Genomic DNA, 67,813 nt, shown 5'->3' on the forward strand with positions numbered 1-67,813 from the left:
GGAAAGTCCTGTCCGTTTTTGGAATAAAACAAAATATAAATTTTTCTTACCATCAATAAACTTTATTAAATAATATAATTGCCATCATTATTATTATCTTGGCAGCGTGAGGGCAATTAGTGTATTTCATTTTTGAAAAATGTTTTATTTCTTGATGCGAAAAATTGAATCAGTGCTTGTCGGAGGGTGCTAAGTCCGGGGAATATGGTGGATGCGACTGATTTTTCCAGCTTTTTTGTACAATTTTTAGAGGTGTCCCTAAAGCACAATTTGACCTGGCATTAACATGATGAAGTGAGATGTTCTTCCTATTGAACATCGCTGGCCTCTTTTCTTGGACTGCTGTCTTTAAATTATCCAGTTGCTGACAATACTTCTCTGAATTGAGCTTTTCGTTCGGTTTTAAAAGCTCATAATGTATTGGTCCTCAAATGTCCCACCCACCATATACACAACTTTCTTTTATTCAGAGTTTAGAGGTGGAAGGGCTAGGTTTTCTGGGTTCACAGTATGCCCTTTTCCGTACGATGTTTTCAAGAAGAGCTCGATTTTGACCTCTAAATACGGACTTAACCCCAATGGACTATTTTCAGTGGGGATATTTAAAAAACAAAGTGTTCAGTAACCTTAGCTTCAGTCGAAAATCTGGAACATCGAATAACTCTAACCTGCCTAGATCTTGTTTGTTCCATTTGAGAGAATAGTTGGATGCTCTATCTGGGGATATTAGGGTTTAAAAAATGGGTCAATCACTGAAAAAAACTACATTGGATTAAATACGAGTTTTCTATTTTTTTTTTTAAATTTTCCGCCGTTTAAAAAAGTGGGTGGAGCATATAACTCTGGTCACCCTGTTTATAAGTCTAGTGACTGGTAAACATGGTTAAATGTGAGTGTAAGGTGGTCCTATCTAAGTCTAGTGAGTCGCCAACTAGGTTAAATGTGAGTGTAAGGTGGTCCTATATAAGTCCTGAGAGTCACCAACATGGTATAAATGAGACTGGTAGAATGAAGGTGCCAAGTTTGAGAAAGGTGATTGTCATGAAATTTTACCTACCTCATTGAAAATTTTCTATTCGTAGCGAGTTCCAAAAAAGTAATCCCATACGTTCAAAAGCTTAGTCTATTACAATTTTAAAATGGTAAGCGTCTTTAATTGTATTATTTCATTATAATAGAACTTTTTTCGGGTCTGGGCGACGTTCAACAGCAACTAATCGCAACACTTCTTGCCCAGGTGGTTGTTCTACACAGATTTTTACGAAAACTTTTAATCAGGAGCCATAATTTTTTACTGTAGAATTTTGAAAAGGTTGGGATTTGTAGCCCAATTTTAATGTGATTTATTAACCGTTGTCCAGCTGCAGTGCAATGAGTCACTACGTTTGCAGATGGTTTGCTCTAGTTTTCTTTAAAGCTCTAATCTTTTGGGCAATGTCAGTAGTTGTCCTGATGATAGCAGGACCGTGCAACTGACAACTTATGGAACTTGTTTTTCTTACAAACTAAACATTTAACGAGAACCTAGATATTGCGAATGATTTTATGCACGTATGTACGGAAATATCTTACAATTCTAAGTCTCTTTCTCATATTTCTGTGATATTTTCAAATCAGAGATTGGCTCCCGGAGTTTTTTTTTTCAGAGCTCTATCGGTCACCATGTCCTCTCATTAAAGACAAAATTGTCCAACACTGGACAATTTTCTGTTTGTATGTGAATTCCCATCAAGATAATGCGAAAACTGCTTTATTCTATGGTACTGAAAATTATTGATTTAAAAGAAAATAATGGAAACTTACTCGTATTCCAGAAACCTTTCTAAATTCGCTCTTAAAATGATAACTGTGGACTTATTATCGAGATCTTAATAATTTGAAATGTGTAAATTGTTTCTGGAGGGTTTTACATCCAACTACAGATCAGGAGTCGTGGACGGAGGCGAATAGCTTTCTTTAGTTTTAATTACTTTTTATGTTTTTAGACATAACCGTAACCTATATTTGCGCATGATCGTAACAGAAAGTTAATAATAACGCTTACTCCTAATCTAAATGAAAGGGACGTAGCAATTTGAACTTAATACGCCCATAATTTTTGTCCTGATTCTAGTAATTTAAATTAATGAATTCATAAACTACTGAAGAGGAAGCTTTAGATCGAACTTTAGGATACGCCACAGTTTGCGGCCATAGATTGTGTGTAAGCAAGTCCCCGTAATTCACACTCAATCACTCTTCAAGTGGAAACATCTAAAATAAATGTAAAAGGACATAAACAAATATACAAATAAACAATAAAAACATCATGAATGCAGAATTTTTATTCATTTTAATTTTAAATAACAGCAAATATTTTTAAGACACTAGAACTAGGCCATTAATTAAACACTACAAATCTATATCAATAGTATTGATTTCCACTAAAATGAGCTCAATCGCCTTCGTCAAACTGATGGACCATCATCAGGTATGAGTATATTCCTTGGGCTACCTATTAAAAATTCAGATTATAATAATAATAATAATAAAATAATAAAATGTTTATTAATTAAAAAAATAATACAGTAATATAAAACATAAAAACAAAACACAAATAATGCATGGATTTTACTCCGTTTGCATGAGTTGCAATAAAATTGAGATTGCATATGGAGTAAAGCTGACAATTGTCATTATTAAAATGTTTATATTTTAAGTTTAGCGCTTCACATCTGGCCTTTAAAATGACCTTTGCATCACTAAATGAAAGTGTGCAGATATAATTACAGTCATAGCTCAACTTCGAATAAAATCTATGATGTACAGCTTGTCTGGCTTTACATTCAGCACTTAATTTATCATTTCGTTCAATTTGAGAAATTAAACTATTTAAACTAGACTGCCAAACCTCCAAATAGTTAGAATCAATATTTACCGCAGGAAATTGAAACTGTGCACACAATAGCTTCCAATCATTAAACCAATAAAAATTTTTAGAGATTACTTTCGCGGCTATTATTCTAGGCAATCTACATTCTGGCAACTTACTTAAATAACTTTAAAATATAATTGAAATGTAACTTCAGAGTGTAGATAAACATACTAGACATACCAATCGCTAAATTTAGCACATAGTTAGGCATATTGGGAGGTAAAGAGAATAACTTTTTGAGGAAAAACCTCTATTAAACATTGAGATTATATTTATTACAAATATAATAACGATGACAAATAAAAATATTACGTGGCACTTAGTGGTTGAAAAATTCAAAAACATATTGAATAAGTAAAAGAGATCTATCTACAAATTTAAATGTATTTATTCGTATTAATATAATATTGTGGAACGTTCGAAATATCAAGCACCGCAGGCATCACAAAATTTTTAAAATACCTTTTAAATGAAGAATCACCTATGAGAAAACATTGTTCAAATAGGCCGAGTTTTTGTAACATGTTGTTGACAAAAAAAAAAATGCAAACGCATTTCATTTCAATTGTTTTAATAGATTAAAGCTGAATTTGTGGGCAGAATGTTTGATTGAATCGCCGATTTACCAATTCACCTGGAAACGAAACATCATTCAAAGCAATGGGCAGCAGCAACTTGAAAAATACTAAGTAGATTTCAATCGCCGGAAAGAACACAGTTAGTGCTGTCCGATGCAAAAGGGATTTATTATTATTATGTTGAAAGGGTGATTGGAGAAGTCAACACAAATCTGCTGGACTAACTGAACGAAACATTTTTCTAGAAGATCGCACAGACCACAAAAGAATATAATTAAATCACCTTTCATCAGTACAATGCATCTGCTCACAAAGCTGCTTCGGCAACGGGGAATCCGAGACATTTGAAGTGAGAATTGTTGGAACAACCTTTAAACTTCTACCCACTACTCCCAAAACTAAAGATAGCTGGAAAACGTTTACAATATTGTGAAGAGGGACCAGCAGCCGTAGAGGCCTATTTTACACACATTCCGGAATCCTGTCCCTGAGAAATACGGGCTTAAGCGGAGACAAGAGTGTACAGGCGCCAAGAAGTCGTCATCCCACTCTGCCAGCTTCCCTCACTTCTTGTAGTAATTTACATACATTCCTTAACATAAATTTTATGCTATTTTAAATTTTCTGTTGGAGAGGCTGAGATTTTTGAAGTATTGAAGCGGGATATATCCTCTCTGAAGCATTAGAAGCTCAGATTTCTGGATTATCACCTCTTCTAGATCATTCCTAAAGAAGAATCGTTACCGGAATCAGGAAGAGAAAGCAAAATTTTTTCTAAAATTTTTACCGAAGCAAAGCAGACGTAGTTGAAGGCTACCATTCTTCTAAAACTGAGAGCAATGGGCTTCAAAGTCACTGTCATCACCTGCCCTAGATATCTTCGGCTCGCTGGCTTTTCCTCGTACCAAGTACACATGTAGCAACTTGTATGTAACTTCTCTAACTGAAATATTAAAGACCGTAAAAAAATGGTTAGATATGTAGACCAATGCTCTTAGATCCATCATTATTTTCTATGTACGATACCTGAGTACTGATTTCCTGTCCGCAAGCGCACAAGACGAAGGGTGATGCGGAGGTAACTAGAAATCTATAAATGTAATCTAATGATTGTATATTGAGTTTTTTTACAGCCTGCAAAACAGAAGAAAAATCAATAATTATTATACTTAATTTGAAATGAAAGTTAAAACATACACACAATTTTGAAAAAATTGTACAACTTAAGTATTCAGAGAGTTCGAAATTAGTAGAGTTTTTAATCGATTTAGACTTCAACCAATAAGTGTGCCACAATCTTGCAATTCTACCAGCTTCTTGAATTTAATGCCCAATCTCAATTGATTCACCTTAATGCAAGTGTATCCAAATCCACACGGTTGTAAGGATGATATAATGATTTCTACGTACAGCTGGCCGGAGAATATTTCATTGTAATCTCTTAGTAATCTAGAAAATCAATTAGAATTAGACACCACAAATCTATTTTGCACTCCATTTGGGTGTTGGTGTAGTGGTTAAAAGCATGAATTTTTAAGTAGATGATCCCGTGTTTATGCCGCGTACAGATACTTTCTATTTGTTGGAAAAAAAATTTATTTAGTAAACCATGAGCTACCGCCCCCATTTACGAAATTGGTAGTTGGACGTTAAGCCAACGTCCTGAAAAATAAGCGATTACTTTTATTGCATTTTAATAACTTATCTACCTATCAAGCCAGTCACCCCTTTTAACTCCCTTAGAAATATACAGCAAGCAAACTATAATAAAAGTGATCAAATTCGGAACCGTGCAAACAATCGCTATAAAAAGTCACCACAAATACTCGTAATTCCTATAATCCCTACTTAACTCTAGAGTGCATCCTCGCTAAAATAGCATGCCCGCTATCCCTCGAACTATCAGACTAGCTCCGCAAGCTCAAGGGCAGACTATTTATTATCCAAAGGGACAGCAAGAATGCTTCGGTGGTTTACTCTGATTCCTGGCAAAACATTCACTGGCAATAATTCTTCTCCAGGTGTTTTCCATTTACAGTTTCTGATACTTATTTATCAGACTACACTTCGGGATACATTTATGAGACAGTTTCAAGTTCATAAGACCTTAAAGAATAGGGTTCTCACCCCTCTTCTTCTACTGAACTACAGAAATTTGCATTTTTCTTTTTCCACATTTAAAATTTTACTTTAAATTATTTTAAATTTTAGAAAGAAGTACTCACTCAATAATTTCATTATGTTGGTGATAAACCTCCTTATCATCCATTTTAAGTGTCTCAAATCTAGACTGTAGGACTTGAAGAAATGCGGACAATTCTATGGTGAATATAAAATTGAAAACGGAAAAAGCCATGTAGATGGAGGCTGATGGGACTGTACATACTATGGAAAGTAGTGTGGCTGCCAGGTAAGTCTCAACGTCTCTGATCTGCCAAGGGACCCAAAACTTAAAAAAAAGAAGAAAACATCAGACCAAGGCAATCCTCCGAAGAAACTAACAATAAAAACGCAACGGATTACAATCTTTTGTTTATTTTAAAGTTTCTTTACCTGCAAAACTAAATGTGCTTTTTCACTCCCAGTGACCACGTCTATGATGATATTTGAGATCGTCGAGAAAATTGGACAACTTGCAAAAAACATTCCATAATAAAAGGCAGCTTTCAGTGAAAATTGATCAGCCCATAAAATTAAATGTTTTCTCCTATTATCTTGTAAGATTTTTTGGCGAACATTTTCAAATCTGTGAAAACAAAAAAATATTTTAGTCATATTTAAATATAGTAATTTCAACTTTCACTTTTGGCAACGTTTCACCTATTAATCAGCTGGCGAATTTCCGTTTGATTCCTGAGTATATTGATCATTTTACTATTGACTTGGACGGTTATTGTAAAGGTGGAAAGTGCTGTGACAAACTCTGGCAACTCTTCCTGACCCCATATTAGATCCGCGACTGCAAAAAAAAAATGGATCTAATTTTTTATCAAGAAAATACTTTCAACAAAAATATAATATAGTTTCTTCATTTTTATAGGTTTACGTCATCAACATTATTACTAGAATATTCCATGGAATTTCAGTTGGATTTTTGCAGATTTCTTTGATTTTGAGTTATCAGACTTGGAAGGCAGATGAGTTCTTCTCGCAATGGGATGCGATCAAATGGGGTCTAATGTGTCTTTTTTATGTAGAACTGTCTAAAGTTTCTTCCGAAGTCAAGTCCCTAAAGAATTCTGAAAGTGGCAAACGTTTAAAGATATATCCGGAGGTAGCACCAGAGTACATTCAAGAGAAGATTCTTGTATGTCTTTATCGTGAAGAAAAATCCAGAAGTCTGTTTGATCCACGTCTTTCTAGGTCTATTTTCAGTATGAAAATATATATGAAATACCTTCACGAATCAATTTACACAATCTAGAGCTAGACAGTGATTTAGTTTGAGTAACGATATATATTAAATCTTATTGATAAGTTGCTGAACATTAAGAGAGTAGTCTTGATTTGCTTAGTTTCAATTGGAATTGCGCCTTGCTTCTAAAAAAGAAGCGTTTCCAATTTAAACTAATTTATCTGAAAGTTGGTAGCACTCTATGTTTCATTAAACAGTCAGTGGAAACACTAGCTACAATTTCCTCAACTTGCTGATGGTGCTGACCCCAGAAGAAATAACGTTTCCACAGAAACTTTCTTTGCAATCCCAATAACCTTTTTCTGCTTAAGCTGAGGTCTATTTTCAGCAAGCCCAACCACTAAGATAAGAAATTATTTCAAAGCTATCGAAAGTAAATAAGAAATAACTGAGAGAGTAGATTCCGAGTTGACTAATTTGCTAAATCCCAGTCTTTTTCCTCAGATTTAAGTAATGACCTAAACTGACAACGACAACGACAACAATACAACATACTCTCTTTATTTAACAGTGTCTCTCACGCATTTAATTACATTGTTACAATTTTATCTCTCTCGTAATAGTGATTATCAATCCTATATTGCCAAACATAATAAACGAACCTTACATCTTTGAAGGTTTGACATTATCTCACAATATTGGAAATATCTTTTACATCTTCGTTAAGAAGAGTGAATATTATTAGTGTAATAATTACCATAAACATATTTTTATCGTTTAACAATTTTAAGAAGAACTTACCGCGAGTTATGCTTGGTTTTTAACCTGACACGTTAACACAAAAATATGATTCACAAAAATAAGTTAAATGACGAATCATTTACCTTAGTCATGTTTTGATTTAATAAGTTCATAGTTTTAAAAATGGTTCTTGAATTTGATTTACCTAAGTAATTAAAATTAGTAATTGAATCATTTTTTCAACTGTTCAAGCGAAACACTTTGCATATGACATATGTATGTAACTCTTGGAAATCTCACTTCTCCCGATTTGGAAAACCAATTTAAGACTTCTTTTTAAAGATAATAACTGAAGTAGGGGTAACCTATTTCTGGATACGTATATAAAATAGTGAAGAATGCTGATCTTGGTTAGGCCCACAACTTTTAAGGAAGTTGCACATAATCACTGGTACGATTTCCATAGAAGATTGATTTTCAAGCCAAACCAACAGTCAACTTACTTGATAAGAACGTCAGGCAGCTACAGCCTAGGACCATTACCGTAGTGTGCACCAGCGACCACGGCCGACCTTCTTGGTTCATAATGCCAGCATATTTAAGGCTTTTGTAGGCAAGTTTAAAGGGTGACTTGTCTTCTTTTAACTGGAATTAAGTTACAGTTTTGTAAATCTAAATTAATATTATCAATTATAAATACCATTTACAATCAAAAGTAATACAAAAAGCTGTGTGTTACTCTATATATCTCTTCTCAAGCATACAATTACTTTAGAATAAGTGGGTATTGATCAGATTAAATTGAGAGTAAAAAAGTAAAACAGATATCATCGTCAAGTATTAGATTTAAACAATAAATTTTGAATATAATCTACTTTTCTGACGTAGCTGTAGCATTCAATGTGATTAAAAATAACGATAGAAGCAACATGGGGGGTATAGTTAAATAATAAAACAGAAAAATATAATAAAAAAATAAAGAAATAGGTAATGTTTACCGACGTCATTACAGCTGAACGTCACCTCAGTTGATCTGTCTGACAAATGGCCAGAAATGACTATTGAGCGGTTTGTATTAACAATTCATTGCCCCATCTTTGAAGGGTTCAGCCGATTATATAAATCCCCCCCCCCCGATCAATGTGACTTATTATCGATGAATACTTGATCAGTATGCTTCTTAATTACTGTACTTTAATCCACTTCTTTCTTCATTACCTCTATAAGACAGTAATTATTACATAACTTCTCCATTTACAATTTATACTGGAGAAACAAACCAAAAAAGTAATTAACTGAAAATAACTGGGTACATAGTGTAACCACTGTAACTTCTATGCCCACGCTCAGATGGTGAAGGGGATTGGGTTGCTAGGGAAAATAACTAAAGAAAAGGAAAAAAACAATACCTAAATAAAATAACCTAAGTTGAATAACAAGAAAATAAGAACTAATAATATTTAATTAAATTAAGGTTGGGCGCCTCGTCACTTAATTGATCGGGCTGCGGGGAAGTGACGGAAGCCCCCCCAAAAAAGATATAATAGAAAAACGAAATAAATAAATAGATAAATAAATAAATAGTTTAATAAATAGTATGAATAAAATAAAGAAAAAAGGAAGAAAAAAATCACAAGCTCAGCGGGGATTGAACCTTCATGTCTAGTCATGTTTATATTATGAACACTGCAGCTCCTACTAGTAAGCTGCTGCAAATACCAAATTTTAAAGGAAGAATTTTCATATAAAAATAGTTCCTCCATCTTGTCTCGTCGAAAAGAGAAACGCGACTAAACTCGTCACTATGTGCCAGTAACTCTTTGCTCGCTGCTTGTCGCTCTATTTGATCTAAAGAGCTATCATCGCCGCTTTGCTCGCCGCTCCACTGTTTCCAGCCAAAGAGAGCGACGAATGTCAAAGAAGTAAAAGAGGCCCTCCAAATCTGCCCAAAGTTAGATAGCAGGCAACCCAGACTGAAGACTTATGCTGGCCATTTTCATCTACAAAATATTTACTCAAGTAGCACACCATTTAACTTAGATTGACTGTAATATCTACGAGGGTCGTTTGAAAAGTCCGTGCAAAAATAAAAACTACTTAATTTTTTGGGGTAAACCTTTTTTATTTTTCAACATAGTCTCCTTTTAGGCTTATACACTTCGTCCAACGCTGCTCTAGTTTGTTGGTCCCTTCCGAATAATAGGATTTGTCCAAGTCTGAAAAATAGCCATTCGTTTCTGCAATCACCTCCTCGTTTGAATAAAATCTTTTTCCCGCCAGCCATTTCTTCATATTGGGGAACAAATAGTAGTCCGAGGGAGCCAAGTCGGGAGAATAGAGGGGATGTGAAACGAGTTGGAACCCTATTTCCATTAATTTTGCGACCACAACTGCTGAGGTGTGAGCTGGTGCGTTGTCGTGATGGAAAAGGACTTTTTTGTGGGCCAATCGTGGGCGTTTTTCTTGCAGCTCGGTTTTCAAACGGTCCAATAACGATGAATAATATGCACCTGTAATAGTTTTACCCTTTTCCAGATAGTCGATGAGGATTATTCCTTGCGAATCCCAAAAGACAGTAGCCATAATCTTTCCGGCCGAAGGAACGGTCTTCGCCTTTTTTGGCGCAGATTCCCACTTGGTAACCCATTGTTTAGATTGTTCTTTGGTCTTAGGAGTATAGTGATGTATCCATGTTTCATCCACAGTGACGAAACGACGCTTAAAGTTCTGCGGATTCTTTTGGAACAGCTGAAAACCGTCCTTGCAACACTTCACACGATTTCGTTTTTGGTCAAGCGTGAGCAATCGCGGCACCCATCTTGCGGATAGCTTTGTCATGTCCAAATGTTGATGCAAAATATTATGTACCCGTTCATTCGAGATGCCCACAGCACTAGCAATCTCACGCACCTTCACTCTTCTGTCATCCATCACTATATCATGGATTTTATCAATGATTTCTGGAGTAGAAACCTCAACAGGGCGTCCAGAACGTTCAGCGTCACTTGTGCCCATATGGCCACTCCTAAAATTTTGAAACCACTTATAAACTGTTCTAATCGAAGGTGCAGAGTCACCATAATGTTTATCAAGCTTCTTTTTAGTCTCCTGAGGCGTTTTGCCTTTCATAAAGTAGTGTTTAATCAACACACGAAATTCTTTTTCGTCCATTTTTTGAAAATCACTCGACTTCCTCGATTCAAACGAATGCCAAACACAAAGAAATAGACCGATCTGTCTGAAACTTGGTGAGTGTTCTTCCAAGAGATGCTACTAACTAAATATAACCTCGATACGCGCCAGTAGTGCTATCTCTCTGACTTTGCACGGACTTTTCAAACGACCCTCGTATTTATCTATAATAATCAAACTATTAATCACAGGTTAGAAAGAAAACGTTATAAAAAATAAAAATAAAAATATGAGGCTAAAAAATTCATTAACGTTTTTTAAAAAATGCTTACACCAACATACATCAATGATTTTATTTATTTATTTTTATTTTTAAATAAAAAGTGTCGGTTTAAGTTCATTCTTCGATTAAAGTAATTGTTATTTTATGTAGTAGTCAAACGTTTGTAATAATACGTAATAAATAATCTGGCTTTATCGCAAATAATATAGTTTTCTTCAATTACATTCTCAATCTAGGTGTTCTTCCCACAATGTTATATATATGTAATATAAAATAAAGATATGCATATTTTTAGGACAGCTAATTATTCCAGTATTTTACCATAAGTAAAATTAGGGGGACTAAATTAAATTACAATTGAGAAATGAGTAAATATTGTTGAATAATAATCTACTTGTTATTAACTGTGTGTTATTTATGCTCACGAATATTTCGGTAAGACGAATTCAAGACTGAAATATTGTTTTAAATCCTCCGTGATTCAAATTTAAACAGTAGCCGACTCTAACTTAATCTTTTTCTACTTTAACATGCATGTATATGTGACTACTCAGAATAAAGGGCATATTAAAGATAAATCAGAAGAATAATTTGGAATAGAGTTAAAATAAAGTACCTATTTAATTACGAAGATATAATATACATTTTATCATAATTGTAACAAAATAATATTATGAATGAACTGGCCAGCATAAGGGTTTGTGACATCTAATAAATTCTAAAAAATGTGAAGGAAAAGTAATGCAGCAAAATTACTTAAATTATATCAATGAAGTATTAATGAAATGGGTACTGCTGATTTGTGTACCTTTTGGCGTTTAATCAACCCTTATACTTAACTTTTAAAACTGTAAGTTTTTGTTAAGGAGATTTTTGTACCTTTTGGATAGATTTTCCTTTTTGTCTATTTGCAAAGACGTCTGCTTTACAGATTTTTTTAAAATTTGGAATAAGCTATTCTATCATTTTAACCTGATAAGGTGTTAAATCGGAACCGTAACTACCACTGGAGAGATCTTTTTAAAGAATGATTATAGTTGCGGTCCCCAAACCATCCTCAATAACAATTTTTTTTAGAAAGCGTTTTGAATAAAATAGGAAGGTATTTGTACGTAAATAGCAAAATTAAACTGCGATTTCAGTACTTCCTTTTAAGAGGAGCAAGAAAAATAAACTGCGATTACAGTACTTCTCCCTAAAAGGCAAAGATTTTGAATCGAACGACAATTCATTGATGTAAATCGGTTCACTCATTGATAATTTTAACGATTGCAGTACTTCCCTTAGTAGGTGTAAGAGCATGATGGCACTTCACAGCCACGTAGAGGAGCTTTAATCACTTTTTCGTGCCAAATTTTATCAAAATCGGGCCAAGATTTACAGAATAATTAGTAATAATAATAATAATAATGGAGGGTGCCTTACATAAAGAAGGCTAACTCCTCTCCCATTCGATGTACAGCGTCGAGATCCCCAAGAGGCACATCTACACAAAATTCCGAATCGAATGACACCTCTTTCATGGAAATCGGCCCACGCGTTTAGGCGTTACGTTGTTTACAAAAAAGGTAACAAGAAGAAGAAGAAGAAGTAGAAGAAGAAGAAGAAGAAGAACAATTTTTGAAAATGCCGTTTTTGCTCATTTTCAGCATCTTTTTTCTCAAAATTTATCAAATCTAGGTTGTTGCAAAAAAATTACAGCAATAAAGGAGGATTTGCCCTATATTATAAAGAAAATTTGGGAATTTTATCTTTTATAGAAAAAGAGAAAAAAAAATTGTCAAATTTGGGTGTTTTTCAACGTTACGCTTTTTCGTGCAGTTTTTGACGATCAACCCTTTGTACAACTGTCCTACCGGACAGTTTTAATAAGGGAGTTGGTAATACTAAGCATGGGTGGAACCCAATTACATTCATACCTAATGTGAGCATATGATCGCAAAGAGCATTAACTGAGATTGGCGAATGGTTATTAATCATTTTATTCTATCTACATTATTTGGAAGGCTATCCAGATTTAAAAATTAAAAAAAACAACTGAAAACAGAGTAGAAATAAAACTTGAATGAACGGGTTACCATCTATTTTTTGTAAAAAAAAGAGTAAACGTTCAAAATGTAATTAGTTTTATTATTATTTTTTTAAAAAATTGCATCAGTTAGCTCTGATTGTCATGAAATTTTGCCTACCTCTTAGAAAATGTTCTAATCGATGCGTGTTCCAAAATAGTAACCCCATAACGTTCAAAACCTTAGTCTATTACAATTTTAAAATGGTAAGTGTATTTGAATTATTTCAGACAAACAGAACTTTTTTCGGGCCTAGGCGACGTTCAACAGCAACTAATCGCAACACTTCTTGCCCAGGTGGTTGTTCTACAGATTTTTACTAAAACTTTTAATCAGGAGCCATAATTTTTTACTGTAGAAGTTTGGGAAGGTAGGCGTTTTTAGTCCAATTTTAATGTGATTCCTTAACCGTTTTTTGTGTTGCAAAGCACTGAGTCACTACGTTTGCTGATGGTTTGCTCTAAAGTTTTCTTTAAAGCTCTAATCTTTAGGGTAATGTCAGTAGTTGTCCTGAAGATAGCAGGATCATGCAACTGACAACTTGTGAAGCTTGTTTTTCTTACAAACTAAACATTTAACGAGAACCTAGATATTGCGAATGATTTTATGCACGTATGTACGGAAATATCTTACAATTCTAAGTCTCTTTCTCATATTTCTGTGATATTTTCAAATCAGAGATTGGCTCCCGGAGTTTTTTTTTTCAGAGCTCTATCGGTCACCAAGTCCCCTCATTAAAGACAAAATTGTCCAATACTGGACAATTTTCTGTTTGTATGTGAATTCCCATCAAGATAATGCGAAAACTGTTTTATTCTATAGTACGAGTATTGTAAATTATAATTTTAAAGAAAATAATGGAAACTTAATCCAGAAACCTCTCTAAATTCGCTCTTAAAATGAAAACTGTTGATTTATTTGCGAGATCTTAATAATCTGAAATGTTCAAATTGTTTCAGGCGGGTTTTACTTACAATTACTTTTAATGTTTTAGACATAACCGTAACCTGTATTTGCGCATGATCGTAATAGAAAGATAATAATAACGCTTACTCCTAATCTAATTGAAAGTAATTCTAAAATTCTAGTAATTTAAATTAATGAATTCAACTACTGAAGAGGAAGCTCTAGATCGAACTCTAGGATAAGCCACAGTTTGCTGCCATAGATTGTGTGTAAGCAAGTTCCCGTAATTCACACTCAATCACTCTTCAAGTGGAAACGTCTAAAATAAATTTATAAGAATATAAAAAAAATATACAAATAAACAATAAAAACATCATGAATGCAGAATTTTTATTAATTTTAGTACAAAACTATTTTTTAATTTCAACTTAGATGTATTACATTTACACGATTGACTTAAATATCAGCAAACATTTTTAAGATACCAGAACTAGGTCATTAATTAAAAACTATAAATCTAAATCAATAGTATTGATTTCCACTAAAACGAGCTCAATCGCCTTCGTCAAACTGATAGACCATCATCAGGTATGAGTATATTCCTTGGGCTACCTATTAAAAATTAAGATTATATTTATTACAAATATAATAACGATGACAATTAAAAATATAACGTGGCACTTAGTGGTTGAAAAATTCAAAAACATATTGAACAAAAGTAAAAGAGATCAATATAAAAATTTAATTGTATTTATTCGTATTAAATATACAGGGTGTTCATTTTAAGACGGCTCAAATGCATTTCATGCTTAAACGGTTGTTCTGAGCGAAAAATGGTAGAGGAAAAATTTGTTGTCTGTCACCTCTAGTTTCAGAATATGTGACTTGATTTTAGATTCCTGCCCGCATACGCGTCTGACGCGCGACCAAAAGTGAGGGTTCGCAGTTGACCCCCATTTTCATATACACAGTTTTAAAGAATATAAAAAGTTATGAAAGAAACCGGAAACCGCAATTCGATATCTTCAAAATTAAAGGTGCTAGGCCATTTCAAAATCTGGTATTTTTAATCATATTTCAATTTTTTTAAGTTGTTATCAAAGAGAAAGAAGAGCACGCGATAGGTCATTTTTATGTATTTTTCCATCCCCTTTCTACTGTAAATATTGCCAAGGTAGTAAAGCTAGTATTTTTCTTAATATCGGGAAATAAGTCGTTTTCCGAGTGATTTTTCTAAGAAAAATCAAATGTTAAGAGCTTTAGATGTTCTCAAACATACACAAAATGGCTAAAAAATAATTTTACATCTGTTACAAACAAGAAGGTTTAATAATTATTTGGTAATTTTGGGAGAGTTGCGTTTAATTACCAAAAAAATTGGAAACCTCCTGTCACATATTTGAGAGATCAATATCTTTCATGTAAAGGATCAAACTTATTCCTTAATTTATTAAATAATGCACTTTTGCAGCATGAACTGTGCCTCCTCAGACTCGCAAGCCAGGTTAGCCAGGAGGTTATCAACTGCTCTCTGTATCTGAAGAGGCACCTTTGAAGGCACAGTACATGCTTCACAAGTTTAGTAAAGTGCATTATTTGGTAAATTGAGGAATAAATTTGATCCTTTACATGAAAGATATTGATCACTTAAATATGTGGCAGGAGGTTTCCAATTTTTTTGGTAATTAAACGCAACTCTCCCAAAATTACCAAATAATTATTAAACCTTCTTGTTTGTAACAAATGTAAAATTATTTTTTAGCCATTTTGGGTATGTTTGAGAACATCTAAAGCTCTTAACATTTGATTTTTCTTAGAAAAATCACTCGGAAAACGACTTATTTCCCGATATTAAGAAAAATACTAGCTTTACTACCTTCGCACGGTTAGTGTAATTTCCGATGCAAAAAGGGATTTATTATTATTATGTAGAAAAGGTGATTAGAGAAGTCAACACAAATCTGGACTAACTGAACGAAACATTTTTCTAGAAGAGACACAGATCGCAAAAGAATATAATTAAATCACCTTTCATCAGTACAATGCTCACAAAGATGCTTTGGAACAACCTTTAAACTTCTACCTACTATTCCCAAAACTAAAGATAGCTGGAAAACGTTTACAATATTGTGAAGAGGGAACAGCAGCCGTAGAGGCCTATTTGGCACACATTCCGGAATCCTGTCCCTGTGAAATACGGGCTTAAGCGGGGACAAGAGTGAACAGGCGCCAAGAAGTCGTCATCCCACTCAGCCAGCTTCCCTCACTTCTTGTAGTAATTTACATACATTCCTAACTTCATTTTTATGCTGTTTTAGATTTCCTGTTGGAGAGGCTGAGATTTTTGTAGTATTGAAGCGGGATATATCCTCTCTGAAGCATTGGAAGCTCGGATTTCTGGATTATCACCTCTTCTAGATCATTCCAAAAGAAGAATTGTTACCGGAACCAGGAAGAGAAAGCAAAATGTTTTCTAAATTTTTACCGAAGCAAAGCAGACATAGTTGAAGGGTACCATTCTTCTAAAACTGAGAGCAATGGGCTTCAAAGTCACTGTCATCACCTGCCCTAGATATCTTCGGCTCGCTGGCTTTTCCTCGTACCAATTACACATGTAGCAACTTGTATGTAATTTCTCTAACTGAAATATTAAATATCGTAAAAAAAGGGTTAGATATGTAGACCAATGCTCTTAGATCCATCATTATTTTCTAAGTACGATACCTGAGTACTGATTTCCTGTCCGCAAGCGCACAAGATGAAGGGTGATGCGGCAGAAACCATAAATTTATAAATGTAATCTATTGCCCGTATATTGAGTTTTTTTACAGCCTGCAAGACAGAAGAAAAATCAATAATTATTATACTTAGTTTGAAACGAAAGGAACAACATACACACTTATTTTGAAAAAATTGTACAAATTAAGAATTTAGAGTGTTCGAAACTAGTAGAGTTTTTAATCGATTTGGACTTCAACCAATAAGTGTGCCACAATCTTGCAATTCTACCAGCTACTTGCATTTAATGCCGAATTTTAAATGATTCACCTTAATGAACGTGTATCCAAATCCACATGGCTGTAAGGATGATATAATGATTTCTACGTACAGCTGGCCGGAGAATATTTCATTGTAATCTCTTAGTAATCTGGAAAATCAATTTGAATTAGACACTTCAAATCTATTTTGCACTCTATTTGGGTGTTTGTGTAGTGGATAAGAGCATGGATTTGTAAGTGGATGATCCCCAGTTTTTATGCCGCGTACAGATACTTTCTATTTGATAGAGAAAATGTTATTTAGTAAACCATGAGCTATCGCCCCCATCCACGAAATTGGTAGTTTGACGTTAAGCCCTAAAAAAAATAAGCGATTACTTTTTTAGCATTTTAATAACTTATCTATCAAGCAGGTCGCCCCTTTTAACTCCTTTAGAGATATATAGCAAGCATACTATAATAAAACTGACCAAATATGGAACCGTGCAAACAATTGCTATAAAAAAAAGTCGCCACAAATAATTCCTATAATCCCTACTGAACTCTACAGTGCATCCTCGCTATAATAGCATGCCCGATACCCGTCTAACTCCGCAATTTGAACAGCAGACTACTTATTGTACGAAAGGACGGCAAGATTACATCTGTTCAATTTTTTCTAATTCCTGGCAAAACATTTATTGGCAATCATCTTAATTCTTCTCCAGGTGTTTTCCACTTGCTGTTTCTGAGACTTTTTTAAGGTCTTATGAACTTGAAACTGTCTCATAAATGTAATGTACGAGTTTGCTAAATAACAATTGTTTTCACCCCTCTTCTTCTACTGATTTACAGAAATTTTCTTTTTTCTTTGTCCACATTCAGAGTTTCGCGACAATTTTCCTTAAATTTTAAAAAGAAGAAGTACTCACTCAATAATTTCTTTATGTTGTCGATAAACCTCCTTATTATCCACCTTCAATGTCTCAAATCTAGACTGAAGGAATTGTAGAAATGCGGACAATTCTATGGTGAATATAAAATTGAAAACGGTAAAAGCCATGTAGATCGAGGCTGTAGGGAATATACATACAATGGAAACTAGTGTAGCTCCCAGGTAGGTCTCAAGGTCCCTGATGCGCCATGGGACCCACAACTACAAGAAAAGAAGAAAACATCAGACCAAGGCAATCCTCCGAAGAAACTAACAATAAAAACGCAACGGATTACAATCTTTCGTTTATTTTACAGTTTCTTTACCTGCAAAACTAAATGTGGTTTTTCACTCCCAGTGACCACGTCTATGATGATATTTGAGATCGTTGAGAAAATCGGACAACTTGCAAAAAACATTCCATAATAAAAGGCAACTTTCAGTGAAAATTGATCAGCCCATAAAATTAAATGTTTCCTCCTATTATCTTGTAAGATTTTTTGGCGAACATTTTCAAATCTGTGAAAACAAAAAAATATTTTAGTCATATTTAAATATAGTAATTTCAACTTTCACTTTTTTTTTTTCAACGTTTTACCTATTAATCAGTTGGCGGATTTCCGTTTGATTCCTAAGTATATTGATCATTTTACTATTGACGTGGATGGTTATTGTTAAGGTGGAAAGTGCTGAGACGAACTCTGGTAACTCTTCCTGACCCCATATTAGATCCGCGACTGCAAAGATGGATCTTATCTTTTATCAAGAAAATACTTTCACCAAAAAAATAATAAAGTTTCTTCATTTTTTTTAGAGGTTTACGTCATCTGTCAATTTTATTTTACCATGGAATTTCAGTTGGATTTTTGCAGATTTCTTTGATTTTGAGTTGTCAGACTTAGAAGACAGATAACGAGTTCTTCTCACAATAGGATGCGATCACATGAGGTCTAATGTGACTTTTTTTTTAAGTAGAACCGTCTTACCTTAAGTTTCTTCCGAAGTCAAGTCCCTAAAGAATTCTGAAAATGGCAAACATCTAAGAACATATATCCTGTTCCAACATCCACTAATCATCGCCAGCCTTCTAAACCTTTTTTCTTCAAGATAGTTCATTCAGGAGAAAATTCTAAAATTTTCGAAAATTTTAAAGAAAAAGTCCAGAAGTCTGTATGATCCACGTCTTTCTAGGTCTGGACTTTAATCAGCAACAAAATATATATGAAATACCTTCACAAAACAATTTACACAAGCTAGCGCTAGACAGTGAGTTGGTTTGAGTAACGATATATAGTAAATCTTATTGCTAAGTTGCTGAACATTAGGAGTGTAGTCATGATTTGCTTAGTTTCAATTGGAATCTCGCCTTGCTTCTAAAATAGAAGCGTTTGCAATTTAAACTAATTCATCTGAAAGTTGGTAGCACTCTATGTTTCATTTAAAAGTCAGGGACACTAGCTACAATTTCCTCAACTTGCTGATAGTGCTGACCCCAGAAGAAATAACGTTTCCATAAATAACAACTCTTGGAAATCCCACTTCTCCCGATTTGGAAAACCAATATAAGACTTCTTTTTAATGATAATAACTAAAGTAGGGGTAACCTATTTCTGGATATATAAAATACTGAAGAATGCTGATCTAGGTTGGGCCCACGACTTTTAAAGAATCTGCACATAATCACTGGTACGATTTTCATAGAAGATTGATTTTCAAGCCAAACCAACAGTCAACTTACTTGATAAGACCGTCAGACAGCTACTGCCTATGACCATTACCGTAGTGTACACCAGCGACCACGGCCGACCTTCTTGGTTCATAATGCCAGCATATTTAAGGCTTTTGTAGGCAAGTTTAAAGGGTGACTTATCTTCTTTTAACTGGAATTAAGATAAGAGTTTTTTAAATCTAAATTAATATTATCAGTTATAAATACCATTTACAAACAAAGGAAACACAAAAAGCTGTGTGTTACTCTATATATCACTTCTCATGCATACAATTACTTTAGAATAAGTGGGTATTGATAAGATTAAATTGAGAGTAAAAAAGTAAAACAGATAAGATCGTCAAGTATTAGATTTAAACAATAAATTTTGAATATTATCTACTTTTCTGACGGAGCTATGGCATTGAATCTGCATAAAATTAACGATAGAAGCAAAATGGGGGAATAATTAAATAATAAAACAGAAAAATATAATAAAAAAAATAAAGAAAAAGGTAATGTTTACCGACGTCATTACTGCTGAACATCACCTCTGTAGATCTGTCTATCAACTGGCCAGGAATGACTATTGAGCGGTTTGTATTAACAACTCATTGCCCCATGTTTGAAGGGTTCAGCCGATTATATAAATCCCCCCCCCCCCCCGACCATTGTGACTTATTATCGATGAATACTTGATCAGTATGCTTCTTAATTACTGTACTTTAATCCACTTCTTTCTTCATTACCTCTATAAGACTGTAATTATTACATAACTTCTCCATTTACAATTTATACTGGAGAAAGAAACCAAAAAAGTAATTAACTGAAAATAACTGGGTACATAGTTTTGGTTAGATTAGTTAATGTCGTATGATTATCCCGTTATACTATAATAGTAGACCATTTTCTTATATCTGATAATAGTACTATGTTCTTGTAATAGAGCATTAACTCTGTTCATAGTTACATGTTTTAAGGTAATTTTTGTAGTCTTGTTGTACTGTCATTTATTAATTTTTTTTTTAGATCGTTGCGTATATATTGATCTTTTATTTAATATTTTTAAATAGAGAAGGTAACTTTGTGCTTTGATTCTAATTATTTACTGCTCGCAGTTTTTAAATCACCTCATCTCTGCATTACGCTTTACCCCCCTTAAGTGGTAATATTGTTTGGCCGAATAGAATCTCTGCATTGTCTCTAAAATATACGTGTGAAGTTTGGTTTATACAGCACAAACTACAAACAGACCAGAATAAACGTTTACTGTTGCGGGGTTACACAAATGGTGGTAACCAAAACGTGCTGATGGAAACTCACCTTGCTGAAATAGAATTTATTTACTGTAGATTTTTTGTTTTGTATAGAATTCTTTTCTTTGAATATTGTCCGTTCCAATTGACCCAATGAATTAAGGCCAGCTTCCCTTTGTCTCCACAGGTGTCGCAGGGTGTGGGATCCTTATGTCCTTTTTTCCACCCCTCTCGCGGACCAGTACTACTTGACCCCTCTCTGTCCGACCTTTTCACTTATAATTCCCCAAATTCTTGCTGATTTCGGTGCCGTCAGCGCATTTGTTCTTTCTTCTTCTTTCTTTCGTTCTGCATCTTAATCTTAATAATGTTCACCTCTTTCATTCCATCCAGATCATCCAAATTTTTTCACTCTAAACCAATTCAGACTAATAATTTTCAACTACACTATTAACTCGCCTAATAGACCGACTTTTAAAATATTTATTACTATAAAATAAACAAATGAAAATGAAACATAAACTTCAAAAAATAAATTTTATTTAATAATTTCAAAATGTTACGTAGTATGGTACATACGCAAATTTGTAGGAAACTTTCTAGTTTTAGCATTTTTCAAATTTTGTTCATACCATTACTTATAATAATAATTTTGCTTACTGTGGACAAATACAGTGTTTATCGCTTGGTTAAAGTTTTATTGTGTGTTTTTCAGTTTATTCACATAACAGCGTTCCAGTGAACAATATTTGAATTTTAGTTTGTTAAAGATACAATTTACATTCTCGTGGAATAAAGAAATAATTTAATATAACATAATAATTTAAACATAAAGGTTTTTAAATAATTTGTTAATTTAATGTTACTAACAATAATTTATTGTTTTCATACTATCAAGTTTCAATAATGAGGAATCATTTTTCTATTTTTGTTAAATAGCACATCTAAGTATAATTAAATGTTAACACTGGCAGATTAGTTAGTTGCGCTAGTTATTAGTTTCTAAATAGAGATTAATTTTGATCAAATTGGCTCACCATTGACAGATAAGAATATATAGCTTGCGCAATCTGCAAGTAAATAAACCAATTACTAAGTAATTGTAATTGTTTAAGTTTGTTAAATACATTTAGATGAGAAACAAACTTTAAAAGAGTAAAGCACATACTTACTGAAGTGAAGCAGACAAAATTAAACATTAGCATCTTTCTGTAGCAAAGTCCATTGGGTTGTACAGTTATAGTCATCAATTGCAACAAATACTTTCTCATTGCAGGCTCTTCATTGTACCAGTTACTCATATATGCACTTTCATGTAGGTTATCCACCTGAAGAGAAACTAAGTGAGTGAATCATTCACACGACTAATTCGCTAATTGAATTTATTGTGTGCTATAATTTTCACAAAAGTTTACTTCAAACTAAACCAATAAATAGAAACCCTAAGAGGTTTAGAAGCATTTGCAGATTTAGCCTAATCTTTGAATCTATATATTTAAGTAAGTATTCGAAATTATACTAAGTATTTACAATTTAATTTTTTGATGACTAATTCTCAAGATATATTCAGACGTTATAACAACCCGCAGAAGCACAATTATTTGAAAATGTGGTTAGATTCGCAGGGCTAATATCTTTGATTTTGTCCATCGTTATAAGCGTATTTATTGTATACCTAACAGGTTTCGGACTGTTATCCGAAATAAGTTTAGACTTCACTCATGTTTCCGTTTCGCTCGACTCTCGCTGATTGAGTAATGCGAGACGGAAACCTAAATCTGTACACCATCTAATTTAATCTACTTCTGATGGTACAAGTATGTCCAAAACTAATTAAAGATACAATAAACATACAAGCTACTACGGATAAAATCAAAAAAATTAGTCTTAGCTCGGAATAAGTGGTAATCCGAAATAGCGAGGTCTGGCTATAAACAGAGTGAGGAAGAAGTTCAAACATCAGTTCATGTGTGATGTCACCACCAAGCTGAAGAAGAACTTCTTTCTGTTGACAGAAAAGGAATTTAGCCAGAACAGCATGGAAAGTTACGCTGAATGGAGCTCAACTGCAATAGCTGCCCCAACGGGACCAACTCTTCTAATTGCACCATTCGCAGAGCATTATCTTCTTTGCAATTCTTCGAGGCTCCGGGAGAGCGACTGGCCAGATGTAACTACTGTTTGGATGTTTTATAAATAAATACCATTGATTTTATAAATAAAGAATCTTTTGGATACACAAAAAGAGTTTCAACCCTATTTACTTTCAGCTGAGTTCACAATTAGAGACGGATAGCCCTAAAACTTGTAGCCACTATTCCAGTGTAATGATATTGCCTAATTATGGTTGACTGAAAGACTTCGAACCCGCCTTTAAGTTTACTACTTGAGAAGCAGCTTTTACAACTTCTCTTAAAGCAGTTGAGTCAAGATATTGGACTTTTCAGGCTTACTTTTCAAAATTTTTAATCCCAGAAATTTTTAAACCAATTCTGGGCAGCACAAATTCACTCTCTCTTAATTTTGCTAATTTTTAAGAGCTGAAGCTGTTGCTGTTATATCGCTTCAATATCGCACGAATTTCAATCAATCACTCATTTTATAATTTTTTTAAATCTGCTCGTACGTCCGAATCTCGACTGATTTGTCATATATTCAGAAAACTGAATGAGTATTAATCAGTACATTGAACTAAATAAAAGGAAAAAATAATGCCAAGACTTGTGTTTTTTTTTTACATTCTGCTATTAAGAGAGTTGTTACCTGCGTACTGATTTCCTGTCCACAAGCGCACAGTATGAATGATGCTAACACAGCTACCAGAAATTTGCAAAATAAGTCTAAAGATACGAACAAGTTGGTGTGGATTGTCTAGAAACAAAAAGAAAACAAGTATTAATTCATTAACGAGTTTTATGGTAACAAGTAAAGTAATCTTTTCTCCGACTATCTACAGTGACAATCATTCAATAAAAACTAGACAGACAATCGTTCAATTCATCCAGAGAACTCAAGTAATAAGTTTGCTTGCGACTAGGAACCTTGGCATTTGCCGTTCAGATTAGTTAATAAGCAAAAACAACAGACGGCGGAAATGAATCTTCAAAATGTTATAACCTACCTTCATCAATGCAAAACCAAATCCACAAGGTTCCAACGGTGATACCAATACTTCTATATACATTAGTCCGGAAAACAAATCGTTATAGTCGGTCAATAACCTGAAACAAGATGGTAGTAAGAATCATCTCGCAGCATGAACGCAACTAATTTTTTTTTTTTTTGGCGCTTTCTTTATGTAAAAAAGTCGACTATCTTAGTGTAATAAATACTAAATTATCGAAAATTGGACAATTTTTTTTAAAGAATTATAACTCTCTTCAATCTGGTTTTTGGTTTCTAAGTTTTCTTTTAAAAGTTTCAAGGGCAAACATTCCCTCCTTACATGATCAGTGAGAACTTTCTTCCCCTCCTTACGTACAGTGGATTTTAGTAAAAAGTTAGTCCTTTTAAAAATTTAGAAGTTTAGTCTTGGGATTAAGCCTGATTTTTACTAACACCTGTTCATCTTCTGCCAACGTTCCTCAGGTAGCTTGCCTTTCACGTACAATAAGTAACCTTATTTGAACGACTTTATTATCTATACCACGATTTGCACCAGCTATTGTTTGAGATGCAAAGGCTTTTTCAACATAATCCCCCTTGGATTGATTATGATTCGACAGTTTTTATTGAAATACAAAGCTATCAATGTTGATTTTGTAAATTAATCAACATAATGGTTGTTCGCTCTTGAAGAAGCGCGAATTCTCGCGCTACGAAAATAACCTTTGGTCCCAAACTATACAACGAAGAAAATTAATCGTAATTCTGGTCTATAGCCATTTACCAATGAAGACGAAAGAAATTGAACCTGATCTTTCCAAAAATCTCTCTTTTCAATAACTCAAAATGGTCCCGAAAATTTCTACTCCGGATGAAATAAGTACCTTAAGATCTCTCTGTGCTGGCGATAGATATCAGGATCATCTAATCGTTTCATCTCTTTCATACGAGCCTGTAATACTTTCAAAAATGCAGACATTTCATATGTGAACATGAAATTTAATCCAACATAAACCACATAAAGGAACGCTGTCGGTAGTACGCAGAAGCAGTTAAAAATCTGGCCGGCAGCGTATAACCATCCTGTAGACATTTTCCACGGAATCCAAATCTGAAATTATAACAACATTAATCAAAAGAAAGAAAGATCTTGATTTATCTCCAGAAAATCTACAGGATCAGCAGCCTGATCCCAAGAAATGTACATTATCCCATTCATTAAAAAAAAATATCCATTTTAGTTTTGACTTAAAAAGAAATTCATACCTGCAACAATAAATGTGGCTTTTCCATGTTGGTGCTGAAGTCCAGGGCAGCGTTGGAAAACATTGAGAATGTCAGCACTACCGCTATGAATATCCCATAGGAACTTAAGTACTGTTTGGCCGATTGCTCTCCGTTTAGTATGTAGTGACGTTTATCCTTATCTTGCAGAATATCGTTGCGAATTTTGTCTATTCTGTAAATTCAATGGGACGTGAAAATGTTGTTACTTGCTTTTAATAAGAAGTTGTAAATTTTGTGTTCCATTTCGAAACGATGGATTGGTTTTGTATCTGCAGCTTTCATTGAATTTAGTTTATACCCCGAACACGTCTCCAGTAGAACTTAAGTAGGAGTATATACCAAAGATTTTTGCACCTTAGTAGAAAACATTCTAGTTGAGATTGATATTTTCTTACCCTTGCAGGAAACGAACGATAAACAATGAACGAAACTTTATCAACAGAATACTTACAGAATTTAGGGCGATCTAAATGAATAGTTTCCATTAATGATAACCCTTCGTTACAAATGTGTCTAAAATTAAAAAAATAATTAAATATAGGAACTACCTATCTAGTATCTGCCGTAGCTCTGTTTGATGAAGAAGAATATTGACGGCCTTAGAGTTGACCTGCACCGAAATCATCGTAGAAGTCATCGCCATGACCAATTCTGGCAGTTCTTCGTCGCCCACGAACAGATCCAGAACTAAGAAGATGAGAAAGTTTAGTATAGATCGAGGGTGTTCGAACATAAGGGAACAACAATACTACAAAGCAGGATGTGCTGGGGATGCAGATGGTCCCTAGTAAAATAGAAGGATTAGCGTAATAGAAACTATGACGAAGAGATGTTGTTCGAACTTATTCAAAGACAGTGTTTATTGAGCGTCATGCAACCTTCAAAAATAATTCATCGCCTCCAAAACATAGTTGGACAATTCCTTCTAGAATCTGTGCAGTCTTTTGGATTTGGATGAAATTCGCCGTCTTTGGAAACTACCTTGATCTCGGGAGAATTTCAGGCTGAGTAAATCTGGCCTCTATTGCATCAGGTTATGTAGGTAATCGCTTATTTTACAGGCAGGGCTTACCATCCAACTGCCAATTAGGTGACGTGGACGGGGGCGGAAGCACATAATTCGCAAATATTTTTCTTACAAATTAAAAGTAACTACACGCGGGATTCGAACTGCCAATTATAAATCCGTGCTTTATTTCGAACCTTTGCGTCTAATTGAATAGAGAAAGTGAACATCACTGAAATCTTAATTCACTGAGGGACCAATACCCAAAAAGGATAATTATTACGGTCTAGGGATTGAATAGGATTCAGGGTAACGTCGCTCAATTCAAGCATCCCATCCAGTCATAGGTGTTTAATTAAAAAAAAGCTCAAGGGTTGAGTTTGAATGAAATTCATTTCTGAAAATCGAATTTTCCATTCGTTGAAATAAGAGAATTTTTTAGGTTATCTTAACACATGTTGTACTCGAGAAAATCTGCCTGCAACTCCTAGATTCTTCCAACTCGCCACCAAAATCTGATGGTGCCATCGTGTTCCTGGTGCGGCTTCTTCAAGTGCCCTTTAGAGCTGACAATAATTCAGCTTGCGGAATAGATCGTACTATTATAATTATAGCTTATTATCAAAATGCACTGAACTATGATTAGGTATTAGACTATGAATTGGAACCTACCAGAGAATATCATCATCAAAATGGTGCAAGTCATTTGAAAGACTGTATGTACCAAAGACCATGGTCTACCTTGTTGATTCATTACGCCGCACAATCTCAGACTGAAGTAGGCCACTCTCGCCGGTGACATATCCGCCGGTATCTAAAACACAATTTGGTACTTTCACTACTTCCTCTGATAGAATGAAGTATTGTGAACGTGCCGAATTTTCCAAATTGAATCTTCACCGTATTTCAAACATGGTGTTCTGGTCAAGTACCATTGACACATTCTATCATTTCGGTCGAATGTGAGGCTCGTCTGTTTGTTTTTTTTTGCTTTAAAATATCTCAGATTTCCTAACTACATATGTGGAATTATTTACGTACATGTTGCATATTTACAATTTTAGCTATAGCTGAAGTAAATGTGATTAGAACATACACATAATATTTGACGTCCGTCAAGTTGGTATCTTGACGGACGTTATTTGAACGCCGATCATTCAGTGATGATCTGGTCTACCAGTTGGTCACGAGGCCAACGGAGTCTTCGAGGTCAGGATGAACAAGTTTGCAGCGGAAGGATGGGAATGTAAAGAAAAGTTTTGGTAAAATTTAGTGGCGTGTTTTGGTGATGCCAGAAAGATAATGGAATGTTCAGATCTTGCTATGAAAAGTTACTGACATAGAACATAGGGTATGCGACGGAAGATTTTACGCTTTATAGATTTTCAACCTTTCCGCAGTGCCTTATAATTCCATTTGGTAAAGCTCAATTTGATACCATCGATACAACCGTCGTTTATCTGTAAAGTTGAAAGTTGATGTAGTTGTAAAGCTGACACTTGAGCGTTTGTCAGGTAAGCTGTCTCGGAGTAGAGTACTCGTAAATCTGTTGTTAAGTTCTGTAAGGAAAGTTGCATGTATCTTGTCTAGGTCCAAGATATCGTACATGATCAGTTGGGCCAGGCTTGTTGATAAAGAAGACGGTTCGAACTTTTGATCGAGTATCTGTCGATCAAGAATGAAGACGATGCCGGGGCTCAATGTTTTCGTAGAACTTCCTAAATAGTCTCAGTTGGTTACACCACGATTACAAGGGCGAGAGTTGGTTTGGAAAATTTTGAAACAATAGGACACTTGATGTCTGTAGAAAAAGTTGTTAAAAATACGAGAAGTGTTTTTTAAATAACTACCGTTTTGAAATTCAGCCGCTGCAATGCTGCAGAGTGTTTACTGAAACATTTCACCGTGATTACGTTGGTTTGTGAGTGTTTAAAATGCCACCACCGATTCAGAATCTCGCCGACTGTGAAATACGCGCTGTGATTCGTTCTCTTAGGTTTGAAAGCAGCAGAAATTCATGAGTGAGATCAGTGAAGTTTATAAAGTAAAACATTATGAACAGTGGTATGATTTGGAAATGGGTTAGAGCTTCTAAAAATGACCCCACGAATGTTCAGGATATAGAACGAATTGGGCGACCTTCAGTCATTATTGAAGATTTGGTGCAGAAAGTTGACGACACAATGATAGAGAACAGATGCATCTCGATATCAAAGGAGTTTCCTTAATTGTCAAGAAGTGTTGCAGTAGTTGTTAAATCAGGCAATCGATTTCTTTTGAGAATGGGATTCAAAAAGCTGGGTTCTACGATACGATAAGCGCCTAAATATTAGTGGCAATTATGTAAAACAGTTGATTAAGGTACTAGGCTTCCATGTAAAAACAAAATTGTTTAGAAAAGTATACTTGTTTTTCTTTTATTTCAAAACGGTACTTACTTAAAAAACACGCCTCTTAAATATTTTTGTACAAATGGAAATATTTACCCAAGGCAGCATCGTAGCTAATCGTAGGTTCCGTCAATGACTAATTACTCCGATATGACAGCCCAATGATGTCACCACTATTTTATATACTCATGGCTTATACTCAGTGCGGTACTTCTCTGGCCTTGAAATGAATCTTTAATCAGGAAAACTGTTGCAGTGCATTTCTCTATCTTGCTATTTTATTAACGTATCACCATAATGACTGTAATTATGTTGCTCTCACGCGGTGCATACTTTATCATACTTTAGGAGAACAGCGCTATACTCGCCATTAATAGTAGATATATCCACCGACAGCTTTTTTTAATTACATAGTGTTCACTTCAAACTGTGGCATTATACCGTGTTTATACGCATATATGTATATAAGGAAGAAAAAGTAGCACGACTTTATTATCCATTGAAAGTAGGTTATGGGGTAACTGGAGGTTACGTTGTGTCATTGAGCAATTAGACTGTGTATTGTAGGTTAGAGGGTACAATGTCGACACCAAATTTTCTTTGCATTGTTTCCTAAAAATTCTAAGTGGATTTGTCACAATTACAGTTCCTGAAATAAGTTTTCATCGGAAATACCCAATATGTGTTCTCTGTATGCTTTTTCGTGCAGCTTTAATTGTTCTTTCTGGGCAGTTTTCAATAAAAAGTCTTTATCACGTTTAAGATTCCAGAAAGATTTTATTTTTGGATGTACATTCAGCTCTCACGGGACCTGAAAGCAGATATTTCCAGAGAAAATCCACATAATTATTAACTTAGAATTACTAACAAAAATGTTACAAGCAGCACAAAACACAGCCTTAAACGAAGTTGACGAAAGAAAGTTTCTTTTGGAATTAGAACTGAACTTCAAGACCTAAGGGTAATAACACTTTTTCAGCTTGAAGAAGTAAACAAAGTTGAATTGGATACTTTTAAAGAAACTTTATTGTGTTGCGAATATAGTTTAATTACATAATAATTAATTAAAACTGTCCGGTAGGACAGTTGTATAAGGGTTGACCATCAAAAACTGCACGAAAAAGTGTAACGTTGAAAAACACCCAACTTTGACAATTTTTTTCTATTTTTCTATAAAAGATAAAATTCCCAAATTTTCTTTATAATATAGGGCAAATCCTCCTTTATGACTGTAATTTTTTTGCAACCACCCAGATCTAATAGGTTTTGAGAAAAAAGTTGTCGAAAATGAGCAAAAACGGCTTTTTCAAAAAATGTTCTTGTTCTTGTTCTTCTTCTTCTTCTTCTTCTTCTTGTTGTTGTTGTTCTTGTTACCTTTTTGTAAACAACGTAGCGCCTAAACGCGTGAACCGATTTTCATGAATGAGGTGTCATTCGATTCGGAATTTTATGTAGATGTGCCTTTTGGGGGTCTCGGCCCTGTACATCGAATGGGAGAGGAGTTAGCCCCCTTTATGTAAGGCCCCCTCAAAAATTATTATTACTAATTACTCTGTAAATCTTGGCCCGATTTTGATAAAATTTGGTAGGATGATAGGGTTAGGGCTCCCCTACCTAACAATAAAGCGACGATCTGCTCTTACACTTGTTAAGGGGAAGTATAGCAATCGTTTCAAATTATCGACACGTGAACCGATTTTCATGAATGAAGTGTCATTCGAATCGAAATTTTGTACAGATTTGTACTTTAAAAGTCTCGACGCTATGCCTCATAAGGAGGGGAGTTCGCCCCACCCAAATAAGGCCCTTTCTAAAACTATTATTACCAATATTTCTACAAAGCTTAGTCCGATTTTGATAAAATTTAGCTCAAATAAAGTGGTTAAAGCTCCTCTACGTGGCTGTGAAGTGCCATCATGCTCTTACACCTACTAAGAGGAAGTACTGCAATCGTTAAAATTATCAATGAGTGAACCGATTTACATCAATGAATTGTCGTTCGATTCAAAATCTTTGCCTTTTAGGGAGAAGTACTGTAATCGCAGTTTATTTTTCTTGCTCCTCTTAAAAGGAAGTACTGAAATCGCAGTTTAATTTTGCTATTTACGTACAAATACCTTCCTATTTTATTCAAAACGCTTTCTCAAAAAAATGGTTATTGAGGATGGTTTGGGGACCGCAACTATAATCATTCTTTAAAAAGATCTCTCCAGTGGTAGTTACGGTTCCGATTTAACACCTTATCAGGTTATAATGATAGAATAGCTTATTCCAAATTTTAAAAAATCTGTAAAGCAGACGTAACTTTGCAAATAGACAAAAAGGAAAATCTATCCAAAAGGTACAAAAATCTCCTTAACAAAAACTTACAGTTTTAAAAGTTAAGTATAAGGGTTGATTAAACGCCAAAAGGTACACAAATCAGCAGTTCCCAACATTTCATTAATACTTCATTGATATAATTTAAGTAATTTTACTGCATTAACTTTTCCTTCACATTTTTTAGAATTTATTAGATGTCACAGACCCTTATGCTGGCCAGTTCATTCATAATATTTTTTTATTATAATTATGATAAAATGAGTGATGAATTATTCTGAGTAGTCACATATACATGCATGTTAAAGTAAAAAAAAACAAAGTTAGAGTCGGCCACTTTTTAAATTTCAATCACGGAGGATTCAAAACAATATTTCAGTCTTAAATTCGTCTTACCGAAATATTCGTGAGCACAAATAACATACATTTAATAACAAGTAGATTATTCAACAATATTTACTCATTTCTCAATTGTAATTTAATTTAGTCCCCCTAATTTTACTTATGGTAAAATACTGGAATAATTAGCTGTCCTAAAAATATGCATATCTTTATTTTCTTTATTTTATATTACATATATATAACATTGTGGGAAGAACACCTAGATTGAGAATGTAATTGAAGAAAACTATATTATTTGCGATAAAGCCAGATTATTTATTACTTATTATTACAAACGTTTGACTACAACATAAAATAACAATTACTTTAATCGAAGAATGAACTTAAACCAATGATTTTTATTTAAAAATAAAAATAAATGCATAAAATCATTGATGTAAAAAAAGTTTATGAATTTTTTAGCCTCTTATTTTTTTTATATTTTTTATAACGTTTTCTTTTTCACCTGTGATTAATAGTTTGATTATTATAGATAAATAGATATTACAGTCAATCTAAGTTAAATGGTGTGCTACTTGAGTAAATATTTTGTAGACGAAAATGGCCAGCATAAGGGTCTGTGACATCTAATAAATTCTAAAAAATGTGAAGGAAAAGTTAATGCAGTAAAATTACTTAAATTATATCAATGAAGTATTAATGAAATGTTGGGAACTGCTGATTTGTGTACCTTTTGGCGTTTAATCAACCCTTATACTTAACTTTTAAAACTGTAAGTTTTTGTTAAGGTATGTACATAAAATAAAATAGCATTCAAATAAAACCTTGCTAGACGGTGCTGCTACCTGGCACATTTTCGAACTAATTTTCTTTTGCTATTTACTAAACGGGTAATCACCCAGGTACAATTAAATATTTCTTGCTGTTCATTGTTTTTGGTGACTGATTTATAGTTTCAATAGTGTGACAAGACAGAAGACACACCAACCCTGAAATGTAAAAGTATTACTTTCTAAACTAGCCCTGAAGATGACCTAGTTCCTAGGTCGAAAGCTCGGCAAAATAAATTTTACTGACTGAAATGGCATTTATTTTTTCATCCTATTAAATATTTCGTTAACAAAAACTTATAGTTTAAAGAGTTTAACATAAGGGTTGATTAAACGACAAAGAGGGAAGGAGTTAACTGTTGTGGATCCAGATCAAATACTCAAGATAATGTTCAACTGAGTTTATACAAAAAAACCATACATATTTGTAAATGTATACATAAATAAATGCTTACAAATGTTAGCAATTATTATTTACCACATTTATCTCTTTCTGAATCCTGAACGAAATTAACCAGCAAATTAAACAAACAAGTCTGAATACACTAATGTTTTTTTAAAACATTTTTTACTATTACCATATCCTAGTCATGTAGTAAAACTTCATTTACTTATTTATTTCAGTTTTATTAATAGTAAGGTAATACCAAGACGTTGAGTTTAAATTTTGCAAATACAACTTGTATTTTTCTTAGTTGACGGTAATAAAAAGTGTTCCTGTACTAGATAAAAATATTTTTATTTATTTAAAAAAGACGTACTAGCGCAACGCGCATCTCCTAGTTTTTGATTACAGGTATTTCCTACATTGCTAGAAGTTAAGTAGTACTGATGTGATCAGTGGTAATTTTTAAGAGTTACAATCACATGTATTGTTTTAAATGTAGCATGGTCAATTTCTTTAAATAAACTTGTAAATGTTTATTCAGTTTATTTAGATGGAGAGTGAAAGATGCACCCTTCTCATAATAGTGTAGAGTTGAGAGAAGAATAGAGCAGGAGATAAAACTTCTACTTGCAGAAAAATAACCTCTAGCTACCGACCCTACTTCATCCTTTGCCATCATGTTTACTGAGCCAGAAGACTCCTTTCCTCCTCTACTTTCATACATTCATGAAATAATTTATTTCACAAGGTTTTCATTTAATAAGACGAAATAAGTATTTGAAATGACGAGCAAGATCTTATTTTGACTACAATTCTCGCAAGAATTTGCGAACAGCCGCAAACCAGCTCCGAATACAGGTAACTACGCTAAGTATATTGCAAATTATTGAAAAGCCATTTTAGAGGAAACCACTCCGTAACTTGGTCTTTCAAATGGTAACCTTCGGTCTGCATTTTTAACTTAGGCTCTTGTTTATTAATACTTGTTTTCAAGTTGAGTGAAAATATTTTCAAATTGTGAACATTGCTGAATAAATTATGTCAGCAATCAGAACATTCACTGATTTCATTAAAAATTATGAAAAGATATCAAATGAATGCCCTGCCTTTATGGAGATTTCGGCACTGGTCTCCGTTGCTATACATCGCAATACGCTATCTTACCTAAATGCTATCATGCAATCATAAAGCTGCCCAAAATGCTGTGGCAAAAATGCATGTAACTGGCATCAGTTTGCGCCTCTGATTCTCCTATGACTAACGTAAATAAACTAGGTACACTATTTGAAATAAATTATTTATTTTCATCACAATTTTATTTATGAATTATTCTTTAAATCAATACATTTTTACTGTCCCCATTATCGCAGAAAGATCGATTGAATGGTATTACTAGTTAACGGTGGCGTTCACTCATCAGTTGCAAATTGATTGATCATCATCAGGTAGGAGTATATCCCTTGGGCCACCTGAAAAAGAAGTGCAATTGATTAATTGAATCCAGAGTAATTGGAAAAGTGTATCCAGTTTCAGTATCCTGCTCGATAGTGGCCACAGTTAGACTACTCGATAGTCCTAAGCTGCAATTACAGTATTGAGCTCATGTTCGTCTAACTGGGAGCGCTGAGAGTTCCTCAAAGCAATAACGTTACGCTATTGACGGATTCAGGTTACATAGTCGGTACTAGGTGGGTCGGCCGATAGCCAGTGGCCTCGCCAATTTGCTCCAAAGGAGATAACTTTCCTTTAAACTTTTTATTTACGAAATTTTGGATAACCTATTTTATTTAAATACTATAAATTTTTTTGTTTAAATATTTGCAAATCTGCTGTTTCGCCATCAGTGTATTTAAATTTTGGTCTGCTATCCATTATTTTTGGAGTGTTTTAAGTGACTCTTTCATTTTCATTGCAATTATTTGGCCACAGGGAGTATTGCTCAAGCCGTCAGCAGAATGGTGGGGGCCTGGAGAAAAGAGTGCATCTATTTATGAATCTGTGGGTGTGCTGAGGCGTGGGAATTGTTCTGGAAAAATGAAAAACAAGCAGTACAGTGCGAACGAACGATTGGCAGGTAGAGTATTCCCGAATATCAAATTTGGCGAGGGCATGTAAGAGCTGCGAGAGGTAGCAGTTGTAGGTAAGCCAAACAAATCTGATTGTCTTTAGCGTTGTCACCCTCTGGGCTGGGTGACGGGCGGTAAAGAGCCTGCTTGGGTTTAGGTTAGAAATTTAAGGAATATTGTAGTTAATTTTTTTTTGTGTCTCTAATGTATTGATTTTTTTTATAGATGAGTAGCTAATAAGTATTATTATTATTATTTTTATATTCGATTATTAAATACTGGGTAGTATGTAGAGGTATTTAGTTAAATTAAATCACATGTACAGCTTTAACCATAGTCTTTGTTTATAACTCCTACAGTCAGCGTGATGGCGAACACTACACATGATTTATTTCTGAGGAAAAGTTTAAAATAATGCTTTTAGAACAGACAAAGAGTAAAGTAATGTCTATTTTGCCAGGAAGACCAAATTAGGTGTCGGGGACGGAGACAACTAGCAAACATACTTTTCTCATGTTAATAACTAAATAAAATCCATGAGCTAGAATTGGAATTCACTAGACAACCGCTTGGTGGCAACTTACTTGTAAAAACTGTTGACAATTCAGAAAAATAATCACAGATCACATGCAACAGAGTGAATTGGAAGCTGGGCCGGATTTTCCTATAGGCTAACTAGGCTTCAGCCTAGGGCCTCAAGATCAAGAGGGGCCTACATTCAAATTGTTAGCAAAATTAAAATTACACTATTCTAAAAACATATTGATTGGTTCATTTAACATATTGATATATTATCACAGTAGTGATGTATTTTATTATCTCTCATGTAATTAACAAACTTAAAAATGGGAGGTGAAAGGGCCTCATAAGTGGAATAGCCCAGGGCCTCTTTTCATCTAAATCCGGCCCTGATTGGAAGTATAATTCGTTTCTGTACACCATAATACATGCTTATACACTGGTTAATACATACGTATACAGATAATAAATAATAATCGTATTTAACACATTTCATCTCCTTTCTCAATCTCAAAGCCAAATAAACTTAAACCTAATCAGAATATATACTAATATTCCTAAAATACAAAATTTAACCGGTAAATCGTTAAAAATAGCCTGCGGAGGGGTGGCCTCAATAAAATGTCTGCTGTGGTTAAATAATTTTCCCGAAATCATATTCCCGATTCCGCTAGGGACATCATTTGAACACTTATTTCATAACTCTCGCCCGTTTAAAAACTTATTGACGCACACAAGGGTGTACGGGAACATATCGAACCTTCTCTAGAGGGTCTAATTATCTACTCCACACTGAAATGTTCAGTATAATTACGATTATGAAGGGTCTGCAACATTTGAAAACTTATTTCTCATAACTAACATTCGAACAGTAACGTCCTGCCAAATTTTGTTTGAGAGTTCTGCTAACCTCACAACAACACACACAAATAATACACCACAAAAGTATTTCCAACAATTTGTAAAAACCAATTGTTTGTTCTTAGGGAAAATCAAAACAAATATTTCTAGGTGGAATTACGAAATCGATATTTATTAATAATAATTATCATTTTAAACAGTAGTTTGGAGATTTTTTTGTTTTAATCTAATACGAGTACATAACACCCAAACTGATATTAAAATTTCTATTGTTTAGTGCTTCAGAACCGCTTATCTTTATATAAATTTATGACTCGACAAAGTATAATAGTTTTTTGAAATGCGTCACTAAAGGAAAGCAAAATGACAAAATAAATGCATTACCGCAGCAAAACAGCTGTAGTTAAAGACGATAATTCCTCTAAAGTTAACAGTACTAGGTTTTGTAGTTACTGTCAACATCTGAATTAGATTTTTCTTCATTCGCAAAGTTTGTTCATACCATGGAATCATAAAAGATGCCTCATGCAGTTTTTCTGACTATAGAAAAATTTTATTTAATTAATTATTGCTTTTTAATTTAAAATTAAAAGTAACATTAAAGTTAAAATACCTAATACCTCAGTACTTATTTGTTGTCCGCATGCGCACAAAATAAACGGGCCCATGATTACCAAAATTATTTTGTAGAAAATTTCAGTGGCTCCAGGATCACTCCTTTTAAGTGCCTGGAAATTTTCAAAATAAATAAACTCAAACTCAGACTAAATTTTGATGCTGGACAATCGGAAGCAATGAATTAGTTACCTTAATTAAACTAAATCCAAAACCACAAGGCTGGACGGATGAAATCAATATATCCCAATACATTTGGCCCGAAAATAGAGCGTTAAAATCTGTCACTAATCTGAAATACAAAATAAAATTTTGTGATGTGCAAAAAGAGAAATCATTTTACCTTTGAAATTGAAATTATATAAGAATGCTTCATGAGGGAAATCCAAGAATTCTGAGTTTAACTAAGTCGCAAATTAGAATTGTTATATCTTAAATATGAGATCACCCCTAAGATGTTAATATTTAAATGAAAAGAGTTACTTCAAAATGAAAGCTATCAGCACGTCATACTCACTTGATAATGTCTCTATGCAGGCCATAAATGTTCTCATCTTTCTCATTCATATTTTTCAATCTGCCTTGTAAAACTTTTAAGAAGGCTGTTATTTCAAATGTGAAAGCTAATTCCATGGCCATGAACGAATAAAAGGAGTAGATCATCACAAGGGATATCCATAAAACTAACAAAGCGCCCGTCGTATACGACCATATGTCACTAATATTCCAGGGCGTCAAGAGCTGATGAGAAAGAGAGTTTAATAAGAAATTCAGTTTAATTTAAATAATTAAGAAACTGTGATACGCTAACAATCTTGGCCAATGGCAACTGAATGAATTTATGAAGTCGAGATAAAAATACCAAATATGAAGAATTGTATGTACACAGGATATTGCCGGGTTTTGCGATGGTTGGGAGTTGTTGACAGATGAATTCTCTCATCCGGGTAGAGTAGAAAATAAGTGGTAGACCTTGGGTGTTGGACAGTCATTAGCAAGATCTCTAAAAGTTTGGGATATGATGGATTGGTAGCAGTGATCAAGAAGTGTTAGTTTGAAAAATAAGTCTTAGTTTGGCCTCATTTTGCCACAAGCAAGTCTAGTTTAAATCTGTGATCAGTTATACAGTCTACACGAGATTTACTACAGATCCCACTTTGTTTCTTCAACGCTGAAGTTCCAGTTGCTTTAACACCCAAGGAGTAAGTTACATCAGTGTAACTTTGATTTTATCCGTGGTAGCAGGTATGGTTATTGCATCGCTGACTGCCATCAGACTTAATTATTTTTGCTCAATCATAATCAGCTTTCAAGGTTATATTACCCTAGAAAGATCTTTGTCTGTCCAAAGACTAGCAGGTCACAACAAATGATGGTAAGGTTATATTGAAAGTTTGTATAACCTTTAGAACAACAAATTCACACTTCAGATTTTCAGTATTTTTAAAATTCCGTCATTAGAAGACCATTGATAAAAAGCTGTTCAACCTGAACTAATGTGTTATGCTACAAACTTCATGATAGTTAAAAACTTACGAACATGTAATTGTTTCAAAATTGGAAATTCCTAAAATAGGTTAGTATTATAACCAAAATGGTAATTAATATAAAATGGAGCGAATGTCCAATGAAATATACTGTGACGTGTACAAAGCCAACCTGTAAGTTATCTGGGTCCACATTCAATAAAGCGATCCAAAGTTATGCAGTAGACTGGCTTTTACACTTGAAGCTATGATTGTAGCCAACTAGTAAGCAACAGAAGACTTGATGACTAATTATCAGAAATTTAAAAACAGAATAGCAATCATACGCCAAGTAATTGCAAATCAAACACTTCTGATTTAATCATTTCGTGGATGGTGCTAAAGTTGAAACTGACTGAGATTGGCTTAATTACTTTCAAGGCCATCAGTGCTTATAAAGGAGTTACTAAAGTAAAGTCCTTAAAAGACTTGTACGGCTCAGGATTCAATTCTTCAGAGAAGTAAATCCCAAGCTTGTATTTTCCTAATTTCATTAAGAAATAGAAAAATAATAACAGTGGAGATCAACCAGATTTGTCCAATCGTAACCGTAGGTGATGTTTGCACTCCAAGGCTCAACATTGATATTGGAGGTTTAACACAACAGAACGATTAGATACGAAGAGGATTAGGCTTTTAACTTCATTCTTCTCTACCCCTAATTAATGTTTGTCTCAAATCTTTCATTTCATCCTTAGTAGCAAATTTTTTTTATATTTAATTTCCTTTCAGCCACTAGCTAACGATAATAATACCAACGATATAATCCAGCACTTGGGACTCAGGGAAATTTTTAATTTGCATATAATTTCTAGCGATTAATATCGTTATTTAACATTTAATAAATGTTAACTTCACTAGGGAAAAACTGAAGCGAAATCATATAAGTTAGACTGACCACTTTTTCAAAATGAGATACTTAAAAAAAAAGTTCACATGTACCTGTACTGTGAAAAAAATCTTTCTGAAATCGTTCTTGAAATCAATTATGAAATTCGTTATAAACGAGTAGAATGGATACATCATTAGTGATATTTTGTAAGACCAAAGACATATCTTAGAAAATCTTTCCAAATCCAAAATAATACGGTGATGGTCTTCATCTTTACGCAATTTCATATGAAGGTGCTCCACTCTGGAAAATAAATTTAAAAATGATTATTGTTAGGGAAAATTGATATTTTATTTTTCGCTGAGAGTTCCTTACAGAAATAAATAACATTCTCTTTCATATGGAGGAATCCAAGAAGGAGGATGATTTCAATGGTGCTTTGTAAAAGAGCAGGAGTGTAGGGAGGAGATTATTAAACAACCCGAAATCCTCTTCCGAATAAAACTGCTATAGGGGTTAGCTGAGAGGTTGGCGATTACTGGATTTAAACGAAGATTACGTGTTCGAATCCAGTAATGTCCCTTAGATTTTCTCTTCCCTGCAACTTCTTACAGCTCACTTCCTAGTGATGGACAATGTGTGTGAAACGAGAGAACACTGTCCGGGATTTCAGCGATGCACCGAAAAAAGCTTCGGGACCCAATTATCGCAGAGTCTTAAATACGAGCAAAAAATAATACGAACTAAAAGTAAGACCTCTAACCGCCTCAGATCTGTAAGAGTGTTTTCATCAGTGTGATACCATTTATTAGAGAATAGGAATCATTGACTTGGGTACTCAAGATCCACTTTGGAGCGTTAGGGCAGGAAAGGGGGGATACCAGTCCATTCTATTAGACTCTATTGGTCAAGGTAAACGGCACACCACCTAAGGGACCAGACCGTGTCCTGATCCCGACATAATTTGACTTGATCTTTCCTTATTGAGCATATAAGCTCAGAAAGCATCTCCACAGAATTCAAGCCTTGCGCAGTTGAGAAGAATCGGTCGCTTACATAGAGAATGATTGCATTGAACTCGCCACTTGGAGTTATTAGACTTCTCGCACTTGGAATCCACAGGAAATAATTCAAAAAAAAACTGGTGGGAAAACCCTATGTTTGGTGTAAAGAAGAGGTTTCCCATTTTCAAATTTTCCAGAGCGTACAATTTGATGTACTGCCTGGAGGAATTGGATAACGGCCTCATCTTCTAACCTACAGGCCCAAACTCCTAGAAGATCTACGCGAATTAATTAAATAGAAATCAAGCTACTTTGTAAAACATGTTATTGTAAACCATGAGTTAACCACTACCTGGCAAAAAGTTGGCGGATTTCCCTCCGATAAAAGAGTATACTGACAACTTTGGTCAAGAAATTGAGTGCGACTGTGAATGTTGACAATGCATTGACCATCTGATACAAATTACCATGCCCCCAAATCAATTCAATACCTGTACAGAAAAATGCGGAAAATTTAAAATCAAATACTTGCAGAACAATTGTCAAAATGAAATAAAAATAGACATTTAATAATAAATTCACTCTTAAAGGGCAAATCTGAAACATATTTAACAACGGAAAATCGGATTATTTTGGCCATTTTTAAAGAAAAAAACCATTAAAATTATATTATTTACCTGTAACCATGGTTACGTATGCACAGATAAAAAGCTGAACTCCTAAGTTTAATAAAAACCTAAGCTGACCTTCTTCCTCCATACCGTCGGTCAGTTTGAGAAAGGAATACACCATTCTTAATGGGGAGACGACATCAGCGTTCTAGAACACGCACAACATGTCGATTTTTAATGCACAGAAATAATGAACCAACTAAAAATGTCTTGTGTCCAACTTATCTTTGTGTCCGAAAACCTCTGCTAAGCTAACGTTTTTTCCATAGTAAAGTGCTTTAAAGAAATGTCGTTTCATACGTCACCAAATAACAGTCAAACATTAGTTCTGGAAAAGCTTCATTAAATTTTTAATTCTAGCGTTGTTTTAACAGTTCTTGATGCTGAAGAAATTGTACATTATTTTGCTTTAGAGAGTCCTCTAAATAGGATGCAAAAAAATTAAGTAATGAACTAATAACTTTATTTAGCTTTATAATCGGAAAATGAAAAATTTTCACGGCCAAAAGTTTTAATTTTCATCAGTGACGGGCAGAAACTTCGAACTGAGCAGCAAATGTAGCGAGGATCTCCTTTAAAGGAGAGATGGTCGTTTTGCAGAGGATATGGAGGTTGCCTAAGCTATTTATATGACGCGTAACTGCGAAAAGAATAAGTATGGAATGATTACCTGAATTAGCTGTGCTCACCAAGTAAGAAGTGAGTTGGTTGGTCAAAGGTTGATAAAAAGACGAAAAAAGTCATAGGAAAAAAAAGTTACAAGTTGATGATATGCAAATTGGCTCCCATGCCTAGAAGGAATTATCTTCAGGTTTATTAAAAGTCGGAGTTAAAGAAAGAGATTTAGTAATTTCTAATGAAATTGTAAACTAAGAAAGACTAGAGTCTTATCTGGTTGACATCCTTCAATTTAGAAAACAAAACCAACAGAAATGATTGCTAAAACAGGACGTTTGGGGCTCCAATAAAACTAATCAATAAGAAGTACACAAAACTAATTCAAGTCCCATTAATTTAATATTTTGTACAAGATGAACTAAAACGATCAAAAGGAGATGAGACTAAAAAAAATCTCAATAATAAAAATGATATTTACCAACGTAACCATTTCACTCTTTTTAGAAACGCCGATTAGAACTGTAGAGATAGACGCCAAACCAGCCGAGTATATAAATGTCCACCAATAAAATCGTTGTTTAATTACCACCCACTGTCAGTTGTAGCATCACCACTAAATATTTGATCAACTCTGATAATGCCTGTGATTAGTGACTAGGGTTAAGGTTGGTAATTGTGTTGTATTTGAATTTTAAAACAGTAATAACAGCTCCTGGTTATTCTTCTTTCTCATTGTTTGAATTAAATATTTCTGATGACAGTAAATGGGTAAGTTTGTACATATGTTATTAGCAGTTACTATTTGAGTAATTTAAGTGGCTATGATGGTATGTTACTGTACTTGAAGAGTGGCCTAGTTCTAGTTCACTGCATTTTCAAGCGGAATAATACGTATATCATTTCCTTACTTCTTAACAGACGCATCAATAGACATTTGTTAACCTCCAGTCGCAGCTATATTTGCAGGCTCATCCAATATCATTTTACTTTGTATTTAACTCTTTGAGGCGCACGATTTTAAAGAAACTAAAAGCCCTAGTTGCAAAGAATTTCTTTTATTATAAAAAAATGGAAATAAACATTCATTTCCATTATTTTACATATGTAATCATCCCTCTCAAATAATCATCACTCTCGAAATAAGAAAAGAAAAAATTAATAACATTTCAATAGTCCTTTTTTAGTGAGGGACACTGGTATTGTATAATACCACTATGCAACTAATGCTTTATATGATGTTCATTCAAACAGAACATTTTACCAAAACAAAGCGGAACTTTGCAGATGGTACAGCACTGTCCTTCAGCGCACTGTTACTTGAAATGTTTAAGTTCCATGTTTTGATCCAATTTTTTATAAACAATACGAGGGTCGTTTGAAAAGTACGTGAAAAGTCAGAGAGATAGCACTACTGCCGCGTATCGAGGTTATGTTTAGTTAGTAGCATCTCTTGGAAGAACACACACCAAGTTTCAGCCAGATCGGTCTATTTCTTTGTGTTTGGCATTCATCGAGGAAGTCGAGTGATTTTCAAAAAATGGACGAAAAAGAATTTCGTGTGTTGATTAAACACTACTTTATGAAAGGCAAAACGCCTCAGGAGACTAAAGAGAAGCTTGATAAACATTATGGTGACTCTGCACCTTCGATTAGAACAGTTTATAAGTGGTTTCAAAATTTTCGGAGTGGCCATATTGGCACAAGTGACGCTGAACGTTCTGGACGCCCTATTGAGGTTACTACTCCAGAAATCATTGATAAAATCCATGATATGGTGATGGATGACAGAAGAATGAAGGTGCGTGAGATTGCTAGTGCTGTGGGCATCTCGAATGAACGGGTACATAATATTTTGCATCAACATTTGGACATGACAAAGCTATCCGCAAGATGAGTGCCGCGATTGCTCACGCTTGACCAAAAACGAAATCGTGTGAAGTGTTTCAAGGACGGTTTGCAGCTGTTCCAGAAGAATCCGCAGGACTTTAAGCGTCGTTTCGTCACTGTGGATGAAACATGGATACATCACTACACTCCTAAGACCAAAGAACAATCTAAACAATGGGTTACCAAGGGGGAATCTGCGCCAAAAAAGGCGAAGACCGTTCCTTCGGCCGGAAAGATTATGGCGACTGTCTTTTGGGATTCGCAAGGAATAATCCTCATCGACTATCTGGAAAAGGGTAAAACTATTACAGGTGCATATTATTCATCGTTATTGGACCGTTTGAAAACCGAGCTGCAAGAAAAACGCCCACGATTGGCCCACAAAAAAGTCCTTTTCCATCACGACAACGCACCAGCTCAGCAGTTGTGGTCGCAAAATTAATGGAAATAGGGTCCCAAATCGTTTCACATCCCCCCTATTCTTCAGACTTGGCTCCCTCGGACTACTATTTGTTCTCCAATATGAAGAAATGGCTGGCGGGAAAAAGATTTTATTCAAACGAGGAGGTGATTGCAGAAACGAATGGCTATTTTTCAGACTTGGACAAATCCTATTATTCGGAAGGGATCAACAAACTAGAGCAGCGTTGGACGAAGTGTATAAGCCTAAAAGGAGACTATGTTGAAAAATAAAAAAGGTTTACCCCAAAAAATTAAGTAGTTTTTATTTTTGCACAGACTTTTCAAACGACCCTCGCATATGAATTAACAACAGCTGCATCCAAATAATAACATTTATGCGGTGCCAACATTTTTTACTATCGGTCAAGTGTATAATAAGTATAAAAATTATTTCACTTATTTTCGCATTTACCATTACTATGCAGTAATGCCAACTGGATGAAGAACTTTAAATAACATATTAAGCTGTATGTATGAATAACTTCAACTTTTCAAGGTGGGTTAAAATATATCCCACCATGCAGCAAAAGCTAAGCAAAAGGTGGGACAGTTTTTAACCCACCTAGCCGCAAAGAGTTAATACAAGTTAAGAAGCATGATTTTTTGACATGAACTTATGTACATCGGCGAGGGTATAATAAACAATTAGGAAAGTATGATTTTTTTTTATAGTTACCTAATTTATGTTTAATAAAATTAACTCCGTATCCTAAATATAACAAACGACTTCAATCCGAATCTGTGCAAATTAATCTCCATCCCCAATCCTAAAACTTCAAAAAGGACGGGTCCATTAACCTGGCGGCACTTTGGTTGAATTTTGAGACGAAACTTTTGCGCTGAGCTCGAAACACATTGCGCTCTTATGCGCCACCAAGAAAAATCTAAATTCGCAAAGGAAAAGCCACAATAAGCAATTAAAGTTTTTTCCCGCCAAAAAAAAATTGGCCGGATTTGATTGCACCTTACTTCATTATGTTAAGTACTCTTTGCGCTCCTTTGCGCCACTTTAAAAAATTCAGTAACATTAATAATTACGGAGATATGGCCATTCAAAAGATCAAAGGAATTTGCCGCAAACCTTGAATTTCGACCCGGGACTTGGTACACAAGTAGAGGAGAGCTAGCGCCAGCTAGAACCACAAAAAATCTAATAAAATATGCACACATTTAGAATTATAAGGAATTAAAGTGCTAAAAAAAGCATTAACTTGGCGGCACTTTGGTGGAATTTTAGGGAAAAAATTATTGCACCCTGATCGGAACACTTTGCGTTTCTATGCGCCACCAATGAGAAACCTAGCGTCACTAAGGAAAAGCCTCAATTTTCCAGTTAAAGTTACGCGCGAAATTTAAATTCAAATATAAATGGGTCCTATTTACGGGCAAATTGGTTCGATTTTTTCCAAAATAGCTAGTATTAGTATTAGAAAAGCTAGCCCCACACAGAAAATGCCAAAAATTAGCATATTTCTAAAGTAATTTACGAAGTATTTAACAGATTTTCCCGCCAACTTACTATTAACTTGGCGGCACTTTGGTGGAATTTTAGGGAAAAAATTATTGCACCCTGCTCGGAACACTTTGCGCTCCTACGCCCCACAAAAAAAAAGTTTCTATTTACACTAATAGCTGAGATATTGATAATAAAAGATGCACTGACAGACGTAACCATTAACTTGGCGGCACTTTAGTGGAATTTTAGGGAAAAAATTATTGCGCCATGCTCGAAACAGTTTGCAATGCCAATAAAAAGCCAGTAACACATCGGAAATGGTAAAAATTCGCCAATTGTACGCCAAATATAACTTTAACCGGAAGTGCCCTGAATTGAATTGAAACTCATTCCATTTTGTTCAGGTTAGCTAGCGCCAATATGCTCCACAAAGAGAAATTTTTAATTTACACTAATAGCTGAGATATTGATAATAAAATATGCACTGACAGACGTGACTATTAACTTGACGGCACATTGGTGGAGTTTTGGGGAAAAAATTAGTGCGCCAAGCTGGAAACACTTTGCAATGCCAATAAAAAGCCAGGAACACACCGGAGCTTGAAGAATCTTTAAGGGTTTCCATGTTCAATTACTTGAATCTAAATTGCTGTTCAATTTGTTCATTCAACTTATCAGTAAATTGAAACTGATTATTTTTAATCTTTCACTTTCAGACACAGTTTCAAACTATTTAGGTGCTTGCAGTATCATTCAGGCGCAGAGAATGCCCTGCAAGTTAGTTTCGCTTATAAATTAGAACGAATTTTTTTTTTTGTTGAAGTTCCCTGAGTACGATAATATTGTCTGCGGTTTTTACTATGCTTCTTTGATGACCCGTTCATCATACAAAATGCTCTAATAGTATTATTTATAACATAAATACACATTGATAAAATGTTTATTAATTTTGTCATGAAAAATATAATGATTACAGAAATATTATTAAATCGAATGGTACAAAAGATTAAAAGATAACACAAGTCACCGTTCCCTTTTTTCCTATTTTATATGGGGGGGGGGGAATTCTATATTCTTTAAAGGGGGTAGTCCTTTTCTTAACCGGTATACGTTAAATACAATACAATTCCTTCTTTGCCATAACTTCGAACCATAAGAGCATGGAGTTCTTCCTACATATATTCTAAAACGATGGGGTTAGGCTACATTCCTTGATGTCATGAGAGTTTTATTATATCGCAGACTATATTCTTGCGCCAACTGTGGGAAAAAATAATTTAGTCTTACTACCTTTTCGAATAGATCTCCTACTTCATTTCCAGATTTAAATTAATTGCGTTTATTCAAGGAAGTAACGTATGATTTTAGTGTGGCGTCCAAAAATGAGGTTGAGTTCCGGTCTTCGAATACCCCTTTATCAGCCATTTTATATCCTACTAAGCCTCCCAGCTTTTACTTTCTTAAGTATTACATATAATGGAACATTTTTAGGGCCCAATAGAGTTGTGCCTAATAATCTTTAAGCGAGCTATTTGATTGTTGTCATCCTGCTCCACTACGCTATCCGTTCTAATGATAACAAGTTCTGAAATGTTGAGGGGTACTCGCGAACATTTTTTCTACAAAGCGAGTTGTGTGCGCATACATGGTCTCTAAAGAGTCATTTCTGTCTATCGTACTGGCTTACCATCAGGATAGTGAAACTGAATTTTTGAATTAAAAGAATGTGTCACTTAACCAAAAATAGATTTTACACTATTTGGAGATTTTCACGCAATCTGATCCTACGATTTTGCTTAAACTATCCGAAGTGATTACTAACACATAAACATTTAAAAATACATTTTCCCCAACGTTTGATTAAGTGTGCTTTTGATTGAAGGAATAGTTAGATTCCTTCCAAAATATTAAGCATGAATTAGTACTTAACTTTTTGGAGTTAAGGAATAGTAGTAAGGGATAGTGGTGTAATTGTGCACAGAGGTGTTTACTTGCTATGATTGTGATACCACTGTTTTATTCCAATTGACCACTATAAAATGCCTTAAGGAGACAATAATCATTGACCCAACGCTATGAAATGAAAATCAGCTAGCAATAAGAGAAAACAGAAACATATGCTCAGGGTATCAATCCTTTACGAAGAGAACTTTGGGAAGCACCTTAGGATGCAAGGCCTGTGGTTCAGTTCAAGAGGAATTATACCCCAATTAAAATCTGGCTTTCAGAAACGTTTACAAGTAGCACTTAGCAATCCGTCACTTTTAGCGGAGCCAATTGCAGTTCACTCCCTGGGAATAATAATTATTTACCATAAATGTATGGAGAATGATAATCCTCAATCCGCGTTCATCTATAATCCTTAACAACTTGCTCCGATGGTCTCTAAACTTAGATTCAGACGTGCATAAATCTTTCAAACTGGTGAAAAACTATGTCACAATCAGTTCACGCATTGCTAACTAAAATGTAAAATCCACTTAATTGGTTGCCGATTCGTTAATCACAATCTTGGAATCTGTGACCTATAATGAAAAAGTGAAATACACTAATTGTAGAGAGTTTATCACTACTATTCTGCGCTGTCGTCATGCTCGGACTAACCAACAGAATCGCATGTCTCGAACTTTGGTTTCAAGTTGTTTTAACCAGATTGTTTCAACAGGGCTTTGTTTCAAATAAATAAGTGAAATGTTGCTTTCATGAAACTGTCTGGAAATAAATTGCTATTTTAGTATTTTTACAAATTACCAAATGAATTTATTTTACAAGGTTATTTCCAATATATCGAAATAATTTTTGAAATGGCAAATATTGGAAATAATCATTATTTTTTAAATTATTTTTATCACATTTTTCTCATTCTGCGCCTTCACCTTTTTAACTTCGGTCCACCAGCTAATCGTATTTATTCCGGTAAAGATGTCTTTTGCTTTTTATGAGTTTATTACCATACGTAGAATACATTGAATCGCAAGCAGTTTTCACGAAAATCTAGCTAACTTGCACGTAACTGTCGTTCATTGTGCTTGCAGAACCTGATCAGTTGCAGTCTCCGTTAAGGATACAATGATACTGCGCGTCGTCTTTTTTATCAACATGGGTGTTGTGTAAAGTCTTTTTAAATGTGAACATTGTGAAATGGATTCCGTTTAAGTAAAACTAAATATTTAATAAAAACCTGGGATCTGTTTACGCCTCTGATTCTCCTATATACAATGACGCATGAATAGCATAAAGGAAATAGATAAACTATTCAAAATTAATTATTTATTTCAGTAAAATTAACTTAGAAATTATTATTCAAATCGATACATTTTTTGTTTGTTCCTACTATCGCAGAAAGATCGATTGAAATAGATTAGTTTGATGGTATTACTTTGTTATGGATGGCGTTCACTCATCAGTATCAAAATTAAAGATCATCATTATGTAGGTATATATCCCTTGAGCCACCTGTAATAAAGAAATGAAATTGGTTAACTGAATTCATAGTACAGGGAAAGTGTATCCAGTATCAGTATCCTACTCGACAGGGACCGGGGATCTGTTGATCGGGGAATATTTCAAATGCATTGATTCAAGTTTTTATAAGCATTTGTGACTTCCTCGCAACCTAACACATATCACACACAGACCGATCACAATCAGTCCATGAACAGACAAGACAGAAGATACACCAACCCTTTAATGATGTAAAATAGTACATTGTAAATTAGTTAGATATTTTTGTAAATTTTCGTTACATTATACATATTCATTGTAATATAATTAATTGGTAATATAATTGTAAATATGTTCCACAGCCCTGAAGATGACCTAGTCCCTAGGTCGAAAGCTCGGCAGAATAAAGTTTAGCATGACTGAAACTGGCTTTTATTTTTTCAACTTATAGAAACTATGAATCAGTCAGCAAAAAGAATGATATGTATTTCTCTCAACCACATCAGTTTCACATAAAATGTTTTTACGAAATGTGTCAACATACAAAAAATGAAATGAAAAAGTAATTGCATTACCGTAGAAAAACAGCTGTAGTCAAAGACAATAATTCCTTTGTAACCAATAGTACTAGGTTTTGCTGTTACTACCATCATCTGTGCCAGATTTTTCCCCACTGGTGGATTTTGTTCATACCAAGGACTCATGTAAGTGGCTTCATGCAATTTCTCAAACTAGACAGTTTATATTTGTTCATTATTTTATTAAATATCAAATTGAAAGTAAGGTTCAAGTTAAAAACAAACTAATACCTCTGTCCTTATCAGTTGTCCGCACGCACACAAAATGAACGGAGATGTCACTACCAGCATTAATTTGAAGAACAATTCGGAGGCTGCAGGATCATTACTTTTAATTGCCTGGAAAGTTAAACAAAAAAATTTAAAAACAATAAAAAGATACTCAACAATGATATAATTTCCACGTAAGGCGGAATTAATGAATTGGTTACCTTAATAAAAGTGAATCCATATCCACAGGGTTCGACGGATGATATCACTATCTCCCAATACATTTGTCCGGAAAGCAGAGCGTTATAATCTGTCACTAATCTGAAATACAATAGAATTAGGTGTGGTACAAAGTCACAAAGGATTTTAGCTCTGACAATGAAATTATACCGAAATGAGGGAAGGGATTAGCTATGTGGTTAGCATACTGGACTCCCACGCGGAGGTCCCGGGTTCGAATCCAGCAGCTGACCCTTAGATTTTCTCTTCCTAGGAGCTTCTTACAGCTCACTGTCCGGTGATGGACAGTGTTGTCTGTAACTAGAGAACACTGTCCGGAGGCCGGCAGTGCACTGAAAAAAGCTACGGGCGCCAATAACCTTAGATGTTGACGCGCCTTAAATCATAAAAATACTAAAAATACTATACCGAAATGCTTCATGAGAATTTGTTTATTTGAGAATTGTTTCATCTTACAAATAATACCCTAACTTAGAGCTGAATTTCCTTTTTAAAATGAAAGCACGTCATACTCACTTGATAATGTCTCTATGCAGGCCATAGATGTTCTCATCTTTCTCATTCATGTTATTCAATCTGCCTTGTAAAACTTTTAAGAAGGCTGTTATTTCAAATGCAAAAACTAACTCCAATGCGATGAATGAACCATAGAAAGACATCGTCACACACGATATAAACAACACTAACAAAGTGCTTGGTGTGTACGACCATAAATTTGTAACAGGCCAGTATGTATAGAGCTGGTCAAAAAGAAGTTAAATACAATTTTTATTAAATTTATTTAAATAAAGAATTGGAATCTTTTGAGATTGGATAACAATATTGGAGAGTGATGACCAATGTACAACTGGAGGAATTGTGCGGAAAATAATGTTCTGAAATTATTAGTTGAAAAATGGCCGAGACATCTTGAGACATAATTCCCATGAAGTTGTTCAATGGCCATCCACTCCAGGAAGGGTAGGAAGTGTCAGACAGTGATTATCAAGATCTCAAGGAGTTAAGATTAACGCAGGATTAGGAGGAGTATTGGAAAAAGTATTTGGTCCAAGCAAGAAACAAAAAAGTCTTAGTTTGAACTCATTTCGCCATAAGCCAGACTAAATTCAATTTTTCCTGAAATACCATAATTGGAAAAACCATCGATGAAACGCTGTTTAACCTGAAGACTGAATTAGCGTGCTAGAACCTTCACGATAGAATCAAATCAATTTTAATTGTTTGTAAATAGGGTAGCGGAATATCAAATCTGGTAATTAATGCAATGAAAATGACTCGTGCAACTGATATGATTGTACGGTGCCAACCTCCGTCCGTTACACTAAAATCGTGTGAGATCCAAAGTTATTCAGTGGACAGACTTTAGTATTTGATGCTTTGCAGAGTATGGTAGACTATAATACTAACAATCAATTGATGAGAATTTCAAAATTATGAGGTTATTGCCGCCCAGAACTTTTTTCAGTGCACTGGCGGCCTACGGTCAGTGTTCTCTCGTTACAGACAACACTTTCCATCACCGGACTGTGAGTTGTAAGAAGCTTCTAGGAAGAGAAAATCTAAGGGCCAGCTGCTGTATTCGAACCTGGGACCTCCGCTTGGGAATCCAACAAGTTAACCTCTTAGCTAATCCCTTCCTTATTAGAAATTTTCCTCCAAGAAACACTTTCATTAAACACTTCTGATCATTTCAGAGTTGAAACTAATTGAAAAGGACTTGGCTAAATTACTTTCAAGGCCTACAGAACTTATAAACAAGTTGCTTAAAGGCGGGAATGGCTCAGGGTTCGGCCATCCAAAGAAGATAAACCCAAACCCTACAACTGACTCCTAAATCAAAATAAAAAGACAGGACCAGAGAGGATGCGCTTAGTAGTAAATGCCACATTGATCCTTTAGGCAACCATGCAAGTAACATTTATTTTTACGTTTCTCCGCACTTTTACAGTTAAAAGAATAACACACTAGTAAAGAAGTAGGCTAGCACATTTGCGGGCCAGTTCTATTTCTCCCAATATAACCACACTTACAGAAGTGTGCTCTATGGTCTATTACCATCTAATCGAATGTTTAACCCGATAGAAGTTTTAGCGCCCGAAGAGGATTTGGCTTTTACCTCATTCTTCCATACTCCTAATGCTTGGTTCATATTATTCAACGTAGCAAACTAGTTTTCTTTAATCCCGAACTCTTTTCATTCATCATTAGAGATTGACTATTGCCGATAGTATTAGTAAATAGTAAATCATATACTATCAACGATATAATCCAGCACTGGAAACAAGTTGAAGTGCATTTTCAATTTGCCTCTGATTTTAATTGATCAATACCATTTATTAACCTTTAATAATTAGGAATTACTACTCTGTTACCTGAAGAGCTATCATTCCAAGCTATCCACTCATTTATATCCACTTATTTAAGCTCTTTCAACCTCAAATCTTCCAACAAACCCTGAGTGAGTGAGACGCCCCAGGCCGCGCGACCACCTTAATGCCTCAGGTCGTCTATCCAAACAGTCAGTACTCCCGAACGCCTTAAGGGCCTATTACGACCATCTTCACTGGATGGCCGCCGTTCAAGAAATCAAGCCAGTGTATGGTGCGCTGACGCTAAGTCAACGTTCATACTTATGGTACATTCACCTTTTTTACCTGTACTTACAGTAAAGTACTACAATTCTTAAATAAGGAAGAAGAAAAATTTACTATTATCCAATTTAACAATTATCCAGTATAATTATATTATAGATTATAGGTGTTTATAGATTATAAAGAACTATACACCAAACTGAATCATAGATTAAATTCGAGTTAGAGATAGCAATAAATATAAGTTTTTGTTAATATAAATGTTGTGATGGATAAAATCACAAAAATCTTTTAGATTAGACTGACTTGTTAAGCAAAATGGCTAACCAAAATAAGTAATATTTCTTTTTGAAAATAACAATATGTACCTTTAGCGATGAGTAAAGATTTTTGAAGTCGGTCTTGTAATCAATTACGAAATTCGTTATAAATGAGTATAAAGGATAAATAATTATTACTATTTTGTAAGCCAATAAAGAAGTTTTAGTAAATCTTTCCATATCCAGAATAACAAGGTGATGCTCTTCATCTTTACGCAAATCCATATGCAAATGCTCCACTCTGGAAAATAAATAAAGGATTCCAAGGAGGTGGATGGCTCTTAGAAAATTAATTAAATCGCAATAAAGGCTAATTTCAATCAAGCTCTTTTAAACCATGAGTTAAACTCTACCTGTCATAAAGTTGGCGGATTTCCTTCCGATATAACAGTACTGTAATAACTTTGATGAGGATATTAAAAGTTATTAAGAATGATGAAAATGCATCGACCATCACATATATATCGCCATGCCCCCAAAACAATTCTGTACCTGTAGAGAAAAATGAGGTAAAATAGCCGAATCATTGGCTAAATATAAAACAAAGACAAATAATGGACATTTGCTGGTAACGGTTTGGAGGAAAACATTTTCACGAAGGAAAATCAGGTAATCTTTTCCATTTGTACGAGACTGACTAGCCGATAATTGGCTTTATCTTTCTTTTTATTGAAAAATAAAGAATTAAATAAATTAATTTATTCCTCACCTGAACTGAAGACTAAATATGCAGTGACTAAGAACCTAATTGAATATTTTAGTAAAAACCAAAGCCGATCTTCCTCCTTCAAACCGTTGGTAAGATTCAGAAAGGAATACACCATTCTTATTGGGGAGAGGTCATCATTAATCTAGAACATGTTGATTTGTTAATGGTCACTAGAAAAATGGCAGTAAAAAAATATCTTGTACCTAACTTATCGTCGTGGCCACAAAACCTCCTCTATGTTTTAAAGTAAAGATTTATACCAAAAAGTAGTAGTAAACTTTAGTAAATATCGTTTCAGAAATATTTAATCAAATTTTTAATTTTCTGAAAGCTAATGAAACTTTAAAATTATCCAACACTTGAGTATCCTCCAAATAGGATGTTTGTTTTAAACAGTTTTATTGTGTTTAAGGAATACAATTTTCATTCTTGCGGAGATAAAGAGGTAGCTAAAGCTTTGTTCAAGATGGAATTTCCAAGATGAAGTGGTGAAGAAAATAAAATATAAAAATAATATTTACCAAAGTAACCATTTTGCTCTTGTTTACACAAACGTTGGCCGATCAGAACTGTAGCGACAGTCGCCAAACCAGCCAAGTATATAATTGTCCATCAATAAAATCGTTGTTTAATTACACCTTCTGACAGTTGTAGTATCACCACTAAATATTTAATCAACTCTGATAATACCAGTGATTAGAAGAGACTATGGTTAAGGTTGGTAATTGTGTTGTATGGTTATTCTTCTTCTTTCTCATTGTTTGAATTAGATATTTCTGGTGAAATAACTGGGTGTTTGTACACATGTTATTAGCAGTTCCTATTTGGGTAATTCAAGTGCTATGATGGTATGTTACTGTAAATGAAAAGTGACCTAGTTTTAGTTCATTGTATTTTCTAGTGGAATAATATATCATTTCCTTACTTCTTAGCCGCAGTAGACATTTGTCACCTCCAGTCGGAGCTATATTTGCAGGTTTATCCAAAATAGTTTTACTGTTTATTTAATACAAAATAAGAAGCATGATTTTTTGACATGAACTTAATCGGCGAGGTTATAATAAACAATTAGGATAGTATAATTTTTTAATAGTTACCTAATTTATGTTTAATAAAATTAAATCCGTGTCCTAAATATAACAAACGACTTCAATCCGAATCTGTGCAAATTAATCTCCATCCCCAATCCTAAAACTTCAAAAAGGACTAAGACAACATAAAAGGTAACCTAAAAGTAAATTCGAACTGGGAATCCGCACATAAAAATCAGTGCTTTATAACCTCTACACTAACCAAAATACAAACAAAAACAAAAAAGAAACTTTGTAAAACAAAACATTTCTTTAAAATTGTTTTCTACATCATTGAATCTTACTCCAGGGAAATGTGAATAGACGTAAAATGGAGCTTGAACGATCTTTAGGGGCTTCTATCTTGAATTACTTGAATCCAAATAGGTGTTGAATTTATCAGTAAATTGAAACTGATTATTATTTTTAATCTTTCACTTTCAGACACAGTTTCAAACTACTTAGGTGCTTGTAGTATCATTCAGGCGCAGAGAATGCCCTGCAAGTTAGTTACGCTTATAAATTGGAACGAATTTTTTTTTTGAATTTCCCTGAGTACGATAATATTGTTGCGGTTTTTACTATGCTTCTTTTATTATCCGTTCATCATACAAAATGCTCTAATAATATTATTTATAACGTAAATACACATTGATAAAATGTTTATTAATTTTGTCATTCAAAATATAATTACCTATTACAGAAAAATTTATTAATTCGAATGGTAAAAAAGATTACAATTTATATTAAAATAAAAAATTCATTGTCATAAAAGACTGTAAAACAAGTTACTGTTCTCTTTTTCCCTATTTTATTTGGGGGGAGCTCTTCATTCTTTAAAAGGGGTAGTCCTTTTTTATAACCGGTATACGTTAAATACAATACAATTCCTTGTTTGGTCATGACATCGAACCATAAGAGCATGGAGGTCTTCCTATATTTTAATACGAAGGGGTTAGGCTACATTCCTCGTTGTCATGAGAGTTTTATTATATCGCAGACTATATTCTAGCGCCAACTGTGGAACTAATAAATTAATATAGAACTGAGAAAGTAATAAGTAAAAATAAAACTAAATAATTATCTTCCTATTTAATGGGCATCCAAAGAGCGATTTCGCAATTTTCAAATAAATAAAAATTATCTATGGACATATTTACGGAGGGAAGTAATTATAAATTTAAGTAGAATAACTTTATAGTTATAATGCATTTAAACATTATGACTGGATTAGAAAAACTATTAGATTAATGAAACCAAATTTCACATTTTTAAACAGTTGATTCCAAAAAAAAATAGATACATTTCACCTACCGTATCGAAACATAACAGGTACTCCAACAAAATTTCAGGTATAGATGCGGAAAAGTATACTTGATATTAAAACAACTAGCATTGGACAGATAATTAGAAAATGATTTAAATAATCTTTATTGTTCCTATATAGCGGGCTACGGAAATGAGTATTATATATTTTTATAGGCCCTACTATAGGATGTAGAGTTGATGCTTCTTCTCAGAAATTAATCTTAGTTGGTAAGTGATTCTGATCATATCAATGTGAAATTTAAAGTGAACATTATTTTCACCCAATCCAAAGTTGCCAATATTCTGAGGATAGTATTAAATCTGGCGTTTAACAGGGATTGAACATCCTTACTAATAACATTACTGTTAAATCTTGCCATGATATCAGTCAGTTTACCATCGGGTATGTACTGTTTTTTCCCAGACATCATCGGTGCCAATATTTCCAAACTGCTTTCGCAAATCAGCGGTTTAGTTGAAAGGGATGCTACGACTGTCAACTGTTGTCTAGCAACGCGATATAAAAATGGGAGGCAATCTATTCTCAGGCATAGCTATTATTTTTGGCCACTTAGAAACTGTTCGTTTCTTTGAAATTATATGAGTATGCCTGGATTGTATTGACCGAGTTTTTAAACATTTCTTTTCGGCAATATTGGCATGTTTAAATCCTCATACGAACACAGGAGAACACTAGCGCTAAAGAGTTAAATAAATAATTTTTAACTTCCCTAGAGTCACATTTCATTTTCGCTAAAATAGAAAGAACCAAAGAAACAGCCAACTTACTCATAGTTTTAAAAAAATTAAGAATTTACCAGATGTAGCGAATGGGGTTCCTAAATAAATAAAAGTGTGAACTATTTCAATATGTTTATTGGTGCAGAAAAAATTTGGATTATTTTTCGGTGGCCGACCCTTAAAGAAAGGCATAGTTTTACTAGATTTGATTTCTAATAAATTACTATCACAATAAGATTTAAATTGTAAATTAAATTTAAATTGTACATCTCTCGAGTAATATGCGGCGATTTTAAGATTATAATACCCGCAAAGGGTACTCATCTGTGGAGCAAAATTTTAATCTAATATTGTAAATATTGTAACCTCACAAAATAGAAAGAAAGTTTACGTATTTTTTATAAATCACAAGTCCGCGTTTGATTTCCCGATAGAAGAGCCATTTTTTATAAACTAACTACTCTTGGGAAATCCAATAAATTTATGAATACTTGTCGTGGGTTATATACGAAAAGTGAAGCGTCTGAGTGGACCAACGGCGTTGTTACGGACAGCTATGAAACAACGGTGTTTCTTATCACCTATAATTTTTTCCTTTTTTTTTGTTTAATGATTTAACTGATTATGTAGGCGGTGGATTATACATTAAGGGTGTAACTATAAGATTTATGTTATATGCTGATGACATTGTCATGGTTGCTGATCAACCCCCCCCCTCAAAAAAGTGATTCAGTTCGGTCTTTGAATGCCTTCTTAACCAGTCTGTCAGCCATTTCATTGCCCATTCCACCTTCCAACTTTGAGTTTGCTAAACGTCACATGTAATGGACCCTTTAGGATCTAACATAGTTCGCCTAATCCTCATGATCAATGGCATGTGGTTGTTGCAGTAGACAATACATTTAGTCTAGTGCCACTTCGCTAACCGTCCTAATGATTAAAATGCTGAAAGGTTGTGAGGTACTCAACGTTTCATTATGTTAAGCGGAAGTATCACTTAACTAAATAGATTTTCCAGTATTTTGAGGTTATCACGCAAACGGCTCCTACATTTTCATTTAACTTTCTGAACTGATCACAAACCCATAAATCATTTACAAAGAATTTGGTTAAGAGCATTCCTGAGGGAGAGAATGGTTGGATTCCTTGTAAACTGTTATAAGATTTAAATATAACTTCACCTGCTCATAATTTTGATCATTGTTATTCAAACAGCAAGTCGGTGTGGGATGAAGATTTTGCGGGTAAGGAAATTAAACAAGTAGTGTAAAATGGTACGGGATAAAATTGATTCAAGTTATGAGCAGGTGGACCCAAGTTGATAAAATGGTCTAGAATTTTAGACTCACGGGACTTTAGCATGTGCTCACCTGATCAGATCTTAACTGAAGTTTCTTGTATTGTGCTTCTTATAAGAAATTATTGCCTTACTTAGAAATATTTTCTCGCAGGCAAATTCCTCAATGCATGCATTTAGCTAATTTGCACGTAACTGTCGTTCATTGTACTTCCAGAGCCTGATGAGTTGCAGGCATAGTGATACTATGCGTCGTCTTTTATTATCAACATGAGCTCTAGATAATTAACAATTCCGATCGAGCATTGAGAAAAGTGTTTGTAAATATGAAAATGCAAAATGGATTCTGTCAGCAAAATGAATTATTTACTCATCAAAAGTTTATAGTAGCATATTAAAAGATAACAAAGGGATGTGCCCTGCCTTTCTGGAGATAAGGCCACTGTTGCACATCGCAATATGCTATCATGCAATCATAAAGCAGCTCTGGCAAAAAAGCATATGTCTTAACATCAGTTTGCGTCTCTGATTCTCCTATGACTAATGTAAGGGAACTAGGTACACTATTTGAAATAAATTATTTATTTTCAGCACAATTTTATTTATGAATTATTATATTTCTAACGTTTTCATTATCGCAGAAAAATCGATTGAAACTGCTTAGTTTGATTGTATTACTTTGTTCGATGGCGTTCACTCATCAGTATCAAAATTAACGATCATCATCATGTAGGTGTATATCCCTTGCGCCACCTGAAAAAAGAATTATAATTGATTAGTTGAATTCACAGCGACTGGGAAGTGTGCCCAGTTCAGTCTCCAGCTTAACACGGTATCAGTTAATTGGGATTGGTTAAGTTGGGATTAGCGATATCACTCGCTAATCCCAAGTGCAGTGCTTATGTTTGCCAGTTCAGGAATGCTGAGAGTTCCTTAAGAACTCTAATGTTTTGGGTAAGAGCTAGAATGTTACCCTGTTGAGGGGTTTCGTTTAAAATGCTGAAATTAATATTAGGTAATGATTTTTCTGTTAACCACTAGCCTATTTCTAAGCGCATTTTGATCCAAAATAGGTAATTTGCGATCTCATATTTAATACAATTTACAAACTTTTTACTTACGAAATTTTAGGTAGCTTAATTTGTTTTTTAATTAAAACTGCCCGCTAGGACAATTGTATAAGGGTTGATCGTCAAAAACTGCACGAAAAAGCGTCACGTTGAAAAACACCCAACTTTGACAATTTTTTTCTTTTTTTCTATAGAAGATAAAATTCCCAAATTGCCTTTATAATATAGGACAAATCCTCTTTTATAACTGTAATTTGTTTGCTATAACACAGATCTGATAAATTTTGAGAAAAAACGGCATTTTCAGAAAATGTTCTTGTTCTTCTTGTTTACCTTTTTTGTAAACAACGTAGTGCGCCTAAATACGTGTACCGATTTCCATGAATGAGGTGTCATTCGATTCGGAATTTTATGTAGATGTGCCTTTTGGGGGTCTATTTCAAATGCATTGATTCAAGTTTTTATAAGCATTTCAGTTCGTACCGTACACAATCATTTCAATGAATAGTACTTAGTAATATATTTAGATACGAGTATATCTATAAATGACTCCACCTCCAACCTAACAAACTCGCTCATTCACAGACTTTCCTCGCTTTTCATCACAATCAATCCGCCCAGGAGAGTATTAGTTTGTCAGTTGAACAATGCACTTCATGTCCTGTAAAATTAATTAGTTCTCAAGGTTATTGGTGGAAGTGAGTGATGGAAATTGGCAAAGTGATAGATTAAAGGGGGATTAATATTACTGTAAAATTTTAAGATTTTTTTATCGAGCCGATTTTGTAAAATCGTTGAAATATTCACTAGTGTTAGCAAGCTGTTTAACAACTATTAGCAGCCTGTATTAACTTGCAAATTACGTAGGTCTGACGTATTAAGTGAACTATAGAAGTTTTGTTTGTTATCTGTTAGAGATAAGCATCACGAATCACGTCAGAGTTTGAGAATGAAAACGTCAGGTGGGCAGGTTTAAATCCTCTTTTTAAAGTTAGATTATTGAACTGTTCTATTATCTCCAGCTCTGTGAAATAGCATAAATATAATATAAACAATTCGTTCTATGCAAAATAAAGGGATATAAAGAAAATAAACATCTGATTTCTATTTTTAAAAAAATTGTAAAAAAAATCTAATAGAACAGAATAAAATAAATGCAAAAATCAATTAAAGATAATTTAAAACAAAAAAGAGAAACGGTAAAAAGAAGTCGTTCATCTCCTGCATTTTTGGAAAAAACTAAAATAAGTAAAACTGAAGTTGAGAAAATCTTAAAAAATGGGTGAAGAAGAAGTCAACAATAAAGATTTCGCACATTTGATGAAACAATTTTCTATGATTTTAGATGCAAAGGGATTAGCTACAAAAGATGATATAACGGATTTGAAACTGGAAATCAAGCAACTGCAAGAGGAAAATTTGAATTTGAGAGTGAAGATTCGAGAGAATGGAGTTAGAAAACGGAGAAGACTAGAGGCTGTGGAAAATCAATTAAGAAGAAACAACTTAACATTCAAAGGTTTTGATGGAAAAGAAAATGTTGTATAGCCAATTTTTGTTAAGAGGTTTTGGAAGTTGAAGTTGAAGGTAAGATAGAAAATAGTTTTCCTCTGGCTTAACGGCCAGGAAAGTAATGTTTACATCTAGTAAAGTGGTAACAGACATATTAAGGAACACTAGAAAATTAAGGCTTGGCATATGCGGATGATGTGTTAATTGTTGCTAGGTCAAGGGCAGCATTAGGAGGAGCATTTGAAGAGTTTGAACAAGCGGCAAAAAAACGAGGCCTGGAGATAAACCAAGAGAAGACTAAGCTCATGCGCACCTCAAGGCTCCAGAGACAATGAGAAGAGCAAGTTCAAATTCTCAAATATACCTTCTCCACATGTGACAAATTCAAATACCTTGGCTCCGTACTGACAGCAAATTGTGACATAACCGCTGAAATAAAAGGAAGAGTAACTGCAGGAAACAGGTGTTTGGATGCGTTACAAAAAGGTTTGGCGGTTTAAGAATTTGTCACGTCCGGCGAAAATTATTATTTATAAAACAATAATAAGGCCGGTAGTGATGTACGGTAGCAAGACTTAGCAATGTCACAAGAATGTGAGAATATGCTGAGGATTTGGGAGCGAAAAGTGTTGCGGAAAATCTACGGCCCGGTGTACATTGACCAGATGAATGGAGGCTCCGAAAGAACGAAGAACTCAAGAAACTATACAGAGAACCCCCGGACATAGTTTCTTGTATCACAAAAAAAAGGCAGGCTGAGGTAGCTCGGCCTTGTTGAATGGATGCCCCGTCACCGAGTTCCTAAAAAAGTATTTTATGGACACCCGGGGGGGGGGGGGTGCAAGACGTAGAGGTCGTCCCAGGATAAGATGGTTGGATGACTTAGAAGGAGATCTGCGAAAGGTGGGTGTTAGAAGATGGCGCCTAAAAGCCGAGGATAGGGAAAAGTGGCACTCTCTCTTGAATGAGGTCCAGGTCCTACTATAGGGACTGTAGCACCATGGGAAGAAGAAGAAGAAAATTAAGGGGGACTAGCTTTTACGTAGATAGAGACTTCACTTGGAATGTGATAAATAGAAGAAGGAGGATGTTCTGGGTAAGGAAGGAAATTTAGAAGAAAGATGAGTAGAAAATCAAATATCTGATAATCCGGTCGGCTTGCAGTACATGATAGGTGAAGAAATTAGATTGTGTAAAGTTGTAGCAAAAGAAATATATTATTAATATATATAACAGAAATGGTCATGGTTTAAAGAGTGGGCGGAATCGGCAGCTAAAATAAATTATCAGCACGCCATATGCGCCTTAGTTGAAGAAATATTTCAAGCCTTTGAAAATAAAGAAATATGTGAGGTTACGTTTTGTGATTTGAGTAAAGCTTTTGACATGGTATCACATGAAATATTGTTAAATAAATTGCAGATCTACGGTATAGAAGGAGGACAGTTGGAATTTTTTAAGCAATATCTGGTGGGTAGAATGCAATATGTGTCACATTTAGGAGAAACATCGGAATTAAAGACCGTACAGTTCCCCAAGGCTCTGTTTTGGGGCCGCTCCTGTTTTTGATTTATTACAATGATGTTGGTGGGCGCTCCTCAGGAAACTTTTTGTTTTATGCGGATGACACCACACTCATTACAAAAGGTAAAATTTATGATAATGTTCAAAAAAGTACTTCTAATGGCCTGATGTTTCTGGAAAACTGGTTAATACTAAATAAGTTATCTTTGAATAAAGGGAAAACCACAACAAAGGTTTTTAATCTAATTCAAGAACAAAATGACCCACCTGTCAAGTTTTTAGGCATTACTATAGATTCAAATCTTTCCTGGAAAGGTCACATTCAGGTGCTGAGTGGTAAGCTGGCACGATTGATTTACTTATTTAAAAAGCTAAGAGATGCGGTATCTCTGGATTTTCTGAAAACAGCATATTTCGGCTTGATCCAGTCCAAGCTGAGTTATGCACTGCTACTATGGGGAGCAGCCTCAGATGCAAAAATCATTTTTAAAATGCAGAAAAAGGCCTTGCGGATCATGTTTCATAGTAGAAAAATGGACAGCTGCAAACCACTATTTAAGGAGAATAGAATATTAACATTACCGTCGTTATTTATTTATGCCAATATAATGCATATAAAAAACAACGAGAAAAATGTTTTAAGAAGTGATGAACATTCATATAATTTACGAAGCAAAAATGACTTACATTTGCCTAGAAGGAGATTGTGAAGGTCTGACAAGGCGCCGGGCATGATGGCAGCCAGGATGTTCAACAAAATTCCTCGATCAATAAGAAATACAGAGAAGAAGGAATTTCAGAAAATTATTAAAGACTTCTTATTGAATAATATGTTTTATAAAATAGAGGACTTCTTGTCCAGTAGATGGACTGTTACACACTTCAAAGTTGAGTGAACTGAAGTAAATTGTACAAAGACATTGTTTGACGGATCATTTCAAAGTTCATTATAACTAGTTTATTGTGATTATTATGACGAGTCTATTGTATGTAAAACATATGTACAGGCATAATAAAATATATTCTATTCTATAAATTAGATTTAAAATTAAGTTCTTTGAGTTCGTGGGATATAAATTTTTTAAAATGTTGAGAGTGTACAAAGAGAACATAATTCAAGAATGTATGAAAAAGGCTACACAGGGGACGACACATCATGGGCCTTTACAGTGTATTAAATAAAATCAATAGATTATGTACCTCAATTAAAATATACTAACAAAATTGGTGTAGTAATGAAATGTAAAGGTGAACTTTTAAATTTATATTATAAATCTTTTGAAGTTCAAAAAATACAGTCATATTCAATGTGCAATCTGAAAGAAATAGAAAATAGCTTTCACTTTCTAGCAGTTTGTCCTATTTTTGAGATCATTTAGGGAAAAGTATTTAAATAAAGAAAATATGTCAAAAGAAGAACTGATAAACATTTTAAATGGAGAAAATGTAATAGGCTTATGCAATTTTGTTATAAAAAAAAGCAGGGCAATATAGGAATTTTTTGATTTCAGAATTTAATTATTAATTTTTTGGTTTGTCTGATTTCGTTTTCATTTAGAAGTGAAGTTTATTTTTTTATTTTTTTGTGTTAATTTATTTTTATTATTATGAAACTAATGATATGTTTTTAGAATAACTAATACTCCCGGCAGACGGTACAGTGTACCATGCTGTATTTTTCTTATTATTGTATGTAAAATGTAAATTGTAAATACATCTTGATGAATATATATATATAAATCAGCCCAGGAGACTGAAACTTCGGTGGCGTAACACCCACCTTTGACAAGGAACATTTCCAACCACTAAACTGAAGAGTTTGCCTCCTGAGAGGCGTCCCCCTACAAGCACTTAGATGTTTTTCTTTCAACCACATTAGATTTACATAAAATGATTTTTGTAATGTGTCATCAAAAAAACAAAATGACAAAATAAATGCATTACCGCAGCAAAACAGCTGTAGTTAAAGACAATAATTCCTTTGTAACCAATAGTACTAGGTTTTGTAGTTACTGTCATCATCTGAATTAGATTTTTCCTCATTCGCGGAGTTTGAACATACCAAGGAATCATGTAGCAGGCTTCATGCAGTTTTTCCAACTAGACAGATTTAATGTAATGATTATTATTTAATTTCAAATTGAGAGTAGTGTTAAAGTTAAACTAATACCTCTGTACTTATCTGTTGTCCACATGCGCACAAAATGAACGGAGCTGAGACTACCAAAATCATTTTGTAGAACATTTCAGTGATTGCTGGATTTTTTCTTTTAAATGCCTGGAATTATTTTTTTTTTTTGTGTGTAAATTCAATCATAAAAGTTTCAAGAATGATATAATTTTCACATAAGGCCATGGGAAATAATGAATTAGTTACCTTAATCAAAGAAAATCCATAACCACAAGGCTGAATGGATGAAACCACTATATCCAAATTCATTGGGCCGGAAAATAGAGCGTTAAAATCTGCCACTAATCTGAAATACAAAACCATCTGGAGTGGTGCGAAGAAAATTATTGTTACTCTAAAAAACTGAAATCTTATGAGAATTGAGATGCTCTCACTCAGTTGTTGAGTTTTCTTTTCTGAAATGGGTAACTTCAAAATGTTATCCATCAGCACTTATATATCTTATATACAGGGTGTCCCAAGCTATATGGATAACGACTTTTTCTCGGAAACTAAGATAGCTAGAAAAAAACTAAAAAATACGTGTTCCCTTAGTTTTTTGTTAGGAATCAAAATTTAATTTGTAAATTTTTTTCGGTGTTTCCAGAAGCGAGATACAGGCACCAACTTCATTTTTTCAAATGGGAAGGTGCGGTTTTTATTTCAGAAATAGATTTCTCTATTTTTTTAAAGAAAAATTTACTTGGACGGTTTTTTTCTGTGAGCGATATTTCAGAAGTTATAAATGAAAACATGATTCTTATAAGAAATGTCAAAATGATAATATTATAACGGTTTTTTGATAGAATAAGAAGAAAAGTACTATTTTATTATAAATTTTACTCCTCATTAATATTATAGATCATGCTCGAACTGGCCTCCACCATTAGAGATGCATAGACATGCTCTTTCCTGCCAATTTTCCCTTACTGCCAAAGAAATAGATTCGGCTTTAACCGAGTTAGGGCATCTATTATTCTCTGCTTTAGTTCATCTACAGATGCCAACCCGGCTTGATTCTGATGCACCTAGATTTAGAAATGCTTCTAGGTAAGCAGAAATAAGGAAAGAAAGAAAAAAGTTATGAATAATCACCTTGTTTTTCAGGTATCCTCAAAGGAAATAGTCCATAGGTGTCAAATCCGGTGAACGAGGTGGCCACTGAATCGCCCCCCGAGTTGATATAACACCATCAGGCATATAAAAGAGATATCTCGTCAGGCTATTTGATTGGCGTGTTACCTCGAACCACTCTTGCATTATGTGCCGGACAACCATCTTGTTGAAAATTCATATCTAGCCGACGTTGTAGAGGAACACCTTCAAGCAGAACTGGCAAAATGTCCCTTAAAAAAAGTTAGATACCTTGCACTAGTTAAGTTCTCTCTGTAGAAGTATGGGCCGATTAGTTGATTTCCTAAAACTCCACACCAAACGTTTGTAGAAAAAACAACCTGAACGTCGAATAACTGTAGCCTGCCTAGATCTTGACTTCGCCACCATAAGTGCTGCTACAAGCAAAGCGTGGGAGTCCAGAGTTTTGGCTTGCCTATCCGTTGATTGTGCCCAGTTTGAACAGATTCTTTTAAAAAAATAACGTAATTTTGACAATAAACTGAAATTTGTTTTCCATATTTTAAATTACCATAACTTTTGAAAAACCTAACCGATTTCAAAAATTTTTTTTTGTTTTTTTTAGGAGCTCAAATACTATAAAAATATGCCAAAAAAAAATATAACGTTCCATTTGAAAAACAAAAGTTGGATGCTGTATCTTGAGATACAGGGGTTTAAAAAAATGGGTCAATCACTGAAAATAAACTAGACTAAAAATGATTAAATACGTGTTTTTTATTTTTTCGAAATTTCCCGCCGTTAAAAAAGTGGGTGGAGCATAAAACTCTGGTCACCCTGTATATACAATATATACATACATACATACATACATACATACATACATATATATATATATATATATATATACAGTGTCGAACAAAAGTCTACATACACCACAATATTTCGGGAATTTTCAAAATAAAGAATTATTAGAGTAAAAAATGTGGTTTCAACATTTGTAACTATTGTTACTAAATATATATATATATGAGAGATGAAAAGACCTCTGCCATCTCCCATTGCACATAAATAAAAAGATGGCAGTTCATGCCTCAACAAAAGTCCACATACAGAATTGATAAATTCAATATTATAATAATACTTACTAGTTAGGGTAAATCTTAATATTTACAAATTTATTAGTTTTAGTTGAAACGTGAATATAGGCGGATCTCAGTTAGTTAAGAATTTATTATTATTTAAATGGTTCACCAAAGAAAGGAAATTCCTGTATCAGAACGCAGATTAATAGTTAAATTAAATAATCAAGGATCTTCATATCTTAACAATGCAAACATTATTCAAAGAAGCCACGCGAGATATCCTTTCCCACCGAGATAAAAGACAAATTTTCACAGTGTATGCAGACTTGTTCGGCACTGTACATATACGAGTTTATTATATTATATATCGTATTATATATATATAATATACACTTATATATACATATGTACATACTTAGATATACTCACTTTATAATATCTCTATGCAGGCCGAAAATATTCTCATCTTTCTCATTCATATTTTTCAGTCTGCTTTGTAAAACTTTTGAAAACACTTGAATTTCAAATGTAAAAACTAACAGCAATGCGATGAATGAAACGTAGGATGAGATCGACACAAGGGATATCCACAGCACTAACAGGGTGCCTGGCGTGTATGTCCATAGATTTGTAATACACCAGGGCGTTATGAGCTGGCGAGAAAGAAGTTTAATAAGAAATCATTTTTAATTTATTTAAATAAGGAATTGGAATTTTGTGAGAATGGAGAATAATATTGCAAAGTGATAACCTATACAAACTGGAGGAATGGTGCGTACAATTGAATTCACTGTGAGTGTTCATATAGTGAAGATCGTGTCTTGTTTATATTTCGAAAAAGTGTAGTAAAATTAAAACTGTCACAGATAGTGAAAAAGTGCACACAAAAGCGTAACGTTGAAAAAGACCAAAATTGACCATTTTTTACTCTTGAAAAAAAAAATAATCCCAAATTTTCTTTAAAATTTAGTGCAAATCCTAGTTACAATTTTTTTTTTTTTTTTGCAACAACGTAGATTTTAATAGATTTTGAGAAAAAGTTGCCAAATATTAGCAAAAACTGCAGTTTCGCTAAACATATGTACCTTTAGCGTAAAAAAAATGTGTTTGTAGTCGCTTTTGTAATCGATTACGAAATTCGTTATTACCATGTAAAAAGGGAAAATCATTATTGACATTCTGTAACCCACTAAAAACATCCTAGAAAATCTTTCCATATCCAAAATAATATGGCGATGGTCTTCATCCATATGAAGGTGCTCCACTCTGGAAAATAAATTTAAATTCTTATTATTTGGAACAACTGATCAGATGTTTTTTTCTGTAAGAGTTCCACACAGGAAGTACATGGTTTTCTCTTTCTATGGAGGAGTTCAAGGAGGTGGATGATTTGAGGAGTATTCGTTATAAGAGAGCAGGAGTTTCTTTAACAACAGAAATAGGGCAGTTCTAATGATATTCACAGCCAGGAAACCTCTTCAGAACAAAACTGCTATCTCCTTAACAAAAACTTACAGTTTAAAATGTTAAGTATAAGGGTTGATTAAACGCCAAAAGGTACACAAATCAGCGAGTACCCAACATTTCATTAATACTTCATTAATATTTAAGTAATTCTACTGCATTAATTTTCATTAATAAGTTATTTTTTAGAATTTATTAGATGTCACGGACCCTTATGCTGGCCACTTCATTTATAATATTTTTTTGTTATAATTATGATAAATCACATATATGTACATGCATGTTAAAGTAGAAAAAGGCAAATTTAGAGTAGGCTACTGTCTTGAATTCGTCTAACCTAAATATTCGTGAGCACAAATAACAAACAG

The 67,813-nt window shown here is 34.0% G+C and overlaps 4 protein-coding genes across 11 annotated transcripts; all 4 read right to left on the reverse strand.

Moving 5' to 3' along the window:
• Positions 1-2,303: 2,303 nt before the first annotated feature.
• Positions 2,304-9,114, reverse strand: LOC141458023 (uncharacterized). Its single transcript, XM_074135511.1, has 9 exons — positions 8,587-9,114; positions 8,092-8,233; positions 6,313-6,451; positions 6,046-6,238; positions 5,718-5,941; positions 4,842-4,941; positions 4,519-4,626; positions 4,280-4,435; positions 2,304-2,494 (listed from the first exon to the last, which is right to left on the reverse strand). Exons 1-9 carry the CDS (start codon positions 8,593-8,595, stop codon positions 2,435-2,437), a joined length of 1,131 nt encoding a protein of 376 aa, XP_073991612.1. The 5' UTR covers positions 8,596-9,114; the 3' UTR covers positions 2,304-2,434.
• A 5,243-nt stretch (positions 9,115-14,357) lies between these two features.
• LOC141458169 (odorant receptor 47a-like) lies at positions 14,358-29,175 on the reverse strand. Of its 4 annotated transcripts, XM_074135802.1 has the most exons (17): positions 28,739-29,175; positions 26,925-27,066; positions 25,795-25,933; positions 25,226-25,418; positions 24,844-25,070; positions 23,976-24,075; positions 23,618-23,725; positions 22,027-22,182; positions 21,892-21,924; positions 19,629-19,770; positions 18,489-18,627; positions 18,217-18,409; positions 17,889-18,112; positions 17,027-17,126; positions 16,703-16,810; positions 16,464-16,619; positions 14,358-14,590 (listed from the first exon to the last, which is right to left on the reverse strand). In XM_074135802.1, exons 1-17 carry the CDS (start codon positions 28,748-28,750, stop codon positions 14,531-14,533), a joined length of 2,232 nt encoding a protein of 743 aa, XP_073991903.1. In that variant the 5' UTR covers positions 28,751-29,175; the 3' UTR covers positions 14,358-14,530. The 4 variants fall into 4 exon arrangements, with proteins under 4 accessions (XP_073991903.1, XP_073991904.1, XP_073991905.1 ...); XM_074135803.1 differs by lacking the exon at positions 26,925-27,066; XM_074135804.1 differs by lacking the exons at positions 25,795-25,933; positions 26,925-27,066.
• Positions 29,176-33,833: 4,658 nt separating this feature from the next.
• Positions 33,834-41,756, reverse strand: LOC141458077 (odorant receptor 47a-like). Of its 2 annotated transcripts, none has more exons than XM_074135634.1 (9): positions 41,712-41,756; positions 40,622-40,763; positions 40,297-40,435; positions 39,051-39,243; positions 37,100-37,323; positions 36,775-36,874; positions 36,588-36,695; positions 36,352-36,507; positions 33,834-33,990 (listed from the first exon to the last, which is right to left on the reverse strand). In XM_074135634.1, exons 1-9 carry the CDS (start codon positions 41,721-41,723, stop codon positions 33,931-33,933), a joined length of 1,134 nt encoding a protein of 377 aa, XP_073991735.1. In that variant the 5' UTR covers positions 41,724-41,756; the 3' UTR covers positions 33,834-33,930. The 2 variants fall into 2 exon arrangements, with proteins under 2 accessions (XP_073991735.1, XP_073991734.1); XM_074135633.1 differs by having other exon boundaries at positions 36,352-36,503; positions 36,581-36,695.
• Positions 41,757-48,291: 6,535 nt separating this feature from the next.
• LOC141458142 (uncharacterized) lies at positions 48,292-54,695 on the reverse strand. 4 transcript variants are annotated; one of them, XM_074135734.1, is made up of 11 exons: positions 54,228-54,695; positions 54,056-54,126; positions 53,652-53,986; positions 53,131-53,272; positions 52,775-52,913; positions 52,470-52,662; positions 50,027-50,250; positions 49,492-49,591; positions 49,292-49,399; positions 49,058-49,213; positions 48,292-48,494 (listed from the first exon to the last, which is right to left on the reverse strand). In XM_074135734.1, the coding sequence occupies exons 3-11, from the start codon at positions 53,661-53,663 to the stop codon at positions 48,435-48,437; spliced, it is 1,134 nt and encodes a 377-aa protein (XP_073991835.1). In that variant the 5' UTR covers positions 53,664-53,986; positions 54,056-54,126; positions 54,228-54,695; the 3' UTR covers positions 48,292-48,434. The 4 variants fall into 4 exon arrangements, with proteins under 4 accessions (XP_073991835.1, XP_073991837.1, XP_073991838.1 ...); XM_074135736.1 differs by having other exon boundaries at positions 53,652-54,004; XM_074135737.1 differs by lacking the exon at positions 54,056-54,126.
• Positions 54,696-67,813: the final 13,118 nt, after the last annotated feature.

This window comes from Rhodnius prolixus, unplaced genomic scaffold (genome assembly GCF_049639745.1).
Source record: "Rhodnius prolixus isolate KJV_2025 unplaced genomic scaffold, Rpr scaffold_5, whole genome shotgun sequence".
Lineage (NCBI taxonomy): Eukaryota > Metazoa > Arthropoda > Insecta > Hemiptera > Reduviidae > Rhodnius > Rhodnius prolixus.

Bases quoted from the DNA above. Each gene is read 5' to 3' on its own strand.
- LOC141458077 (XM_074135633.1), bottom strand. The intron at 40,436-40,621 runs GTAAATAATATA...TTTTCTGTACAG, and splicing joins ATACGTAACCATGGTTACAG to GTATTGAATTGATTTGGGGG. The intron at 37,324-39,050 runs GTACATGTGAAC...CTTTCTCATCAG, and splicing joins AGATTTTTTTCACAGTACAG to CTCTTGACGCCCTGGAATAT.
- LOC141458169 (XM_074135802.1), bottom strand. The intron at 18,410-18,488 runs GTAAAACGTTGA...TTGTTTTCACAG, and splicing joins ATCCGCCAACTGATTAATAG to ATTTGAAAATGTTCGCCAAA. The intron at 17,127-17,888 runs GTGAGTACTTCT...TTGATTTTCCAG, and splicing joins CAACATAAAGAAATTATTGA to ATTACTAAGAGATTACAATG.
- LOC141458023 (XM_074135511.1), bottom strand. The intron at 4,627-4,841 runs GTGAATCAATTG...TCTGTTTTGCAG, and splicing joins TTGGATACACTTGCATTAAG to GCTGTAAAAAAACTCAATAT. The intron at 4,436-4,518 runs GTATCGTACATA...TTAATATTTCAG, and splicing joins GACAGGAAATCAGTACTCAG to TTAGAGAAGTTACATACAAG.
- LOC141458142 (XM_074135737.1), bottom strand. The intron at 50,251-52,469 runs GTACATATTGTT...CTTTTTGACCAG, and splicing joins ATCTTTACTCATCGCTAAAG to CTCTATACATACTGGCCTGT. The intron at 48,495-49,057 runs GTAATGCAATTA...TCTTTATTACAG, and splicing joins ACTACAGCTGTTTTTCTACG to GTGGCTCAAGGGATATATAC.